The sequence below is a fragment of the Gorilla gorilla genome, chromosome 14 (genome assembly GCF_029281585.2).
Source record: "Gorilla gorilla gorilla isolate KB3781 chromosome 14, NHGRI_mGorGor1-v2.1_pri, whole genome shotgun sequence".
Classification (NCBI taxonomy): domain Eukaryota; kingdom Metazoa; phylum Chordata; class Mammalia; order Primates; family Hominidae; genus Gorilla; species Gorilla gorilla.
In genome coordinates, this window is record NC_073238.2 from 2,960,958 (window position 1) to 3,033,046 (window position 72,089).

The following is a 72,089-nucleotide window of genomic DNA, read 5'->3' on the forward strand; positions in this document are numbered from 1 at the left end:
ATTCCGTTCCATTCCGTTCCATTCCATTCCATTCCACTTGGGTTGATTCAATTCCATTCCATTCCACTTGGGTTGATTCCATTCCATTCCATTCCTTTCCATTCCATTCCACTCCAGTCCATTCCATTCCATTCTACTCGGGTTGACTCCATTCCATTCCATTCCATTCCACTCCAATCCATTCCATTCTACTCGGGTTGATTCTATTCCATTCCATTCCATTCCATTCCATTCCATTCCATTCCATTCCATTCCATTCCATTCCATTCCTTTCCATTCTACTCGGGTTGATTCCATTCTGTTTCGTTCTGTCCCGTCCCATCCAGTCCCGTCCCGTCCCCTCCCGATCCATTCTACTCAGGTTGATTCCATTCCATTCTGTTCCATTCCGTTCCTTTCCGTTCCGTTCCATTCTGTTCCATTCTGTGCCATTCCGTTCCGTTCTACTCGGGTGGATTCAATTCCATTCTATTCCATTCCATTCCATTCCGTTCCGTTCCACTATGTTCAGCGTCGATCTACTCGGGTTGATTCCATTCCATTAAATTCTATTCCATTCCATTGCATTCCATTCCATTCCATTCCATTCCTTTCCATTCTACTCGGGTTGATTCCATTCTGTTTCGTTCCGTCCCGTCCCATCCAGTCCCGTCTCGTCCCCTCCCGATCCGTTCTACTCGGGTTGATTCCATTCCATTCTGTTCCGTTCCGTTCCTTTCCGTTCCGTTCCATTCCGTTCCATTCTGTGCCATTCCGTTCCGTTCTACTCGGGTGGATTCAATTCCATTCTATTCCATTCCATTCCATTCCGTTCCGTTCCGCTATGTTCAGCGTCGATCTACTCGGGTTGATTCCATTCCATTAAATTCTATTCCATTCCATTCCATTCCATTCCATTCCATTCCGTTCCATTCCATTGTACTCGGGTTGATTCCATTCTACTCCATTCCATTCCATTCAATTCCGTTCCATTGCATTCCATTCCATTCCATTCTACTCGGATTGATTAAATTCCATTCTATTCCATTCCATTCCGTTCCGTTCCGTTCCATTCCGTTCCATTCCCTTCCGTTCCGTTCCGTTCTACTCGTGTTGATTCATTTCAATTCTATTCCATTCCATTCCATTCCTTTCCATTCCATTCCATTCCATTGTACTCGGGTTGATTGCATTCCATTCCATTCCATTCCATTCAATTGCAATCCATTCCATTCCATTCCATTCCATTCCATTCCAGTCCATTCCATTCCATTCTACTCGGGTTGATTCCATTCCATTCCGTTATTTTCCATTCCATTCCATTCTACTAGGGTTGATTCCATCCTGATCCGTTCCTTCCTGTCCAGTCCTGTCCCATTCCATCTCGTCCCGTCCCGTCCCGTTCCATTCTACTCGGGTTGATTCCATTCCATTCTGTTCCATTCAATTCCGTTCCGTTCCATTCCATTCCGTTCTGTTTCATTCCGTTCCGTTCTACTTGGTTTGATTCAATTCCATTCTATTCCATTCTATTCCATTCCATTCCATTCCATTCCATTCCATTCCATTCCATTCCATTCCATTCCGTTCTACTCGGGTTGATTCCATTCCATTCCATTCCATTCCATTCCATTCCATTCCATTCCATTCCATTCCATTCCATTCCATTCCATTCTATTCCATTCCATTCCATTCCATTCCATTCTATTCCATTCCATTCTACTCGGGTTGATTCAATTCCATTCTATTCCTTTCCGTTCCGTTCCGTTCCATTCCCTTCCGTTCTACTCGGGTTGATTCAATTCAGTTCAATTCTATTCCATTCCATTCCATTCCATTCCATTCCATTGTACTCGGGTTGATTCCATTCCATTCCATTCCATTCCATTCCATTCCATTCCATTCCATTCCATTCCAGTCCATTCCATTCCATTCTACTCGGGTTGATTCCATTCTGTTCCGTTCCGTTCCATCCCGTCCCGCCCCGTCCCGTCCCGTCCGGTTCCGTTCTACTCTGGTTGATTCCATTCCATTCCGTTCCGATCCGATCCTTTCCGTTCCGTTCTGTTCTGTTCCGATCTGTTCTGTTCCATTCCGTTCCGTTCTGCTCGGTTTGATTCAATGCCATTCTATTCCATTCCATTTCATTCCGTTCCATTCCGCTATGTTCCGTGTCGATCTACTCGGGTTGATTCAATTCCGTTCTCTTCCATTCCATTCCATTCCATTCCATTCCGTTCCATTCCGTTCTACTTGGGTTGATTCCGTTCCATCCCGTCCCGACCCGTCCCATCCCGTTCCGTCCCATCCTGTCACGTCCCGTCCCGTTCCATTCCACTCGGGTTGATTCCATTCGGTTCCGATCCATCCCGTCCCGTCCCGTCCCGTCCCGTTCCGTTCTATTCGGGTTGATTCCATTCGGTTCTGATCCATCCCGTCCCGTCCCGACCCGTCCCGTTCCGTTCTACTCGGGTTGATTCCATTCGGTTCTGTTCCATTCCGTTCTATTCCTTTCCGTGCCGTTCCTTTCCGTTCCGTTCCGTTCCGTTCCACTCGGGTTGATTCAATTCCATTCTGTTATATGCCATTACATTCCGTTCCGTTCTGCTACGTTCTGCATCGTTCTACTAGGGTTGATTCAATTCCGTTGTATTCCATTGAATTCCATTCCATTCCATTCCACTCCATTCCATTCCATTCCATTCCATTCCACTCCATTCCATTCCATTCCATTCCATTCCATTCCATTCCATTCTGTTCCGCTATGTTCCGCGTCGATCTACTTGGGTTGATTCAATTCCATTCTATTCCATTCCATTCTGTTCCGTTCCATTCTGTTCCGATCCGTTCCATTCCGTTCTACTCGGGTTGATTCAATTCAATTCTATTCCATTCCATTCCATTCCATTCCATTCCTTTCCATGCCATGCCATTCCATTCCATTCCATTCCATTCCTTTCCATTCCATTCCAATGTACTCGGGTTGATTCCATTCCATTCCACTCCATTCCATTCCATTCCATTCCATTCCATTCCATTCCATTCCATTCCATTCCATTCCATTCCACTCGGGTTGATTCAATTCCATTCTATTCCTTTCCTTTCCGTTCCATTCCATTCCCTTCCGTTCTACTCGGGTTGATTCAATTCAGTTCAATTCTATTCCATTCCATTCCATTCCATTCCATTCCATTGTACTCTGGTTGATTCCATTCCATTCCATTCCATTCCATTCCATTCCATTCCATTCCATTCCATTCCAGTCCATTCCATTCTACTCGGGTTGATTCCATTCTGTTCCGTTACGTTCCATCCCGTCCCGCCCCGTCCCGTCCCGTCCGGTTCCGTTCTACTCTGGTTGATTCCATTCCATTCCGTTCCGATCCGATCCTTTCCGTTCCGTTCTGTTCTGTTCCGATCTGTTCTGTTCCATTCCGTTCCATTCTGCTCGGTTTGATTCAATGCCATTCTATTCCATTCCATTTCATTCCGTTCCATTCCGCTATGTTCCGTGTCGATCTACTCGGGTTGATTCAATTCCGTTCTCTTCCATTCCATTCCATTCCATTCCATTCTGTTCCATTCCGTTCTACTTGGGTTGATTCCGTTCCATCCCGTCCCGACCCGTCCCATCCCGTTCCGTCCCATCCTGTCACGTCCCGTCCCGTTCCATTCCACTTGGGTTGATTCCATTCGGTTCCGATCCATCCCGTCCCGTCCCGTCCCGTCCCGTTCCGTTCTATTCGGGTTGATTCCATTCGGTTCCGATCCATCCCGTCCCGTCCCGACCCGTCCCGTTCCGTTCTACTCGGGTTGATTCCATTCGGTTCTGTTCCATTCCGTTCTGTTCCTTTCCGTGCCGTTCCTTTCCGTTCCGTTCTGTTCCATTCCACTCGGGTTGATTCAATTCCATTCTATTATATTCCATTACATTCCGTTCCGTTCTGCTACGTTCCGCATCGTTCTACTAGGGTTGATTCAATTCCATTGTATTCCATTGAATTCCATTCCATTCCATTCCACTCCATTCCATGCCATGCTGTTCCGCTATGTTCCGCGTCGATCTACTTGGGTTGATTCAATTCCATTCTATTCCATTCCATTCTGTTCCGTTCCATTCCGTTCCGATCCGTTCCATTCCGTTCTACTCGGGTTGATTCAATTCAATTCTATTCCATTCCATTCCATTCCATTCCATTCCTTTCCATGCCATTCCATTAAATTCCATTCCATTCCATTCCATTCCATTCCATTCCATTCCACTAGGGTTGATTCCTTTCTGTTCCGTTCCATTCCGTACCATCCCGTCCCGTCCCGTTCCGTTCTACTCGGTTTGATTCCATTCCATTCCGTTCCATTCCGTTCCATTCCGTTCCGCCCGTTTCCGTTCCGTTCTGTCCCATTCCGTTCGGTTCTACTCGGGTTGATTCAATTCCATTATATTCCATTCCATTCCATTCCGTTCCGCTCCGCTACGTTCCACGTCGATCTACTCGGGTTGATTTAATTCCATTCTATTCCATTCCATTCCATTCCATTCCACTGCATTCCATTCCATTCCATTCCATTCTACTCGGGTTGATTCAATTCCATTCTATTCCATTCCATTCCATTCCATTCCATTGCATTCCATTCCATTCCATTCCATATAATATATATTTGGTGAAATTTGATACTTTAGGTACAGTATACAATATATATTTGGTGAAATTTGATATTTTATATACAGTATATAATATATATTTGTTGAAATTGGATATTTTATGTATACTGTACAATATATATTTTCTGAAATTTGATATTTTTTGTACAGTATATAACATATATTTGGTGTACTTTCATATTATATGTACAGTGTGTAATATATGTTTAGTTTAATTTGATATTTAATGTAATGTATAAAATATAGATTTGGTGTACTTTGATATTTTATGTACCGTATGTGATATAAAATTTGTGTATTTTCATATTTTATGGGCAGTATATAATATATATTTAGCGTAATTTTATATTTTATATACAGTATGTAATATGTATTTAGTGTTGTTTGATATTTTATGTGCAGTATATAATATATATTTGGTGTGATTTTACATTTTATGTGCGGTGTATAATATATATTTGGTGTACCTTGATATTTTATGTAGAGTATATAATATATATGGTGTATTGTGATATTTTATGTACAGTATATAATATATATTTGGTGTACTGTGATAATTTATGTGCAGTATATAATGTATAATTGTTGTACTTTGATATTTTATGTACAGAATATAATATGTATTTGGTGTACTTTGATATATTATGTACAGTGTATAATATAAATTTGGTGTACTTTGATATTTTTATGTACAGAATATAATATATTTTGTATATTTTCATATTTTATGTACGGCATATAATACATATTTGCTGTACTTTTATATTTTATGTGTAGTATATAGTATGTATTTAGTGTAATTTGATATTTTATGTACAATGTATAATGTATATTTGGTGTGATTTTATATTTTATGTAGAGTATATAATATATATTTGGTGTACTTTGATATTTTATGTACAGTATATAATATATATTTAGTGTGATTTGATATTTTATATACAGCATATTATATATATTTGGGGTGTTTAGATATTTTCTGTACAGTATATAATATATATGATGTATTGTGATATTCTATGTACAGTATATAATATATATTTGGTATACTGTGATATTTTATGTGCAGTATAAAATGTATAATTGGTGTAATTTGATATTTTATGTACAGTATAAAATATATATTTGGTGTACTTGGATATTTTATGAACATTATGTAATACGTATTTTGTGTATTTTCACATTTTTTGTACAGTATAAAATATATATTTTGTGTACTTTTATATTTTATGTACAGTATATAATATATATTTAGTTTAATTTGATATTTTATGTACAGTATATAATATATATTTGGTGTACTTTGATATTTTATGTACAGTATGTGAATTGTATTTTGTGTATTTTCGATTTTTATGTACAGTATATAATATATATTTGGTGTACTTTTATATTATATGTACCGTATATAATATATCTTTATTTTAATTTGATGTTTTATATACGGTATATAATATATATTTGGTGAATTTTGACTTTTTATGCACAGTATATAATATACATTTGGAGTCCTTTGATATGTTATGTACAGTATAGAGTATATATTTGGTGAAGTTTGATATTTTATGTACAGTATATAATATATACTTGGTGAACTGTGATATTGTATATACAGTATATAATATATATTGTTATACTGTGATATTGTATGTACATTATATAATGTAAATTTGGTGTACTTTGATATTATATGTACAGTATCTAATATATATTTGGTTTGCTTTGATATTTTATGTACAGTATATAATATTTATTTGGTGTAATTTGATATTTTTTGTAAAGTATATAATATGTATTTTGTGTATTTTCACATTTTATGTATAGTTTAATATATATATTTGGTGTACTTTTATATTTTATGTACAGTAGATAATATATATTTAGTGTAATTTGATACTTTATGTACAGTATATAATATATATTTGGTGAACTTTGATATTTTATGTACATTATATAATATACAGTTGGTGTCGTTTGATATTTTACGTACAGTATATAATATATATTTTGGGTATTTTGATATTTAACGTACAGTATATAATATATATTTGGTGTACTGTGATATTTTATGTACAGTATATAATATATATTTGGTGTACTGTGATATTTTATGCACATTACATAATGTATATTTTGTGTATTTTGATATTTTATGTACAGTATATAATATATACTTAGTGTAATTTGATATTTTATGTACTGTATATTATATATGTTTTGTGTGCTTTGATATTTTATGTACAGTATATTATTTACATTTTGTGTATTTTCACATTTTACGTACAGTGTATAATATATATTTGGTGTATATTATATTTTATGTACAGTATATAATATGTATTTAGTGTAATTTGTTATTATATGTGCAGTATATAATATATATTTGGTGTGATTTATATTTTATGTACAGTATATAATATATGTTTGGTGTACTTTGATATTTTATATTCAATATATAATATCTATTGTATGTACTTTGATATTTTTTGTAAAATATAAAATATTTATTTTGTCTACTTTGATACTTTATGTACAATATATAATATATATATTGTGTACTTTGATATTTTATGTACAATATGTAAAACATATAGTGTGTACTTTGATATTTTGTGTACAATATATAATATATATTGTATGTACTTTGATATTTTATGAACAATATATTATATATATTTTGTGTACATTCGTATTTTATGTACAATATAAAATATACATATTGTGTAGTCTGATATTTTATGTACCATATATAATATATGTTTTGTGTACTTTGATATATTATGTACAATATATAATACATGTTTTGTGTACTTTGATATTTTATGTACAATATATAATATATCTTTTGTGTACTTTGATATTTTATCTACAATATAAAATATATGTTTTGTGTAGTTTGATATCTTACGTACAATACATAATATATGTTTTGTGTACTTTGATATTTTATGTACAAAATATAATAAATGTTTTCTATACTTTTATATTTTATGTACAATTTATAAAATGTGGTGTACCTTGATATTTTTTGTACGATATACAAATATCATATATTATATGTAATATGTATCATACATTACCTATACCACACATTTTATGTTATACATATTGTATATGACAGGTTATATATCATAAATATATGTTCTATGTTATATATCATATGTATCATATATATTGTGTAGTCTGATATTTTATGTACAATATATAAGATACATTTTGTGTAGTTTGATATTTTATGTACAATATATACGATATAATTTGTGTACTTTGGTATTTTAGGTAGAATATATAAGATATATATTGTGTACTTTGATATTTTGTGTAAAATATAGAAGATGTATTTTGTGTACTTTTCTATTTTATGCACAATATATAAGATATATTTTGTGTACTTTGCTATTTTATGTACAGTATATAAGATATACTTTGTGTACTTTGATATTTTATGTACAATACTGTAATTATAGTTTAGTACTTTGACATTTTATGTACAATATATCAGATATAGCTTGTGTGCTTTGATATTTTATGTACAACATATAAGATATGGTTTGTGTAGTGTCATATTTTATGTACACTATATAAGATATAGTTTGTTTACTTTGATATTTTATGCACAACATGTAAGATATCGTTTGCCTACTTTGATATTTTATGTACAATATATTAGATATAGTTTGTGTACTTTGATATTTCATTTACAATATATAAGATATGGTTTGTGTACTTTCATATTTTGTGTACAATATATAAGAAATATTGTGTGTACTTCGGTATTTATGTACTGTATATAAGATACAGTTTGTGTACTTTGAAATTTTATGTACAATATATAAGATATAGTTTGTGTACTTTGATATTTTATGTAAAATATATAACATATAGTTTGTGTACTTCCATATTTTATGTATAACATATAATATATATTTTTTCTTTGATATTTTATGTACAATATAATACCTATTTTGTGTACTTTGATATTTTATGTACACTATATCACATATATTTTGTGTAATTTGATATGTTATGTACAATATACAATATATGTTTTGTGTACATTGATATTTTTTGTAAGATATATAAATATCATGTAATATATAATGTGTATAATATATTACATATATCATACAATTTATGTAATATCTGTCATATGTATTATGTTATACATCATGTATTATCAATGGTGTATATCATATGTTCAAGGTAAAATATACCATACATTATATAATATAGAGCATATGGTAAAATATATATAATATATTATATGATATATAGCATATATTACATAATGTATATCATGTATCATACTATATACCATATATCATATAATAGACATCATACATTATATTATATATATCTTATGTTATATAATATATGTCACATATTATATTTTTTATACTCGGTATATATTACCTATTATAAATTATTTACTCATCATATAATCTATAATTTAAGTATTATGTAATATATTATATATTTTGTTATACATATTATATATATAATGTATATTTTATATATTTTATATATGATATATTTAATATATAATACATATAATCTATTACATACAATATAAGTATAATATATATAATATATATATGTCATATATATGAAATATATAATAATATATATAATATAATATATAAATAAAAATATACATGACATAAAATATAATATATTTTATAGATCATTATACAATACACATATTATATATTAGATGAAATATATAATATATATTATATGTTATATATTATATAAATAATATATAATATGTAATATAAAATGTCATACAATATATGTTATATATTATATGTAATATATAATATATATAATGTATAATATATGTAATATGACATCATATTTTTTTGTGTATTATGAGATATTATATATTATATATTACTGATATAATATATTATACTATACGTAATGTGTATATATAATATATATTATATATATAATTTTTTTAGACAGAGTCTTGTTCTGTTGCACAAACTGCGGTGCATTGGCACCATCTTCGCTCACTGCAATCTCTGACTCACGGGTTCAAGCGATTGTCCTGCCTCAGCTTCCCAGGTAGCTGGGACTACACCATACTGGGACTACTGCAGCTGCCACCATACGTGGCTGAATTTTTAGTTTTAGTAGAGACAGGATTTCACTGTATTGGCCAGGATGGTCTTGATCTCCTCACGTTGTGATCCTCTTGCCTTGGCCTCCCAAAGTGCTGGGATTAGAGGCCTGAGCCAAGATACATCTTTTTTAAATGAAGAAAAATTTCAAAGTTACTCTGCTTGGTACAACATTCAAACATATAAATTGAGGAATAAAACATAACCATGAAACATATTTATAACTGCATATGGAAAATACAGAGGATAGTGTTTTGAAAAACATATTTGGAAAGCACTAACTAATAATTTGAAGAGTTTGCATTTGACAGGCCAGTATGAACATACCTTGAATGCAGCAACACAGGTTCCACATGAGAAAAATCAAAATCAGGGAAAATGAAACCAAAAAAGATTCAATCCGCCCTGAGCTTTGAAAAACTCAGCACAGACAGTGGCACTTAGGACTAAGGGCGGGAGATCCCTAATCCCATCACCACGGCGATAGGGCATAAACATCCCAGGGTGAAGGCACAATCCACATTGTGAGGTCCAACTACTGCCAGGCAGTCAGGAGTGCTTTCACATGTACAGGAAGGTCATTGAGGGCTCAGTATTTTCTTTCAAAAACTGAATCCCAATCCCACACATTACTATGCTGTACTTCTTAAAATAAGTTATGAGATGGGAAAAAGGGCACCCCAAACATATATATATATGTCTGTATATATATATATAATTTATATAATGTAATATATATAACTTATATGGTATGTATGACATATATATAATTTTCTTTTACATCCTGTATCCTTATATTATATACAATATCTTATGTATAATATAAAATATAATCATAAGTTATTATTATATACAGTATAACACATGTAATAATATATAATTATTACATATAACATAATATATAATTATTACATATAGCATAATATATAATTATATACAAAATTATACTGTTATACACATAATTATATATAATATAATAATATATAGTATATATAATACCTAATATATAATATATAATATGTTATATAATATAGAATATCATATGTATAACACAGTATATAATATATAATATTTACTATATGATATAATGTATAATGTATTATATATTACATATAAAATGCAACATATCATACATATTATGTAATATATTAAATATTATATAACATATAATGTATTATATATTAGATGCTATATATTATTTACCATATTATATATTATATCGCCTTATAATATATATTATAATATTATATATGACATATATGAGATTAAATATTATATAATATATTACATTACATTTAATAATGTAATATAATATATAATATATTGTCATATATTACATATACTATATTATGATAGAATATATATTTTATATTAAGATATTTGATATATAATATGTAATATAATCATATATAATAGAATATTATATACAATATATAAAATATAACATATATAATATATATCATATATCATATATCATATATATCATGTGTTATATATCATATATTATGTAAAATATATATCATATGTTACCTTTGTCATACATTATATGTAATATATATCATATGTTATTTGTTATGTGTCATATACTATATGTTATATATCATATATTATCAATAATATATATCATATGTTCAATGTAATATATATCATACATTGCTTAATATATAGCATATGATATTAATATATATAATATATTACATAATATATAGCACATATATAATATATGTCATAGTATAATCCATACAACTCATATATAGCAGAATTTTATATATTATATATAATATATGACATATAGTATATATTTCATAAAACATATATAATATACATCATGTATTATATATCTTATATTATATATAACATGCATCATATATTACATTTATCATACATTATATGCAATACGTATAATATATTATGTTATATATCATATATTATATGTAATATATCACGTATTATCAATAATATATATCAAATGTTCAATGAAATATATATCATACATTATATAATATATAGCATATGTTATAAAATATATATAATATATTATATAATACATAGCATATATTATATAAAGTATATCATATATCATATTATATACCGTATATGATATAATATACAACATACATTATATTATATACATCATGTGCTATATAATATATGTCATATATTATATTTATCACAGAGTTTATATATTACCTATAATACATTATTAACATAGCATATAGTATATAATTTAAATATTATATAATATATTTTATATTTTGTTTAACATATAATATGTATAATGTATAAATTATACATTTTATATATGATATATTTAATATATCATATATATAATCCATTATATATAATATATAAGAGATTATATATATTACATACATGTCATAAAATATAATATATATTATTCATCATTATGTTATACACATATTATATATTAGATAAAATATATAATATATAGATTATATATATTACTTATAATATAAATAATACATATTATATGTAATATATAGTGACATATAATATATATTACCTATTATATATTATATGTAATATATAATAAATATAACACATATTATATATAATATGACATTATATTTTTATGAATGTTATGAGATATGATATATTATATACATTATAAATTACAGATATAATATATTATATAATATATAACGCATACACATAATACATATTATATATATAATTGTTTTTAGACAGAGTCTTGTTCTGTTGCACAGACTGTTGTGAAATGGCACTGTCTGCATTCACTGCAATCTCTCCCTCACGGGTTCAAGCGATTGTCCTGCCTCAGCCTCCCAGGTCGCTCGGAATACACCATACTGGGACTACTCCAGCTGCCACCATGCCTGGCTAATTTTTTTAGTGTTAGTAGAGACAGGATTTCACTGTATTGGCCAGGATGGTCTTGATCCCCTCACGTTGTGATCCTCTTGCCTTGGCCTCCCAAAGTGCTGGGATTAGAGGCCTGAGCCAAGATACATCTTTTTTAAATGAAGAAAAATTTCAAAGGTACTCTGCTTGGTACAATAATCAAATATATAAAGTGAGGAATAAAACATAACCATGAAACGTATTGATAACTGCATATGGAAAATACAGAGGATAATGTTTTAAAAAACATATTTGGAAAGCAATAACTAATAATTTGAAGAGTTTGCATTTCACAGGCCAGTATGAACATACCTTGAATGCAGCACCACAGGTTCCACATGAGAAAAATCAAAATAAGGGAAAATGAAACCACAAAGGTTCAATCTGCTCTGAGTTTTGAAAAACTCAGCACAGACAGTGGCACTTAGGACCAAGGGCAGGAGATCCCTAATCCCATCACCACGGCGATAGGGCATAAACATTCCAGGGTGAAGGCACAATCTTCATTGTGAGGTGCAACTGCTGCCAGGCAGTCAGGAGTGCTTTCACATGTACAGGAAGGTCATTGAAGGCTCAGTGTTTTGTTTCAAAAACTGAATCCCAAGCCCACACTTTACTATGCTGTACTTCTTAAAATAAGTTATGAGATGGGAAATAGGGCACCCCAAAAACATATATATATATATGTCTGTATATATAAATATATAATCTATATACTGTAATATGTATAAATTATATAATATGTATAACATATATATAATTTCCTTTTACATCCTGTATCCTTATATTATATACGATATCTTATGTATAATATAAAATATGATGTTATTATTATATACAATATAATACATGTAATAATATCTAATTTTTACATATAACAAAATATATAATTATATACATAATTATACAGTCGTATATAATTGTATAGAATATAATAATATACAGTATATATAATATATAATATATAATATATCATATGTTATATAATATAGCATATCATATGTAACACAGTATATAATATATAATATTTACTATATGATATAATATATAATGTATTATATATTACATATAATACGCAACATATTATATATAATATGTAATATATTAGATATTATATAACATATAATGTATTATGTATTAGATGTTATATATTATATAACATATTATATATTATATCATGGAAATAGGGAACAAAAAAATATATATGTACGTGTGTGAATATATATAAATATATATAATGTAATATATATAACTTATATAATATGTATAACATATATATAATTTCCTTTTTCATCCTGCATCCTTATATTATATACAATATATTACCTATAAAATAATATATAATGATACATTTTTATTATAAGCAATATAATTCATGTAAAATATATAATTATTATATATAACATAATATGAAATTATATATTGCATATAATTATATATATAATTATATATCATATATTTATATATATTATATATGATATATATTATATAATATATTATATAACACATTATATAATACACAATATCATATGTATAACATATGATATATTAGGTAATATGTAATATATAATATAATATATAATGTATAATATATTACATATAATATATAATGTACTATGTATTACATGTAAAGTACTATATATTACATGTAATATATGATATATTATTCATAATAGATACTATATTAGACATTATAAATTACACAGTATATTGTATATTATATATTATGTGTTATATAATATATCATACGCTATATAGGAATATATTATATATTATATTATATACATGACACATATTACATTAAATATTATACAATATATTACATTATGTACGGTAATATAATAAAATATATAATATATTATGATATGTTATATATAATATATTAAGATATATTATATATAATATATTATGGTGAAATATATAATATATAGTAAGATATATTATATATAATATACAGTATAATCATATATTATAGAATATTATATAATTATATATAATATATTACATATGTAACATATGGCATACATCATATATAATAGATATTTTATGTACAGTATAGAATATATATTTACTCTATATTGATATTTTATGTACAGTATAGAATATATATTTCGTGTACTTGGATATTTTATGTACATTATAGAACATATATTTGATGTACATTTGTATTTTATGTACAGTATAGAATATATATTTGGGGGACTTTGATATTTTTTGTACAGTATAGGATATACAATTGGTGTAATTTGATATTTTATTTACAGCATACAGAATATATTTCCTGTACTTTGATATTTTAGGTACAGTATAGAATATATATTTGTGGTATTTTGATATTTATTGTACAGTATAGAATACATATTTGGGGTACTGTGATATTTTATGTACAGGATAGAATATATACTTTGTGTGCTTTTATATTTTATGTATAGTATAGAATATATATTTGGTGTAATTTGATATTTTATGTAGAGTATAGAATAAATATTTGGAGTACACTGATATTTTATGTACAGTATAGAATATATATGTCGTGTACTTTGATATTTTATGTACAGCATAGAGTATATATTTGTTGTACTTTGACATTTTATGTACAGTATAGAATATATATTTGATGTACTTTCATATTTTAGGTACAGTATAAACTATATATTTGGTGTACTTTGACACTTTATGTACAGTATAGAATATATATTAGGTATAGTTTGATATTTTATGTACAGTATTGAATATATAGTTTGGGTACTTTGATGTTTTATGTACAGTTCATAACATATAGTTTGGGTACTTTGATATTTTATATACAGTACACAATATATACATTGTGTACTTCGAAATTTTATGTACAGTACATAATATATATTTTGGGTACTTTGATATTTAAGTACAGTACATAATATGTAGTTTGGGAACTTTGATTTTTTATGTACAGTACATAATATATAGGATGGGTACTTTGATGTTTTATGTGCAGTATAGTATATATATTTTGTGTACTTTGATATTTTATGTACAGTATAGTATGTATATTTTGGGTACTTTGATATTTTATGTACAGTATAGAGTATATACTTTGTGTAATTTGGTATTATATGTACAGTATAAAATATATATGTGGTGTACTTTGATATTTTATGTACAGTATAGACTATATATTTGATGTAGTTTGATATATTATGTACAGTATAGAATATATATTTGGTGTACTTTAATATTTTATGTGCAGTATTTGATACACATTTGGTGTACTTTGATATTTTATGTACAGTATATGATACATGCTTGCTGTAGTTCGATATTTTATGTAAAGTATATGATACATATTTGGTGTATTTTGATATTTTATCTACAGTATGTGATACATATTTGGTGTATTTTGATATTTTATGTACCGTATATAATATATATTTGGTGTAATTTGACTTTTTAATTACAGTATATAATTTATATTTGGTTTACTTTGATATTTTATATACAGTATATAATATATGCATTGTGTACTTTGATACTTAATGTTCTGTATATAGTATATATACAGTGTAGTTTGATATTTTATGTAAGGTATATGGTGCGTGTTTGGTGAAATTTGGTATTTTATGTATAGTATATAATATATGTTTGGTGTACTTTGATATTTTATATACGGTATACGATACATATTTCCTGTAATTTGACATTTAAGTACAATATATTGTACGTACTTTGTGTATTTTGTTATTTTATGTACGGTATATGATACATGTTTGGTGTACTTTGATATTTTATGTACAGTATATGGTACATATTTCGCATACTTTTATATTTTATGTACAGTATTTGATACATATTTTGGGTACTTTCATATTTTATGTACAGTATATGATACATATTTGGTGAACTTTGACATTTTATGCACACTATACGATAAATATTTGATGTACTTTGATATTTTATGTACAGAGTATAATATAAATACTGTGTAGCTTGATATTTTATGTACAGTATATATTAGGGGTACTTTGATATTTTCTGTACAGTATATGAAATATATTTGTTGTACTTTGATATTTTACGTACAGAATATAATATATATTTGATGTGCTTTGATAGTTTATGTACAGTATATAATACATATTTTGTGTACTTTGGTATTTTATGTACAGTATATGATACATATTTGGTGTACTTTGATATTTTATGTCCAGTATATGATACATATTTGGTGTAACTTTATATTTTATGTACACTACATGATACATATTTGGTGTACTTTGACATTTTTTGTACAGTATATGATACATATTTGCTGTACTTTGATATTTTATGTACAGTACATGATACATATTTGGTGAAATTTGATATTTTATATAAGGTATATGATACATATTTGGTGCACTTTGATATTTTATGTACAGTATGACACATATGTGATGTGGTCTCATATTTTAGGTAAAGTGTATAATACATATTTGGTGTGCTTTGATATTTTATGAACAAAATATGATACATATTTTTTGTACTTTGATATTTTATGTAAAATGTATGATTCATCTTTTGTGTAGTTTGATATTTTATGTATAATATATGATACAAATTTGGTGTACTTTGATATTTTATGTACAGTATATAAAATATCTTTGGGGCACTTTGATATTTTATGTTCTGTATAAAATATATGTTTGGTGTTATTTGATATTTTATGTACAGTATATAATATATGTTTGGTGTACTATGATATTTTATGTATAATATATAATACAAGTTTGGTGTACTTTGATATTTTATGTGCAGTCTATGTTACATATTCGGTGTACTGTGATATTTTATGTACAGTATATAAAATATATTTGGTGTATTTTGATATTTTATGTACAGTATATAATATATATTTCGTTTCCTTTGATATTTTATGTACAGTATATAACATATATTTGGTGTTCTTTGACATTTCATGTAAAGTATATAATACATATTGGTTGTGCTTTGATATTTTATGTATGGTATATTATATATATTTGGTGTGATTTGATATTTTATATACAGTATATAATCTATTTTTGGTGTGCTTTCATATTTTATATTCAGTATATATTATGTATTTGGTGTGCTTTGATATTTTTTGTACAGTTTATATGTTTGGTGTGCTTTTATATTTTATGTACAGTATATTATACATATTTGGTGTTCTTTGATATTTTAGGAACAGTATATGATAAACATTTAGTGTGCTTTGGTATTTTACATACAGTAAATGATTCATATTTGCTGTGCATTGATATTTTATTTACAGAGTATGATACACATTTGGTGTACTTTTATATTTTACATACAGTATATGATACATATTTGGTGTGCTTTGATATTTCATATACAGTTTATAATACATATTTTGTGTACTTTGATATTTTATGTACAGTACATGATACATATTTGGTGTAGGTTGATATTACATGTAAAATATATGATACATATTTGGTGTACTTGGTATTTTATGTACAGTGTATAATATATATTTTGTGTACTTTGATATTTTATGTACAGTATATGATACATATTTTGTGTACTTTGATATTTTATGTACAGTATATAATACATATTTGGTGTACTGTTATATTATGTGTACAGTATACAATTTATATTTGGTGTACTTTGATATTTTATGTACAGTATATAATATACATTTGCTGTACTTTGATATTTTATGTACAGTATATAGTATATATTTGGTGTACTTTGATATTTTATGTACAGTATATGGTACATATTTGGTGTAATTTGATATTTTATGTACAGTATGCAATACAAGTTTATTATACTTTGATATTTTATGTATAGTATACGATACATATTCGTAGTACTCTGATGTGTTTTGTACAGTTTATGATGCATATTTGGTGTACTTTGATATTTTATGTTCAGTATATGAAACATATTTTTTGTAATTTGATATTTTATATACAGTGTATGATACATATTTAAAGTACTTTGATATTCTGTGTGCAGTATATATCTTTGGTGTACTTTGATATTTTATGTACAGTATATAATATATATTTGGACTACTTTAAGATTTTATGTACACTGTAGAATATATGTTTGGTTTATTTTGTTATTTCATGTACAGAATATAATACATATTTGGTATACTTTGATATTTTATGTACCGTATATGATATATATGGGGTGATTTTTTATATTTTATGTACATTACAGAATACATATCTGGGGTACTTTGATATTTTATGTACAGTATATGATAAATATCTGGTGTACTTTGATATTTTAAGTACAGTATGTATTATATGTTTGGTGTAGTTTGATATTTTATGTGCAGTATATAATATATATTTGGTGAACTTTGATATTTTATGTGCATTTTATAGTATACATTAGGTGTACTGTGATATTTTAGGTACAGTATAAAATATATATAAGGTGAACTTTTATATTTTATCTACAGTATATAATATTCATTTGGTGTACCTTGATACTTTATGTACAGTATATAATATATATTTGGTGTAGTTTGATATTTTATGTACAGTATATAATATCTATTAGGTATACTTTGATATATTATCTAGAGTATATAATATATATTATGTGTACTTTGATATTTAATGTGCAGTAAATAATATATATTTGGTGTAGTTTCGTATTTTACGTATGGTATATATTATATATTTTGTGTACTTTGGTATTTTAAGCACGGTATATAATATGTATTTTGTGTACTTTGATATTTTATGTACAGTATTTAATACGTATTAGGTGTAATTTGATATTTTAAGTACGGTATCTAATATGTATTCGGTGTACTTTGATATTTTATGTACGGTATATAATACGTAATCAGTGTACTTTGATATTTTATGTACAGTATATAATATAATTTTGGTGCAATTTGATATTTTACTTTCATTATATACTATATATTTGTGTACTTTGATATTTTATCTACGGTATATTATATTTGGTGTACTTTGATATTTTATACACAGTATGAAATATAAACTTGGTGTATTTTGATATTTTATCTACAGTATAAAATATATACTTGGTGTACTTTGATATTTTATGTGCAGTATATAACATATATTTGGTGTACTTTGATATTTTATGTGCAGTATATATTATATATTTGTGGTACTGTGATATTTTATGTACAGTATAAATTATATATTAGGTGTACTTTGATATTTTAGGTACAGTATATAATATTCATTTGGTGTTCTTTGATATTTAATGTACAGTATATAATATATATTTGGTGTAATTTGATATTTTATCAACAGTATATAATATATATTTGGTGTACTTTGATATTTTATGTACAGTATGTAATATATTTTTGGTGCACTTTTATATTTAATGTACAGTATATAATATATAATTGGTGTATTTTGATATTTTAGGTATTGTATATAATACTCATTTGGTGTACTTTGATATTTTATGTAAAGTATATAATATATATTTGGTGTACTTTCATACTTTATGAACAGTATAAAATGTATATTTGGTGTACTTTGATATTTTATGTACAGTATATAATACATATTTGGTGTACTCTGATATCTTATGTATGGTATATAATATATAATTGGTGTAATTTGATATTTTATGTACAGTACATAATATATATTTGTTGAACTTTGATGTTTTATGTACAGTATGAAACATATATTTGGTGTAGTTTGATAATTTATTTGCAGTATATAATATATATTTTGTGTACTTTGATATTTTATGTGCTGTATATAATATATATTTGGTGTTCTGTGATATTTTATGTACAGTATAAAATATATATTAATTGTACTTTGATATTTTATGTACAGCATATAATATTCATTTGGTGTACTTTGAGATTTTATGTACAGTATATAATATATATTTGTTTTAGTTTGATATTTTATGTATGGTATATAATATCTATTATGTATACTTTGATATATTATGTATATTATAGAATGTATATTTGGTGTACTTTGATATTTTATGTACAATATATAATATATATTTGGTGTACTGGATGTTTCATATACAGTATATAATATGTATTTTGTGTACTTTGATATTTTATGTTCATTATATAATATATATTGGGTTACCTTGATATTAAATGTAGAGTATATAATATAAATTTGGTGTACTTTGATATTTTATGTACAGTAGATAATATATATTTGGTGTACTTTGACATTTTACTTACAGTGTTTAATATATATTTGGTGTACTTTGAAAGTTTATGTACAGTATATAATATATTTGCTATACTTTGATATTTTATGTATAGTATATATTATATATGGTGTACTTTGATATTTTATGTACAGTGCATAATATATATTTGGTGTACTTTGATACTTTATGTACACTATATAATATTTGTTTGTTGTACTTTGATATTTTATGTACAATATATAATATATATTAGGTATAATTTGATATTTTATGGACAGTATATAATATATGTTTGGTGTACTTTCATATCTTCTATGCAGTATAAAATATATATTATTTTGTAGTTTGATATTTTGTGTACACTACATAATATATATTTGTTGTACAGACACACACACACACACACACACACACTCCTTCATTCTGCTGGTTAGGAACTTAGTAGGGGTCTCTGGGAGCTGCAGGTTTCCTAATCATGTCTGCACCTAAGAACATTAGGGTCTTGTCTGGTTCTTCTTATGAACGGTCCCCCAGTCCGGACTCCGTAAGATCCACGCTAGCCTCACCCAGCTTCTCCCTCTTCCCTCTCAGAAACTCAGACTTAAGAGGAAGCTCCTCACCAGGGATCCGGAGCTACCATTCACCATCCTCTAGTGCTCCTCCACACTCACGTCTGTCATCGCCAGTATCCCACAAACTCCCATTTCCCTGTCCTCTCCGTGATGGGCAATCAATGAAGCCATTGGGCTCTCCCATGTGCTCCTCTGAGGATTCTTCAGAGTCACCACGTTCATCAGTAATATATCACATGTTCCTACTGCCATCACCCAGCAGCTCACCCCCAGCTCTCGGGGAGTCTCCTGGGTCTCCCAGCTACTCTCCAAACAACCCCAGATTTCAGCTGGAGTCAGCCCCCCACACCCAGGAGTCACCTACAAACTCACCAGCCTCACGGTGCTCCTCCCCTATGTCTTTCATCTCTTCACCCCCAGGCCCCAGGGACTCTCCTGTGGCTCCCAGTTACTCTCAAGCCATCCCCAGGTTCCTGCGGGAATCAGCCCCATGCACCCAGGAGTCCCCCAGAGACTCACAGGTTTCGGGAGAATATGAGCGGTTCCCCAGCCCTGACTCCTCAAGATTCATGCCTGCCTCACCCAGCATCTACCTCTCCCCTCCCAGGAACTCAGACCCAAGGGGCAGCTCCTCACAAGGGATGTGGAAGTACTCTACATCATCCCGCAGGGCTTCACCACTCTCACATCCGTCATCGACAGAATTCCACAACTTTACATTTCCCTTTCCTGACCAAGCAGGACAATCACTCATGTCATTGTGTTCTCCCGTGTCCTCCTCTGGAGATTCCTCACAGTCACCCCATTGATCAATAATATACCATATGTTCTTACTGCCATCATCCAGCAGCTCACCCACAGCCACCAATGACTCTCCTGTCTGCCCCAGCTACTCTCCAACTACTCCCAGATTTCAGCGGGCGTCGGTATCCTACACCCCAGAAACACCTACAAACTCACAGACCTCAGTGAGATCCTCGCCAGTCTCTCTCACGTCTTCACCCTCAGCCCTTACGGACCCTCCAGGCTCTCCCAGCTACTCTCCAACCACGCCCACATTTCAGCACGGGTCAGATCCAGGAACCCAGGGATCACCACCAAGCTCACCACTTTGACTGTGTTACTCCCCAGTCTCTAGCACGTCTTTATCTCCAACCCTCAGGGATTCTCCTGTCTGTCCCAGCTACTCTCCAACCACGCCCACATTTCAGCGGGAGTCCGTTGCAGGCACCCAGAAATCACCACCAAACTCACCAATTTCACTGCGTTACTCCCCAGTCTCTCTCATGTCTTCACCAGCCCTCAGGGACTCTCCCGTCTGTCCCAGCTACTCTCCAACCATGCCCAGATTTCAGCTGGAAGCGGTTCCTTGCACCCCGGAATCAACACCAAACTCACCAATTTCACTCAATTACTCTCCAGTCTCTCTCATGTCTTCACCAGCCCTCAGGGACTCTCCCATCAGTCCCAGCTACTCTCCAACCACGCCCACATTTCAGCTGGAGTCAGTTCCAGGCACCCCGGAGTCACCACCAAACTCACCAGTTTCACTCAATTACTCTCCAGTCTCTCTCATGTCTTCACCAGCCCTCAGGGACTCTACTGTCTGTCACAGCTACTCTCCAAGTACGCCCAGATTTCAGCTTGAAGCAGTTCCTTGCACCCCGGAGTCACCACCAAACTCACCAATTTCACTCAATTACTCTCCAGTCTCTAGCACGTCTTTATCTCCAACCCTCAGGGACTCTCCTGTGTGTCCCAGCTACTCTCCAACCTCGCCCACACTTCAGCGGGAGTCAGTTCCAGGCACCCAGGAATCACCACCAAACTCACCAATTTCACTCAATTACTCTCCAGTCTCTCTCATGTCTTCACCAGCCATCAGGGACTCTCCTGTCTGTCCCAGCTACTCTCCAACCACGCCCACATTTCAGCTGGAGTCAGTTCCTGGCACCCCGCAGTCACCACCAAACTCACCAGTTTCACTGAGTTACTCCCCGGTCTCTCTCATGTCTTCACCCCCAGCCCTCAGGGACTCTCCTGTGTGTCCCAGCTACTCTCCAACCATGCCCAGATTTCAGCGGGAGTCAGTTCCAGGCTCCCAGGTATCACCTACAAACTCAGCAGTTTCACTGAGTTACTCCCCAGTCTCTCTCATGTCTTCACCCCCAGCCCCCTGGGACTCTCCTGTCTGTCCCAGCTACTCTCCCACCATGCCCAGATTTCAGCGGGAGTCAGCCTCCCACACTCCGGAATCACCTACAGACTCACAGACTTCACTGAGGTCCTCCCTGGTCTCTCTCAGGTCTTTGCCCTCAGCCCACAGGGACTCTTGTGTCTCTTTCAGCTACTGTCAAAACTTCTCTAGATTCCAGCTGGAGTCAGTTCCAGGCGCCCACGATACACCACCGAACTCGCGAATTTCCCTGACTTACTCCCCAGTCTCCCTCATGTTCTCACCCCCAGCCCTCAGGGACTCTTCTGTCTCTCTCAGCTACTCTCCAGCCATCTCCAGATTTCACCTGGAGTCAGCTTCCCACACCCAGGAATCACCTACAAACTCACGGACCTTACTGCAACCCTCCCCCATTTCTTTCACCTCTTCACCCCCTGCCTTCAGGAACTCTCCTGTGTCTCCCAGCTTCTCTTCAGCCCTCCCCAGATTTCTGCCACAGTCAGCCCCAGGCACCAAGGACAACCCTAGACACTCACAGGCCTTACAAGCCCATCTCCCTATGACCTGGACCTATACAGGGATGGCTCTCACGCATCCCTCAGTGACCCCAAACCCATCTCCACTTACACTCAGACACTCCCAGGGCCTGACAGCTACTCCCCGTTATTGTCCTTCAGTTCGAAGCCCTGGCCAATCTACTAGCCCACGTGACGCAGTTACCTGGCCATTTCTCCACAGTTCTGGTGAGGGCCCCACACCCAGCCGCAGAAGAGCCCCTCCTGCATTCCGTCCTCACACGCAGGCCTGTCCATCTACTTGCTACTGTCACACTCTTGCCAGCAGAAGAGGCCCCTGTAATGGCCGATATCACCACCCAGTCTATCCTCACCCCACAGCTGTGCAGCGGGACGCTCCTGCTGGCCCACGTGGCTGCCAGAGCCCATGCTGGCATGACGCTCCAGCATGTCGGCGTCCCTGCGGGCCACACTACCGGTGACATGGCTCGCATGACCCTCCTTCCTGGCAGTGACACTGTTGATGTGAACCCCAGTTTCACATCTGTCATTTGTAAATAGGACCATTTGCCCTTTTCGCTCTCCCTTCCATTCACAGGGCTTTTCATTCTCTCTGTTTCTGCCTCCGTTTCAGATATTTACTCACCTTTTTCTCTCTCACTATGTCTGCCGTGGTCTCGATGAGAGTGCGCCACATAAGATTCCCCCATTAAAAGTCATGAATTGAGTGGCTTTTAGTATACCAGTGGTTGTGCACATTCCATTTTAATTCACAATCCATTGTAGAACGTCTTATCACCCCCGACCAGAGAAAAACCCTGTAGACATTAGTCACTCCTCATTCTGTCTCAAACCCTCTCCCTGACCCTCAGCACTAGGTAGCAACTACATAGTGCGATCAACCCCATATGAATAGATTTCCATATTGTGGACATTTCCTATAAACGGAATTGCACAATAGGTGAGCTTTTATGACTGACATAACACGTAGCACAATATTTTCAAGATTCATCCACATTGTAGGCCTACCCACAGGGGGAAACCAGTATTTTGGGGGTTTTAGTAACACCGGGTGTTTTCTCCTTCCTTCCGTCCTTCTTTCCTTCTTTCCTTCCTTCCTTCCTTCCTACCTTCCTTCTTTCCTTCCTTCCTTCCTTCCTCCTATTTCTGTCTTACTCCTTCTGCCCTCTCTCTTTCATATGCCTTAGGTGCATCCCACATTCTGCGTTTTTTTGGGGAAATCCTCGACAGGTGCAGGAAAATTGTGTTATTGTAACTATTTACCACTATCTCTCTTTCACGGCTCTCCATCAGTTGTGAACATCTATTGATTTATCCCAAGTCACTAGGCATATTTTAATTGGGTACACCTGTTTTTCTTTATACAGCTGTTTCTGGACTATAGGGTCGCATACTCATAAACACAGTGTAACTCAGAAACGCATCTAATATTCCAATAAACCCATCATAACGTTGAAAAATCATAAATCAAACCATCGTAAGTCACGGTTTGTCCGTGGATATGGGCGTCATCAATTCCATTGTAATCAATAAAGCTGTACGCCATTAACAATGGCAGACTGATTGGGAGTGGAGATTGATAGCAAAACAAACATGATACAAGAAAATGAAACTCAAAACACAAACACAAGGAAACAATCCGATCAAGCTCTAGCCCCTCATAGCTCATCTATGCCCCCACTGGCATGCTACTGAAAACAGCAGCTGCACCCATTAAACTCATTCATTACTGGAGAACAAGACAAAACTTATCGGATCCCTGCCCCCACAGTGACAATCCCACTCGAAAACACAGAAAGGAATCAATCCCCGCACAAAATATAAATCTACCCCAGATAGAATTCAGCATCAACCTAAGGATCCTGCTGTAACATTACTACACTGACCCAGGGCAGCTCAATTCCCTTCCCACCTATTTACAAGATAATCCTCTTTCAGGGAGCTCTGGAAGCATCGCCAGTATTGCACTAGGATCCTCTTCGTGAGGCAGCTGGAAGTCTGGAAACACAGCAAATTTACTTATTTCTCTACACGACACGGAGGCTAATTCTCAGAAAAGGCTTAACGCCCTAATCCCCATGCCCCGATTCTCAGGCTATAACGATTATCTTTCTGCAGAAGAAACACACACACACACACACACACACACACACACAGAGAGAGAGAGAGAGAGAGAGAGAGAGAGAGAGAGTCATGCGAGAATGTAAACATTAAGCGAAATCGCCGCCGACAGCAGAAACAATAGCCGACACCATAGACACTTCAAATGGTTCTGTTTTCCTCATTTGGACTGAAAGGTGAGAGTAGAACTCGGCTGCCCAAACCGTGGCACCAATATCAGCTGCAGGCCAGAGCAAGCCTTTCCGAGGAGATTTTAAGCAACCAGTGGGAGCAAGATCCTGAAGCATTTCTTCCAAGATTGGTCACAGGAGATGAAACCTGGCTCTACCAGCAGGATCCTGAAGACCAAGCACGAGGCCATGGCTACCAAGAGGTGGCAGTGCTCCAGTCGAAGCCGTGGAGGAGCAGTCAAGGGCAGAGGTCAAGGCCACCGTTGGGGGGGGTGATGCTAGAGGGATTCTGCTGGTTGACTTTCTGCAGGGCCAAACCCTGATCACATCTGCTCGCTAGCAGAGCGTTTTCAGAAAGTCAGCCAAAGCTGGAGCAAAGAAGGTCCCCACCAGAGAGCTCTTCTCCACCATGACAGTGTTCCTGATCATGGCTTTCTTCGAACAAGGGCAGATGGGCAAGACCTGCCATGGGAAACCATGAGGCGTCCACCTGACAGTCCTGATTTGGTGCCTGCTGACTTCTCTTTGTTTCCTCGTCTTGGAAAACCTGTAAAGGGCACCCAGTTTTCTTCAGTTAACAATGGAAAAAAGACTGCATGGAAATAGTTAAATTCCCAGGACCCTGGGGGCTTTAGGGATGGGCTAGACGGTGGGGAAAAGACACTGCTTCCAGAAGGGTCTTGAAGTTGATGGAGCCGAGGCTGAGAAGTAAAATACGCCTATTTCCTCTTTCTCCCTTAATCCCACTTTTCTACGAATGTTTCCAAGTCCCCTCACACAACGTCAATCCCAGGTAAAGAGTTGTCATCCTCTGTGGGTTCTTCTTCCTACGATTTTGTCTTGCGGTGTTGTTATTTTCGCTTTTACTCCCAAGAAGATTCTCTCTGTGTCTTTTGGAATCCACAGATGTGGAAGCTGGGAACATGGAGGGCCAACGGTAGACCTCAGTGGGGTGTGTCCAGGCTGCAATTAACCTTATGAACCTGTGGGGCACAGCAGTCCACCTGGCGTGGACCATCCCGATTGGCTGCATTGGGCTGAGGGAATGAATTCCTATCAGGGCGGGGCAGCCCAGGGGCCAAGGGGGTCAGGGCTTGAGCCCTGGGTGGGCCCGGGGCTGGCTATATAAGGCCGGGCTCTGGCAGCGGAGCTTCACTCCACCTGGGACGACGCACCACACAGGTCACTCCAGGCTGCGGCTGCACATCCCCAGGAACAGAAGCGGGCCTGCTCAGCTGTCTGCAAGGACCGGCGTTCCAGACCAAGTGGCCCGCTGCTCCGAGGACCCAGCTCGCTCCAGGCTGTGACTCCACATCCCGAGGTCGCTGCCTGGCAACCGGGCAGTGAGGACCGGCCACCCCAGACTGCCTGTGCTGCCGCCCCGAGGACAGAGCCGCGACCGCGAGGACAGCGACGCCTGCACAGCTCTGGCGAGATGGCGGCAGGGTCCACTACGCTGCGTGCAGTGGAGAAGCTGCAGGTGCGTCTGGCCACTAAGACGGACCCGAGAAAGCTAGAGAAATATTTGCAGAAAATCTCCGCCTTGCCCATGCCGGCAGACATCCTGGCGGAGACTGGAATCAGAAAGACGGTGAAGCGCCTGCGGAAGCACCAGCACGTGGGCGACTTTGCCAGAGACTTAGCGGCCCGGTGGAAGAAGCTGGTGCTCGTGGACCCAAACACCGGGCCTGACCCACAGGACCCTGAGGAGAGCGCTTCCCGACAGCGCTTCGGGGAGGCTCTTCAGGACCGGGAAAAGGCCTGGGGCTTCCCAGAAAACGCGACGGCCCCCAGGAGCCCATCTCACAGCCCTGAGCAGAGACGGACAGCACGCAGAACACCTCCGGGGCAACAGAGACCTCACCCGAGGTCTCCCAGTCGCGAGCCCAGAGCCGAAAGAAAGCACCCCAGAATGGCCCCAGCTGATTCCGGCGCCCATCGGGCCCCTCCAATGCACACCGCTCCCCTCCCAATGCCCGAGGGCCCTGAGCCTGCTGTGCCCGGGAAGCAACGTGGAAGAGGCCACGCTCAAGCCGCTCAGGGCGGGCCTCTGCTGGGTCAAGGCTGCCAGGGCCAACCCCAGGGGGAAGCGGTGGTGAGCCACAGCAAGGGGCACAAATCGTCCCGCGGGACTTCGGCTCAGAAATCGCCTCCTGTCCAGGAAAGCCAGTCAGAGAGGCTGCAGGCGGCCGGCGGTGATTCGGCCGGGCCGAAAACGCTGCCCAGCCATGTCTTCTCAGAGCTCTGGGACCCCTCAGAGGCCTGGATGCAGGCCATCTACGATCTGCTGTCCGCTTTTGAGGCCATTACCTCCCAGGCAAACCCAGAAGCACTCTCCGCGCCAATGCTCCAGGAGGAAGCTGCTTTCCCTGGACGCAGAGTGAACGCTAAGATGCCGGTGTACTCGGGCTCCAGGCCTGCCTGCCAGCTCCAGGTGCCGACGCCACGCCGGCAGTGCCTCTGGGTGCCTAGGAACAATCCGGACGCCCTCGGCGATGTGGAAGGGGTCCCCTACTCGGTTCTTGAACCCGTTCTGGAAGGGTGGACGCCCGATCAGCTGTACCGCACAGAGAAAGACAATCCCGCACTCTCTCGAGACACAGATGAATTATGGAGGATTCATTGTCTCCAGGACTTCAAGGAAGAAAAGCCACAGAAGCACGAGTCTTGGTGGGAGCTCTACCTGCAGCTTCGGGACGCCCGAGAGCAGCGGCTGCGAGTAGTGACCACGAAAATCCGATCCGCACGTGAAAACAAAGCCAGCAGCCGACAGACAAAGGTGATCTGTTTCAACTCTGTGGCCAAGACGCCTTATGATGCTTCCAGGAGGCAAGAGAAGTCTGCAGGAGGCACTGACCCCGGAGATGGAGAGATCGAGCCAGCCCCCAAGCCTGCAGGAAGCGGCCAGACTCCCTCCGGCCTCGGGGACGGCGGCGGCGGCGGCGGCAGCATTAGCGGCGGCAGCAGCAACGAGCACGCAGTGCCCGCGGACAAAACCCGAAAACAGGCTGTCAAGAAAGTGGCCCCGCTGATGGCCAAGGCAATTCGAGACTACAAGGGAAGATTCTCCCGACGATAATCTCAGGACTTGCCTTACAGATAAAATCTGGGGGAAGGAGGGCCAATGCAAAGTCAGTGCGGGTTGGGGAACGAAACTTCCGATGGACACCAGAACCTTTGGCTTGGAGCAAAGTTGAGCCTCCGAATCCTGCAGGCGTCAAGTGCTGGCCCTGTGATTTCTGCCTCCCACACCCAGCCACTGCCTCCCTGCTTGGAGGACACCTCAGAATTCACAAGATATTATGAACGCATTCAGATCAATTCTACTTTGGTGGTTCACTGATCGTCTTTTAAATAACGCCCTAGTTGCAATCATAAATCAGGTACAAGATGTGAGATTCCCTTTTGTCATTTTTCCTTTCTTTTGAAATCATCGAGTACATAAGGAAGGAATTCTTATACACAAACTCTCAATCCATCAGTTGACACTGATAACTCCGACTATGCAAAATGTTTTGTTGTCGTTGGTGTTTTCGTTTAAAGAAAAGGCCGGGCATGATCCTGTAATTGTCAGCCATCCTCCTCTGGGAGGCCGAGGAAAGCAGATCGCTTCAGCCCAGGAGGTGGAGAACAGGCTGGGACAAACGGAGAAACCCCGTCTCCACAAAAGATACTGAAATGGGCCCGGCGTGGTGGCACGGCCCCTGTGGTCCCAGCTTCTTAGAGGGCTGAGGTGGCAGGATAGCCTGAACGGGGCAAGCGGAGGCTGCAGTGACCCTTCCTCATTCCACTGCACTCCAGCCTGGGTGACACAAGCGGAGCACATCTCAAAGAAACCTGCTGTTTATTTGAAGGAACTCTTGGATTTCATACATAAATGCTAACAACTGCTACGTTCCTTAAGTCAAAATACTTTTACTAAGCACCGCAAATAATCAATCCCAATCTTTTCACCCAGAACCCCTGTGAAAGAATGGCGACACCTTAATCAGCTTATTTAGATTCTCGATCAGGAAGTCTAAACCTGCCAATCAGAGTTTCTAATTACCATGAGATGACCGGGTTAACTACCTTGAGTTCACCTCCTACGAGCTCCTGCAAGCTTTGGTGAAAGTTTGCATTCTAACTCAGGGCATTTGTTGGCTTCACACGGGCTGGTAATCACAGATCCGTGTGCCAGATACGACACACACACATACACACAAAGAAAGACACACACACACACACACACGCACACATAAGCACGCACAGGCACGCGCGCGCACACACACACACACACACACACACACACACCATTAAGTAAACTTGGTTCGCAGGCGTTACCGACAGTGAGGGATAGAGAGAGCAATAGAAAGACCTAAGCCGCAAGGCAAAACCCAGCAAGGGCAGCAGAAGAGATCAAAGTCCTGTGCCCTTGACTGTCAGCAGAGTGGGTGCTGGGAAGCTTCTGGAAGCAGGCACCTGAGTGGATTCCGGTGCACGTCAAAAGAGGCCTTCAAGCCTGAAGAACACGTAAGGAGCCAGAACAGGGTGCCACAGAGATACTACCCTTAAGGAAGACAGAAAAGCATTCATTCCGGGGAATGGGACATAATCCAATCAGCGACCCTGTGAAACTCAGACGTGTCCGGGCACGGTGACCCACGCCTCTATTCCCATCGCTTTGGGAGGTCGAGGCCGGTGGGCCCCCTGAGGTCCGGAGTTGCAGACCAGCCTGACCAACATGAGGAAATCCCGTCTCTTCCCTAAAGACGAAACTCGGTTGGGCTTGCTGGCGACTGCCTGTAATCCCAGCTACTCAGGGGGCTGAGACAGGAGAATCGCTTGAACCCGGGAGGCCGAGTTTGCAGTGAGCCCAGATCCCAGCATTGCACTCCAGCCTGGACAGCAAAAGCCAAACTCCGTCTCAAATTAAAAAGACAAAACCTCAGAAAAGCTTCCCCAGCAAGGGCCAGAGACAACGCCGGTCTCTATTTCTTGACAGCAATTCAAGAGAGAATCTCGGGTGGCTTGCAAAACTCACAAGAGAGCAGAATATCCTCCCCAAGGCAGAGAAGCCACATGCTCTTTCTGGAGGTGGAGTAGCCACTGATCACTGTGCAGCCCCTCCCCACTCCCAGCCAGAAACCTCAGCCCCTCGGAACCAAATCCACTGGCAACAACCTTTCTTCCTGGAAAACGTTTCCCCTGCCAAAATGGAAAACAAACATGATACAAGCAAATGCAACTCAAAACACAAACACAAGGAAACAATCCGAGCAAGCTCTAGCCCCTCATAGCTCATCGATGCCCCCACTGGCATGCTACTGAAAACAGCGGCTGCACCCATTAAACTCATTCGTTACTGGAGAACGAGACAAAACTTAGCGGATCCCTGCCCCCACAGCGACAATCCCACTCGAAAACACAGAAAGGAAACAATCCCCACACAAAATATAAATCTGCTCCAGATAGAATTCAGCATCAACCTAAGGATCCTGCTGTAACATTACTACACTGACCCAGGGCAGCTCAATTCCCTTCCCACCTATTTACAAGATAATCCTCATTCAGGGAGCTCCGGAAGTATCGCCAGTATTGCACTTTCATATTTTAGGTACAGAATATAATATATATTTGGTGAAATTTGATATTTTATGTACAGTACATAATAAATATTTGGTATACTTTGATATTTTATGGTCAGTATATAATAAATATTTGGTATATTTGATAATTTATGAACAGTATATAATATATATTAGGTATAATTTGATAATTTATGTACAGTATATAATACATGTTTGGTGTACTTCGATATTTTATGTATAATATGTAGTATATATTTGCTGTACTTTGATATTTTATGTCCAGTATATAATATATTTTTGGTGTACGTTGATATATCATGTACAGTATATAAATATAGTGGTTGTGCTTTGATATTTTAGGTACAGTATATAATATATATTTGCTGTAATTTTATATTTTATGTACAGTATATAATAGATATTTGGTGTACTTTGATACTTTATGCACACTACATAAAATATATTTGGTGTACTTTGATATTTTATGTACAATATATAATATATATTAGGTATACCTTGATATTTTATATACAGTATATAATATATTTTTGGTGTACTTTCATATTGTATTTACAGTATATAATAAATAGTTGGTGTGCTTTGATATTTAATGTACATTATATAATATATTTTTGGTGTACTTTGATACATTATGTACAGAATATAACATATATACGGTATACTTTGATATTTTGTGCACAGTACATAATACATTTTTGGAGTACTTTGTTTTTATGTGCTGTATATAATATATTTTTGGTGTACTTTGATATTTTATATACCGTATATAACATATATTTGGTGTGCTTTGATATTTTATGTGCAGTGTATTCTATATATTTGGTGTACTTTGATATTTTATGTACAGTATATAGTAAATATTTGGTATACTTTGATATTTTATGTACAGAATATAATATATATTAGGTATACTTTGATATTTTATGCACATTATATAATATATATTTGGTATACATTGATATATTATGTACAGTATACAATATATTTTTGGGGTACTTTGATATTTTATGTACAGTATATGACATATATTTGGTGTGCTTTGATATTTTATGTGCAGTGTATAATATGTACTTGGTGTACTTTCAAATTTTATGTACAGTATATAATATACTTGGTGTACTTTGATATTTTATATACAGTATATAATAAATGTTTGGTATAGTTTGATATTTTATGTACAGTATATAATATATAGTATGTAAACTTTGATACTTTATGTACAGTATATAATATATTTTTGGTGTGCTTTGATATTTTATGTGCAGTGTATACTATATATTTGGTGTACTTTGATATTTTATGTAAAGTATATTATATATTTGGTGTACTTTGGTATTTTATGTACGGTATATAATAAATATTTGGTGTACTTTGATATTACGTGTACAGTGTATAATATATATTTGGTGTAATTTCATATTTTATGTACACTGCATAATATATATTTTGGTGTACTTTGATACTTTATGTACATTATATAATATATATTTGGTGTACTTTGATATTTTATGTACAGTATGTAATAAATATTTGGTGTAATTTGATACCATATGTACAGTATATAATATATATTTGGTGTACTTTCATATTTTATGTATAGCACATAATATATATTTTGGTGTACTTTGATATTTTATGTACAGTATATAATATATATTTGTTGTATTTTGATATATTATGTACAGTAAGCAATCCATATTTTGTGTACTTTTATATATTATGTGGACTATATAAATATAGTGGGGTTACTTTGATATTTCAGGTACAGTATATAGTATATATTTGCTGCACTTTCATGTTTTATGTACAGTATGTAATATATATTTGGTGTACTTTGAAATTTAATGACAGTGTATAATACATTTGGCATACTTTGATATTTTATGTACAGTATACAATATGTACGGTGTACTATATTATTTTGTGTACAGTATATAATACATATTTGCTCTACTTTTATATTTTATGTGCAGTATATAATAGATATTGGGTGTACTTTGATACTTTAGGTACACTAAATAATCTATATTTGGTGTAATTAGATATTTTATGTGCAGTATATAATATATATTAGGTAAACTTTGATATTTTATGTACACTATATGATATATGTTTGGTGTACTCTGATATTTTATGCACAGTATATAATATATTTTTGGTGTACTTTTATATTTTATGTACAGTATATAATATATATTTAGTGTGCTTTGATATTTTATGTGCAGTGTATAATATATATTTAGTGAACTTTGATATTTTCTGCACAGCACATTGTACATTTGGTGTAATTTGATATTTCATGTACAGCATATTATATATTTGGTGTACTTTGAAATTTTATGTACAGTATATAATAAATACTTGGTATTCTTTGATATTTTATGTACAGTTTATAACATATATTTGGTATACTTTGATATTTTATATACAGTATATAACATATTCTTGGTGTACTTTAATATTTTATGTACAGTATATAAGATATATTTGGTGTACTTTCATATTTTGTGTACACTATGTAATCTACATTTGGTGTACTTTGATATATTATGTACAGTATATAAATATAGTGGGTGTATTTTTATATTTTAGGTACAGTATATAAGATATATTTGCTCTACTTTTATATTTTATGTAAAGTATATAATAGATATTTGGTGTACTTTGGTACTTTATGTACACTACACAATCTATATTTTGTGTACTTTGATATTTTATGTACAGTATATAATATATATTAGGTAAACTTTGATATTTTATGTACAGTGTATAATATATTTTTGGTGTACTTTGATATTTTATATACAGTATATAATATATATTAGGGATATTTTGATATTTTATGTAAAGTATATAATATATTTTTGGTGTACTTTGATATTTTATGTACAGCATATAATATATATTTGGTGTACTTTGATACTGTAGGTACATTATATAATGTATTTTTGGTGTATTTTGATATTTTATGTACAGTATATGACATATATTAGGTATAATTTGATATTATATGTACGGTGTATAATGCATTTTTGGTGTACTTTCATATTTTATGTACAGTTTATAATATAATTTTGGTGTACTTTGATATTTTATTTACAGTATATAATATATATTTGGTGTGCTCTGGTTTTTTATGTGCAGTGTAAAATATATATTTGGTGTACTTTGATATTTTATGTACAGTATATAATTAATATTTGGTATACTTTGATACTTTATGTAAAGTATATAACATATATTTGGTATAATTTGATATTTTATGTACAGTATATAATAAATATTTGGTGTGCCTTGATATTTTATATACAGTATATAACATATTTTTGTTGTGCGTTGATATTTTATGTACAGTATATAATATATATTTGGTGTACTTTGATATTATATGTACAGTATGTAATCTATATTTAGTGTACTTTGGTATATTATATACAGTATGTAAAGATAGTGGGAGTACTTTGACATTTTAGGTACAGTATATAATATATATTTGGTGTACTTTGATATTTAATGTACAGTATATAATATATATTTGGTGTACTTTCATATTTTATGTTCAATATATAGTGTGTTTTTGATATACTTTGATATTTTATGTAAAGTATATAACATATTTAGTGTGCTTTGATATTTTATGTGCAGTGCATAATATATATTTGGTGTACTTTGATATTTTATGTACGGTATATAATAAATAGTTGATATACTTTGATATTTCATGAACAGTATATAATATATATTAGGTATTCTTTGATATTTTATGTACACCATATAATATATTTTTAGTGTACTTTGATATTTTATGTACAGTATATAATATATATTTCGTGTACTTTGAAATTTTTTGTAGAGTATATAATATATTTTGGGCCTACTTTGATATTTTATGTACTGTATATGATATATGTATGGTGTACTTTGATATTTTATGTACAGTATATAATATATATTAGGTATACTTTTATATTATATATACAGTATATAATAAATAGTTGGTATACTATGATATTTTATGTACAGTATATTATTTATTTGGTGTACTTTGATATTTTATGTACAGTATGTAATAAATATTTGGTATACATTGATATTTTACATACAGTATATAATGTATATTAGGTATACTTTGATATTTTATGTTCAGTATATTATATGTTTTTGGTGTACGTTGATATTTTATGTACAGTATATTATATATTTGGTGTGCTTTCATATTTTATCTGCAGGGTATAATATTTATTTGTCGTACTTTGATGTTTTATGTACAGTATATTATATATTTGGTGTACTTTGATATTATATGGACAGCATATAGTAAGCATTTGGTGCACTTTGATATTATGTGTACAGTATATAATATATATTTGGTGTACTTTCATATTTTATGTACAGTACATAATATATATTTTGGTGTACTTTGATATTTTATTTACAGTGTATAATATATATTTGTTGTACATTGATATATTATGTACAGTATGTAATCTATATTTCGTCTACTTTGATATATTATGTACAGTTTATAAATATAGTGGGTGTACTTTCATATTTTAGGTACAGTATATAATACATATTTGCTGTACTTTTATATTTTATGTAAAGTTTATAATACGTATTTGGTGTACTTTGGAATTTTTTGAACAGTGTATAATATATGTGGTGTACTTTGAAATTTTATGTAAAGTCCATAATATATATGATGTAGTATATTATTTTAAGTACAGTATATAATATATATTTGCTCTTCTTTTATATTTTATGTACAGTATATAATATATTTTTGGTGCACTTTGATATTTTATGAACATTATATAATATATATGATGTACTTTGCTACTTTATGTACAGTATATCATCTACATTTGGTGTAATTTTATATTTTATGTACAGTATATAATACATAAGGTATACTTTGATATTTTATGTACAGTATATATTTTTGGTGTACTTTGATATTTTATGTACAGTATTTAATATATATTTGGTGTACTTTGATATTTTATGTACAATATATAATAAATGTTTGGTATATTTTGATATGTTGTGTACAATATATAATATATATTTGGTGAACTTTGATATTTTAAGTACATTATATAATATATATTTGGTATAGTTTGTTATTTTATGTACATTTTATAATATCTATTAGGTATATTTTGATATTTTATGTACAGTATATAATATAATTTTGGTGTACTTTGATATTTTATGTACAGTATACAGTATATATTTGGTGTGCTTTCATATTTTATGTGCAGGGTATTATATATATTTGGTGTACTTTGATAGTTTTTGTACAGTACATTAAATATTTGGTGTACTTTGATATTTTATGTACAGCATATAATAAACCTTTGCCCTTTGATATTATGTGTACTATATATAATTTGTATTTGTTGTACTTCCATATTTTATATACAGTCCATAATGTATATTTTGGTGTACTTTGATATTTTATGTACAGTGTATAATATGTATTTGTTTTACATTGATATATTATGTACACTATGTAATCTATATTTGGTGTACTTTGATATATTATGCACAGTGTATAAATATAGTGGGTGTACTTTCATATTTTAGGTACAGTATATAATATATATTTGCTGTATTTTTATATTGTATGTAAAGTTTATAATTCGTATTTGGTGTACTTTGAAATTTTTTGTACAGTGCATAATATATTTGGTGTACTTTGATATTTTATGTACCGTATATAATATATTGGCTGTACTATATTATTTTATGTACAGTATATAATATATATATGCTGTACTTTGATATTTTATGTACAGTATATAATATATTTTTGGAGTATTTTAATATTTTATGTAAAGTATACAATATATATTTGGTATGATTTGATATTTTATGTGCAGTGTATAATATATACTTGGCTTACTTTGAGATATTATGTACTGTATATAATAAATATTTGGTATAATTTGATATTTTATGTACGGTACATAATAAATATTTGGTACGCTTTGATATTTTATGTACATTATATACTATATATTAGGTATAATTTGATATTTTATTTACAATATATAGTATATTTTTGGTGTAGTTTGATATTTTATGTACAGTATATAATACATATTTGGCATACTTTCATATTATAAGTAGAGTATATTATATATGTCTGCTGTACTTTGATATGTTATGTAAAGTATATAATAAATATTTGTTATACATTGATATCATATGTACAGTATATAATGTATATTAGGTATAAATTGATATTTTATGTACAGTATATAACATACATTAGGTATACATTGATATTTTATGTACAGTATAAAATAAATATTTGGTATACTTTGATATATTATGTACAGTATGTAATCTATATTTGGTGTACTTTGATATAGTATGTACAGTATATAAATAAACTGGGTGTACTTTGATATTTTAGGTACAGTATATAGTATATATTTGCTGTACTTTTATATTTTATGTATAATATATAATACATATTTCGTGTAATTTGAAATTTTTTGTACAGTGTATAATATATTTGGTGTACTTTGATATATTATGTACAGCATATAATATATATGGTGTACTATATCATTTTATGTACAGTATATAATATATATTTGCTGTAGTTTTAGTTTAATGTACAGTATATAATAGAAACTTGGTGTACTTTGATACTTTACGGGTAATACATAATGTATATTTGCTGTACTTTTTTATTTTATGTACAGTATATAATATATATTATGTATACTTTGATATTTTATGTACATTGATTAATATATTGGTGTACTTTTATATTTTATGTACAGTATATAATATATTTTTGGTGTACTTTGATATTTTATGTACAGTATATAAAATATATTTATCGTACTTTGATATTTTATGTGCAGTGTATAATATATATTCGATAAAATTTGATATTTTTTGTACAATATATAACATATATTAAGTATGCTTTGATATTTTATGTACAGTATATATTTTTGGTGTACTTTGATATTTTATATATAGTATATAACATATATTTGGTGTACTTTGATATTTTTTGTGCAGTATAAAGTGTATATTTGGCGTGATTTGATATTTTATGTGCAGTGTATAATATTTATTTGGTGTACTTTGATGTTTTATGTAAAGTGCATTATATATTTGGTGTACTTTGATATTTTCCGTGAAGTATATTACACATTTGGAGTACTTTGTTATTTTATGAACAGTATATAATCTATATTTGGTGTACATTGATATATTATATTCAGTATATAAATATAGTGGTTGGAGTTTCATATTTTTGGTACAGTATATGATATATATTTGGTGTACTTTTATATTTTATGTAGAGTTTATAATAGATATTTAGTGTACTTTGATACTTTATCTATGCTACACGATCTATATTTGGTATACTTTGATATTTTATGTACAGTATATAGCATATATTAGGTATACTTTGATATATTATACACAGTATATTATATATTTTTGGTGTACTTTGATAATTTATGTACAGTACATAATATATGTTTGGTGTACTTTGATATTTTGTGTAAAGAGTATAATATATATTTGGTGTGCTTTGATATTTTATTTGCAGTGTAAAATATATATTTGGTGTACTTTGATATTTTATGTACAGTACATCATATTTTTTTGTATTTTGATATTTTATATACAGTATATAATATATATTTGGTGTACTTTGATATTTTATGTACAATATAAAATAAATATATGGTATACTTTGATATATTATGTACAGTATGCTATCTATATTTGGTGTACTTTGATATATTATGTACAGTATATATATAAACTGGGTGTACTTTGATAATTTAGGTACAGTATATAGTATATATTTGCTGTACTTTTATATTTCATGTATAGTATATAATACATATTTGGTGTACTTTGAAATTTTATCTGCAGTGTATAATATATTTCGTGTACTTTGATATTTTATGTACAGTATATAATATATATGGTGTACTATATTATTGTATTTACAGTATATAATATATATTTGCTGTAGTTTTAGATTTCATGTGCAGTATATGATAGAAACTTGGTGTACTTTGATACTTTATGGACAATACATAATCTATATTTGCTGTACTTTGGTATTTTATGTACAGTATATAGTATATATTAGGTAAACTTTGATATTTTATGTATAGAGTATAATATAATTTTGGTGTACTTTGATATTTTATGTACAGTATATAATATATTTTTGGTGTACGTTGATATTTTATGTACAGTATATAAAATATATTTGGTGTACTTTGATATTTTATGTGCAGTGTATAATATATATCTGGTGTACTTTGATGTTTTATGTACAGTATATAATATATTTTTGGTTAACTTTGATATTTCATGTAGAGTATAAAATATATATTTGGTGTACTTTGTATTTTATGAACAGTATATAATAAATATTTTGTATACTTTGATATATTATTTAGAGTATGTAATCTATATTTGGTGTACTTTGATATATTATGTAGAGTATATAAATATTGTGCGTGTACTTTGATATTTTAAGTACAGTATATAATACCTATGGTGTACTATATTATTTTATGTTTAGTATATAATATATATTTGCTGTACTTTTATCTTTTATGTAGAGTATATAATAGATACTTGGTGTATTTTGATACTTTATGGACACCACATAATCTATAGTTGGTGTACTTTGACATTTTATGTACAGTATATAATATATATTAGGTATACTTTGATATGTTATGTACAGTATATAATATAATTTTGGTGTTCTTTGCTATTTTATGTACAGTATATAATACATGTTTGGTGTACTTTGATATTTTGTGTATAGTATATAATATATATTTTAGTGTAGTTTGTATTTTATGTGCAGTATATAATAAATATTTGGTATACTTTGTTATTTTATGTACAGTATGTAATATATATTAGTTTTACTTTGATTTTTTATGTACAGTATATAATATATATTTTGTGTGCTTTGATATTTTATATGCAGTGTATAATATACTTTGGTGTACTTTGACATTTTACGTACAGTATATAATATATTTTTGGTGTACTTTGATATTTTATGTACAGTATATAGTATATATTTGGTGTGCTTTCATATTTTATGTGCAGTGTATAATATATATTCCGTGTACTTTTATATTTTATGTACAGTATATAATAAATATTTGGAATACTTTGATATTTTATGTACTGTATATAATAAATATTTGGTATACTTTGATATTATATGTACAGTGCATAAAATATATTAGGTATACTTTGATATTTTATATACAGTATATGATATATTTTAGGTATACTTTGATGTTTTATGTACAGTATATAATATACAATTGGTGTACTTTGGTATTTTATGTACAGTATATAATATATTTTTGGTGTACTTTGGTATTTTATGTATAGTATATAATATATATTTGGTGTGCTTTGATATTTTATGTGCAGTGTATAATAAACATTTGGTATACTTTGATATATTATGTAAAGTAGGTAATCTATATTTGGTGTACTTTGATATATTACGTAGAGTATAGAAATATTGTGGGTGTACTTTGATATTTTAAGTACAGTATATAATATATATGGTGTACTTTTTTATTTTAAGTGCAGTATATAATATATATTTGCTGTACTTTTATCTTCTATGTACAGTATATAATAGATATTTGGTGTACTTTGATACTTTGTGGACACTACATAATCTCTAGTTGGTGTACTTTGACATTTTATGTACAGTATATAATATGTATTAGGCATACTTTGATATTTTACGCACTGTATAGAATATATTTTTGGTGAATTTTGTTATTTTATGTAAAGTATATAATATATAAATGATGTGCTTTGATGTTTTACGTGCAGTGTATAATATATACTTGGTGTACTTTGATGTTTCATGTACAGTATATAATAAATATTTTGTATAATTTGATATTTTATGTACAGAATATAATAAATATTTGGTATAGTGTGTTATTTAATGTACAGTATATAACATATATTAGTATACTTTGATATTTTATGTACAGTATTTATTTTTGGTGTACCTTGATATTTTTTGTACAGTATATAATATATATTTGTTGTACTTTGATATTTTACGTGCAGTATATAATATATATTTGGTGTGCTTTGACATTTTATGTGCAGTGTATAATGTATATGTGGTGTAATTTGACATTTTATGTAAACTATATTATATACTTGGTGTACTTTGATATTTTATGTAAAGTATATTATATATTTGCTGTACGTTGTTATTTTATTTACAGTATGTAATCTATGTTTGTTGTACTTTGATATATTATGTACAGTATATAAATATAGTGGTGGTACTTTGATATTTTAGGTACAGTATATGATATATATTTGGTGTACTTTTATATTTTATGTACTGCATGTAATAGATATTTGGTGTATTTTGATATTTTATGTACACTACACAATCAGTATTTGGTGTACTTTGATATTTTATATACAGTACATAATATATATTTGGTGTACTTTGATATTTTATGTACAGTATATAATATATTTTTGGTGAACTTTGATATTTTATGTACAGTATATAATATATATTTGGTGTACTTTGATATTTTATGTACAGTATATAATAAATATTTGGTATACTTTGATATATTATGTAGAGTATGTAATCTGTATTTGGTGTACTTTGATATAAAATGTAGAGTATATAAATATTTTGGGTGTACTTTGATATTTTAAGTACAGTATATAATATATATGGTGTACTATATTATTTTATGTACAGTATATAATATATATTTGCGGTACTTTTAACTTTTATGTAGAGTATATAAGAGATATTTGGTGTACTTTGATACTTTATGGACACTACGTAATCTATAGTGTTTGTACTTTGACATTTTATGTACCTTATATAATATATATTAGGTATACTATGATATTTTATATACAGTATATAATATATTTTTGGTGTTCTTTGATATTTTATGTACACTATATAATATATGTTTGGCGTACTTTGATATTTTATGTACAGTATATAATACATGTTTGGTGTACTTGGATATCTTAGGTACAGTATATAATAAATATTTGGTATACTTTGATATTTTATGTACAGTATATAATAAATATTTGGTATATTTTGATATTTTATGTACAGTATATAATATATATTAGGTATACTTTCTTATTTTATGGGAAGTATATAATATATATTAGGTATATTTTGATATTCTGTGTAATGCATATTATACATATTTGGTATACTTTGATATTTTATGTACTGTATGTAATATATATTACGTATACTTTGATATATTTGGTACAGTATATAATATATTTTTGGTGTACTTTGATATTTTATGTACAGTTATAATATATATTTGGTGTACTTGTATATTTTGTGTACAGTATATAATATATTTTTGGTGTACTTTGATATTTTATGTAAAGTATACACTATATATTTGGTGTGCTAAGATATTTTATGTGCAGTGTATAATATATACTTGGTGTACTTCGATATTTCATGTACAGTATATAATTAATATTTGGTATAATTTGATATTTTATGTACAGTACACAGTAAATATTGGGTATACTTTGATATTTTATGTACATTATATAATATGTATTAGGTATACTTTGATATTTTATGTACAGTGTATAATACATTTTTGGTGTACTTTGATGTTTTATGTACAGTATATAGTATATATTTGGCATACGTTGATATTTTAGGTACAGTATATAATATATATCTGCTGTACTTTGATATTTTATTTACAGTATATAATAAATATTTGGTATACATTTATATTTTATGTACAGTATATAATATATATTAGGTATACTTTGATATTTTCTGTACAGTATATGGTATATTTTGGTGTACCTTGATATTTTATGTACAGTATTTAGTATATATTAGGTATACTTTGATATTTTAGGTACAGTATATAAGATATATCTGCTGTACTTTGATATTTTTGTACAGTATATAATAAATATTTGGTAATCATTGATATTTTATGCACAGTATATAATATATATGAGGTATACTTTGATATTTTATGTACAGTATATAACATATATTAGGTATATTTTGATATTTTATGTACAGTATATATTTATGGTGTACTATGATATTTTATGTACAGTATATTATATTTTTCGTGTATTTTGATATTTTATATACAGTATATAATAAACATTTTTATACTTTGATATTTTACGTACAGTATATAATATATATTAGGTATACTTTCGTATGTTATGTACTGTATATAATATATTTTTGGTGTACTTTGACATTTCATGTACAGTATATAATATATATTTGGTGTACTTTGGTATTTTATGCACAGTATATAATATATTTTTGGTGTACTTTGATATTTTATGTACAGTGTATAGTATATATTTGTTGTGCTTTGATATTTTATGTGCAGTGTATAATATATATTTGGTGTAGTTTGATATTTTATGTAAAGCATATTATATGTTTGTTGTACTTTGATATTTTATGTACAATATATAATAAATATTTGGTGTACGTTGATATTATGTGTACATTATATAATATTTATTTGGTGTACTTTCATATTTTATGTATAGTACATGAAACATATTTTGGTGTACTTTGATATTATATGTACAGTATATAATGTATATTTGTTGTGCTTTGATATATTATGTACAGTATGTCATCTATATTTGGTGTGCTTTGTTATATTATGTACGGTATATATATACTGGGTGTACTTTGATATTTTACATACTGTATATAGTATATATTCGCTGTACTTTTATATTTTATGTAGAGTATATAATATATATTTCGTGTACTTTGAAATTTTATTTACTGTGTATAATATATTTGGTGTACTTTGATATTTTATATACAGTATATAATATATATGGTGTACTATATTATTTTATGTACATTATATAATATATATTTGCTGGACTTTTATCCTTTATGTACAGTATATAATAGATATTTGGTGTACTTTGATACTTTATGGACACTATATAATCTATATTTGGTGTACTTTGAAATTTTATGTGCAGTATGTAATATATCTTAGGTACACATTCATATTTTATGTACAGTATATAATACATTTTTGGTGTTATTTGATATTTTCTGTACAGTATATAATATATTTTTGGTGTAGTTTGATATTTTATGTACAGTATATAATGTTTATTGGTTGTACTTTGATATTTTATGTGCAGTATATAATAAATATTTGGTATACTTTGATATTTTATGTGCGGTATATAATATATATTAGGTATACTTTGATATATTATGTACAGTATATAATATATTTATGGTGTAGTTTGATATTTTATGTACAGTATATAATGTATATCAGGTATACTTTGATATTTTCTGTACAGTATATAATATATATTAGGTATATTTTGATATTTTATGTGCAGTATATAATAAATAGTAGGTGTATTTTGACATTTTATCTACTTTATATAATATATATTTAGTGTACTTGGATATTTTGTGTACAGAATATATTTTTGGTGTAGTTTGATATTTTATGTAAAGTATATAATATATATTTGGTGTGCTTTGATATTTAATGTGCAGTGTATAATATATACTTGGTGTACTTCGATATTTCATGTACAGAATATAATAAATATTTGGTATAATTTGATATTTTATGTACAGTATACAATAAATATTTGGTATAGTTTGATATTTTATGTACATTACATAATATGTATTAGGTATACTTTGATATTTTATGTACAGTATATAGTACATTTTTGGTGTACTTTGATGTTTTATGTACAGTATATAATATATATTTGGTATACGTTCATATTTTAGGTACAGTATATAATATATATCTGCTGCACTTTGATATTTTATGTACAGTATATAATAAATATTTGGTATACATTGATATTTTATGTACAGTATATAATATATATTAGGTATACTTTGATATGTTATGTACACTATACAGTATATATTTGGTGTGCTTTGATATTTTATGTGCAGTGTATTAAATATATTTGGTGTACTTTGATATTTTATGTACAGTATATAATAAATATTTTGTATACTTTGATATTTTATGTACAGTATATAATATATATTAGGGATACTTTTATATTTTATGTACAGTATATAACAGGTGACAGGCCCTTGTCTGTGATGTGCCTAATGGGGCATTGTGTCATTATAACTCCGCACTGGGCACCCAGGTGTCATGCCCTTGTCTGTGATCTGACTAAGGAGTCATTGTGACATCATAACTCTGCACTGGGCACCCAGGTGTCAAGCCCTTGTCTGTGATGTGCATAAGGGGCATTGTGACATTATATCCATGCACTGTTCACCCAGGTGACATGCCCTTGTCTGTGATCTGCCTAAAGGGGCATTGTGACATCATAATTCTGGACTGGGTACCCCGGTGACAGGCCCCTGTCTGTGATCTGCCTAAGGGGGCATTGTGACATCTTAACTCTGCAGTGGTCACCCAGGTGACAGGCCCATGTCTGTGATCTGTCTAACGAGGCATTGTGACATCATAACTCTGCACTGATCACCCAGTTGACAGGCCCTTGTCTGTTATCTGCCTAAGGGGGCCTTGTGACATCATGACTCTCCACTGGTCACCCTGGTGACAGTCCCTTGTCTGTGATCTGCCTAAGGGGGCATTGTGTCATCATAACTCTGCACTGGTTACCCAGGTGACAGACCGTTGTCTTTCATCTGCCTAAGGGGTTCTTGTGACATCAGAAATCTTCACTGGTCACCGTGGTGACAGACCCTTGCCTGTGAACTGACTAAGGGGTCACTGTGACATCACAATTCTCCACTGCACACGCAGGTGATAGACCCCTGTCTGTGACCTGCCTAAGGAGGCATTGCGACATCATAACTCTACAATGCACACCCATGTGACAGATCCATGACTTTGATCTGCCTAAGGGGGCATTGTGACATCATAACTCTGCACTGATCAACCAGTTGACAGGCCCTTGTCTAGGATCTCCCTGAGGTGGCATTGTGACTTCATAACTCTGCACTGGTCACCCACGTGACAGTCCCTTGTTTGTAACCTGCCTAAGGGGGCATTGTGACATCATAACTCTGCACCGGGCACCCAGGTGACAGGCCCTTGTGTGTGATCTGCCTAAGGGGGCATTATGACATCATAACTCTGCACTTGGAACCCAGGTGACAGACCGTTGTCTTTGATCTGCCTAAGGGGGCCTTGTGACATCAGAAATCTTCACTGGTCACCGTGGTGATAGACAATTGCATGTGAACTGACTAAGGGGTCACTGTGACATCACAATTCTCCACTGCACATGCAGGTGACAGACCCCGTCTGTGACCTGCCTAAGGAGGCATTGCAACATCATAATTCTGCAATGCACACCCATGTGACAGATCCATGCCTTTGATCTGCCTAAGGGGGCATTGTGATATCATAACTCTGCACTGGACAGCCAGATGACAGAACCTTGTCTTTTATCTGTCTAAGGGGGCATTGTTACATCATAACTAAGCATGGGGCAACCAGGTGACAGACCCATGTCTGTGATCTGCCTAAGGGGGCATTGTGACACCATAACTCTGCTCGGGTCACCCATGTGGCATGCCCTTGAATGTGATCACCCTAAGGGGTCATTGTGACATCATAACTCTGCATTGGTCACCCAGGTGACAGACCCTCGTCCGTGATCTGCCAAAGGGAGCATTGTGACATCATAAGTCTGCACTGGTCCCCCAGGTGACAGACCCTTGTCTGTGATCTGCCTAAGGGTGCATTTTGACATCATAAATCTGCACGGGTCACCCAGGTGACAGACCCCTGTCTGTGATCTGCATAAGGGGGCATTGTGACATCATAACTCTGCACGGGTCACCCAGGTGACAGACACTTGACTTTGATCTGCTTAAGTGGGCATTGTGACATCATAACTCTGCACTGAGACCCCAGGTGACAGGCCCTTGTCTGTGATCTGCCTAAGGGGGCATTGTGACATCATAGCTCTGCACTGGGCACCCACGTGACAGACCCTTGACTGTGATGTGCACAAGGAGGCATTGTGACATTATAACTCTGCACTGGGCACCCTGGTGACATGCCCATACTGTGATATCCCTAAGGGGGCATTGTGACATCATAACCCTACCCTGGGCACCTAGGTGACAGACCCTTGTCTGTGATCTGCCTAAGGGGCATTGTGACATCATAACTCTGCACGGGTCACCCAGGTGACAGGCCCTTGTCTGTGATCTGCCTAAGGGGGCATTGTGACATCATAACTCTGCACGGATCACCCAGGTGACAGACCCTTGTCTGTGATCTGCCCAAGGGGGCATTGTGACATCATAACTCAGCACGGGTCACCCAGGTGACAGGCCCTTGTCTGTGATCTGCCTAAAGGGACATTGTGACATCATACCATGACACAGGTCTCCCAGGTGACAGACTCTTGTATGTGATCTGCCTAAGTAGGCAGGGTTACATCATAACTCTGCACTGGTCACCATGGTGACAGACACGTGTCTGTGATCTGCTTAAGGGGGCATTGTGTGTTCATAACTCTGCACGGGTCACCCTGGTTACAGACCATTGACTTTGATCTGCTTAAGTGGACATTGTGACATCATAACTGTGCACTGATAACCCAGGTGACAGACCCTGGTCTTTGATCTGCCTTAAGGGGCATTGTGACAAAATAACTCTACACTGGTCACCCAGCTGACAGACCGTTTGTCTGTGATCTGCCTAAGGGGTCACTGTGACATCATAACTCTGCACTGGTCACCCAGGTGACAAACCCTTGTCTGTGATCCGCCTAAGGGGTCATTGTGACATGATAACTATGCAATGGTCACCCAGGTGGCAGACACTTGTCTGTGATCTGCTTAATGGGGCATTGTGACCTCATAACTCTACACTGGGCACCCAGCAGACAGACCCTTGTCTGTGATTTGCCTAAGGGGGCATTGTGACATCATTACTCTGCACTGGTCACCAAGGTGACAGACCATTTTCTGTGATATTCCTAAGGAGGCATTGTGACATCATAATTCTGCACTGGTCACCCAGGTGACAGACCCTTGTCTGTGAACTGCTTAAGGGGGCATTGTGACATCATAACTCTGCACTGGTCACCCAGGTGACAGACCCATGTCTGTGATCTTCCTAAGGGGGCATTGTGACATCATAACTCTGCTCGGGTCACCCATGCGGCAGGCCCTTGAATGTGATCTCCCTAAGGGGTCATTGTGACATCATAACTCTGCATTGGTCACCCAGGTGACAGGACCTTGTCTGTGATCTGTCTAACGAGGCATTGTGACATCATAACTGTGCACTGATCACCCAGTTGACAGGCCCTTGTCTGTTATCTGCCTAAGGGGGCATTGTGACATCATGACTCTTCACTGGTCACTCTGGTGACAGGCCCTTGTCTTTGATCTGCCTAAGGGTGCATTGTGACATCATAAGTCTGCCCGGGTCACCCTGGTGACAGACCATTCTCTTTGATCTGCTTATGTGGGCATTGTGACAACACAACTCTGCACTGGTAACCCAGGTGACATACCCTTGTCTTTAATCTGCCTAAGGGGCATTGTGACATCTTAACTCTGCACTGGTCACCCAGGTGACAGACCATTTGTCTGTGATCTGCCTAAGGGGTCATTGTGACTTCATAACTCTGCACTGGTCACCCAGGTGACAGACCCTAGTCTGTGATCTGCCTAAGGGGTCATTGTGACATCATAAGTGTGCAATGGTCACCAAGGTGGCAGACACTTGTCTGTGATCCTCTTAATGGGGCAATGTGACATCTTGACTCTACACTGGGCACCCAGGTGACAGACCCTTGTCTGTGATCTGCCTAAGGGGGCATTGTGACATCAAAGCTGTGCCCTGGTCACCATGGTGACAGGCCATTGTCTGTGATATGCTTAAGTAGGCATTGTGATATCATAACTCTGCAATGGTCACCCAGGTGACAGACCCTTGTCTGTTATCTGCCTAAGTGGTCATTGTGACATCATAACTCCGCACTGGTCACTCAGGTGACAGACCCCTGTGTGTGATCTGCCTTCGGGGGCAATGTGACATCATAACTCTAGACTGGTCTCCCTGGTGACAGACCCTTGTCTTTGATCTGCCTAAGCGGGCATTGTGACATCATAACTCTGCACTGGTAACCCAGGTGACACTCTTTTCTGTGATCTGCCTGATGGGGCATTGTGACATAATAACTCTTCACTGGTCACCCTGTTGTCAGACCCTAGTCCGTCATCTGCCTAAGACGGAATTGTGACATCATAACTCTCCACTGGTTAGCCAGGTGACAGACCCTTGTCAGTGATCTGCCTAAGGGGTCATTGTGACATCTAAACGCTGCACTGGTAACTCAGGTGTCAGACCCTTGTCTGTGATCTGCCTAAGGGGGCGTTGTGACATCGTAACTCTGCACTGGTCACCCAAGTGACAGACCCTCGTCTGTGATCTGCCTAAGGGGGCATTGTGACATCATAACTGTGCACTGGTCAGCAACGAGTCAGACCATTGTCTGTGATCTGCCTAAGGGGCATTGTGACTTCATAACTGTGCACTGGTCACCCATGTGACACACCCTTGACTGTGATCTGCCTAAGGGGGCATTGTGACATCATAACTCTGCACGGGTCACTCCGGTGACAGACCCCTGCCTGTGATCTGCCTAAGGGTGCATTGTGACATCGTAACTCTGCCCGGGTCACCCTGGTGACAGACCATGGTCTTTGATCTGCTTAAGTAGGCATTGTGACATCATAACTCTGCACTGGTCACCTAGGTGACAGACCCTGGTCTGTCATCTGCCTAAGGGGTATTGTGACATCATAACTCTGCACGGGTCCCCAAGGCGACAGACCCTTTCCTGCGATCTGCCTAAGGGGTCATTTTGACATCATAATTCTGCATGGGTCACCCAGGTGACAGACCCTTGTCTGTGAACTGCCTAAGGGGGCATTGTGACATCATAACTCTGCACTGGTCACCCACGTGACAGACCCTTGAGTTTAATCTGACTAAGGGGGCATTGTGACATCATAACTCTGCACGGGGCACCAGGGGATTGACGCTTGTCTGTGATCTGCCTAAGGGGGCATTGTGACATCATAACTCTGCTCGGGTCTCCCATGTGACAGGCCCTTGAAAGTGATCTGCCGAACGGGTCGTTGTGACATCATAACTCTGCACTGGTAACCCAGGTGACAGACACTTGTCTGTGACCTGCCTAAGGGGGCATTGTGACATCATAAGTCTGCACTGGGCCCCCAGGTGACAGGCCCCTGTCTGTGATCTGCCTAAGGGGCATTGTGACTTCGTAAGTCTATGCTCATCACCCAGGTGACAGGCCCTTGCCTGTGACCTGCCTAAGGGGGCATTGTGACATCATAACTCTGCACTGGTCACCCTGGTGAGAGAACCTGGCCTGTGATCCGCCCAAGGGGGCATTGTGACATCATAACTCTGCACTGGTCACCCAGGTTTAACACCCTTGTGTGTGATCTGTCTAAGTGGGCATTGTGACATCACAACTCTGCATGGGTCACCCAGGTGACAGACCCTTGTCTGTGAATTGCCTAAGGGGACATGGTGACATCATATCTCTGCAGTGGTCACCCTCGTGGCAGACCGTTGTCTTTGGTCTGCCTAAGGGGGCATTGTGACATCATAACTCTGCACTGGTCATCGCGGTTACAGACCATTATGTATGATCTGCCTAAGGGGGCATTGTGACATCATAAATCTGCACTGGTCACCCAAGTGACAGACCCAGGTCTGTGATCTGCCTAAGGGGGCATTGTGACATCATAACTCTGCACGGGTCACCCATGTGACAGGCCCTTGAATGTGATCTGCATAAGGGGGCATTGTGACATCATAACTGTGCATTGGTCACCCAGGTGACAGACCCTTCTCTGTGATCTGCCTAAGGGGGCATTGTGACATCATAAGTCTGCACTGGGCACCGAGGTGACAGGCCTTTGTCTGTGATCTGCCTAAGGGGGAATTGTGACTTCATAACTCTGCACTCGGCACCAAGGTGTGAGACCCTTGTCTGTGATCTGCCTAGGGTGGCATTGTGACATCATAACTCTGAACTGGTCACGCAGGTGAGAGACCCTTATCTGTGATCTGCCTAAGGGGGCATTGTGACATCATAACTCTGCACTGGTCACCAAGTTGACAGACCATTGTCTTTGATCTGCCTAAGGGGGTGTGGTGACATCATAATTCTGCACTGCTCACCCAGGTGTCAGACCCTTCTCTGAGAACTGCCTAAGTGGGCATTGTGACATTATAACACTGCACGGGTCCCCCAGGGTACAGACCCTATTCTGTGATCGGTTAAGGGGGCATTGTCACATCATAACTCTGCACGGGTCACCCAGGTGACAGACCCTTGCCTTTGATCTGCCTAAGGGGGCATTGTGCCATCATAACTCTGCACTGGTCACACTGGTGACAGACTCTTCTCTGTTATCTGCCTAAGGGGTTATTGTGACATCATAACTCTGCCCGGGTCACCCAGGTGACAGAACCTTGTCTGTGATCTGCCTAACGGGGCATTGTGACATCATATCTCTACACTGGTCACCCAGGGGACAGACCCTTGTCTGTGATCTGCCCAAGGGTGTATTGTGTCATCCTAAATCTGAACTGGTGACGCAGGTGACAGACCATTGTCTGTGATCTGCCTAAGGGGGAATTTTGACATCATACCTCTGCACTGCTCAACCAGGTGACAGGCTATTGTCTCTGATCTGCCTGAGGGTGCATTGTGCTATCATAACTCTGCACTGGTTACCCAGGTGACTGACCCTTGTCTGTGATCTGCCTAAGGGGGCATTGTGACCTCCTAAGTCGCCACTCGTCACCCAGGTGGCAGACCCTTTTCTGTGATCTGCCTAAGGGGGCATTGTTGCATCATAACTATTCACTAGTCACCGAGGTGACAGACCTTTGTCTGTGATCTGCCAAAGAGGGCATTGTGACATCATAACTGTGCAGTAGTAACCCAGGTGACGTACCCTTGACTGTGATGTGCCTAAGGGGGCATTGTGACATCATAACTCTGCACTGGTAACCCAGGTGACGTACCCTTGACTGTGATCTGCCTAAGGTGGTATTATGACATCACAACTCTGCACTGGTCACCCAGGTGACAGACCCTTCTTTGTGATCTGCCTAATGGGGCATTGTGACATCATATCTCTGCACTGGTCACGCAGGAGAGAGACCCTTGTCTGTGATCTGCCTAAGGGGGCATTGTGACATCATAACATTGTATTGGTCACCAAGGTGACAGACCATTGTCTGTGATTTGCCTAAGGGGGCGTTGTGACATCATAACTGTGCAGTAGTAACCCAGGTGACGTACCCTTGACTGTGATGTGCCTAAGGGGGCATTGTGACATCATTACTCTGCACTGGTAACCCAGGTGACGTACCCTTGACTGTGATCTGCCTAAGGTGGTATTATGACATCACAACTCTGCACTGGTCACCCAGGTGACAGACCCTTCTCTGTGATCTGCCTAATGGGGCATTGTGACATCATAACTCTGCATTAGTCACCAAGGTGACAGATCCTGGTCTGTGATCTACCCAAGGGGGCATTGTGACATCATAAGTCTGCACTGGGCACCCAGGTGACAGGCCTTTGTCTCTGATCTGCCTGGGGGGGGAATTGTGACATCATAACTCTGCACTCGTCACCCAGGTGAGAGACCCATGTCTGTGATCTGCCTAGGGTGGCATTGTGACATCATAACTCTTCACTGCTCACCCTCGTGACGGACCCTTTTCTGTTATCTGCCTAAGGAGGAATTGTGACATCATAACTCTGCACGGGTCACCCAGGTGACAATCCCTTGTCTATGATCTGCCTAAGGGGGCATTGTGACTTCATAACTCTGCACTGGTCACCCTAGTGGAAGACCATTGTCTTTGATCTGCCTAAGGGGGCATTGTGACATCATAACTCTGCAATGGTCACACAGGTGACAGACACTTTTCTGTTATCGGCCTAATGGGGTATTGTGACATCATAGCTCTGCACTGGTCAGCCTGGTTACAGACCCTTGTGCACTATCTGCCTAAGGGGGCATTGTGATATCATAACTCTGCACTGGTTACCCAGGTGACTGACCCTTGTCTGTGATCTGCTTAAGGGAGCATTGTGACCTCATAACTCTCCACTGGTAACCCAGGTGACAGACGCTTGTGTGTGAACTGCGTAACGGGGCATTGTGACATCACAACTTTGCACTTGTCATGCTGCTGACAGACCCTTGTCCGTGATCAGCCTAAGGGGGCATTGTGACATCAAAACTCCGCAAGGGGCACACAGCTGACAGACCCTTATCTTTGATCTGCCTAGGGGTGCATTGTGACATCATAAGTCTGCACTGGGCACCCAGGTGACAGGCCCTTGTCTGTGATATGCCTAAGGGGGCATTGTGACTTCATAACTCTGCACTGGTCACCCAGGTGAAAGAGCCTTGTCTGTGATCTGCCTAAGGGGTCATTGTGACATCATAACTCTGCAATGGTCAGCCAGGTGACAGACCCCTTTCTGTGATCGGCCTAATGGGGTATTGTGACATCATAACTCTGCACTTGTCAGCCTGGTTACAGACACTTGTCCACTATCTGCCTAAGTGGGCATTGGGACATCATAACTCTGCACTGGTTACCCAGGTTACCGACCCTTGTCTGTGATCTGCCTAAGGGGGCATTATGACCTCATAGCTCGCCACTCGTCACCCAGGTCGTAGACCCTTGTCTGTGATCTGCCTAAGGGGGCATTGTGACTTCAAAACTCAGCACGGGTCACCCAAGTGACAGGCCCTTGAATGTGATCTGCCTAAGGGGGCATTGAGACATCATAACTCCGCACTGGTGTGCAGGTGACAGACCCTTGTCTCTTTTCTGCCTAAGGGGGCCTTGTGACATCATAACTCTGCATTGGTCACCGAGGTGACAGACCCTTGTCTTTGATCTGCCTAAGTGGGCATTGTGACATCATGACCCTGCACTGGTCACCCAGGAGACAGACCCTTGTTTGTGATCTACCAAAGGGGGCATTGTGACATCATAACACTGCAATGGACACCCAGGTGACAGAACCTTGTCTTTGATCTGCCTAAGGGGGCATTGTGACATCATAATCCTCCACTGCTCACCCATGTGACAGACCCTTGTCTGTGAGCTGTCTAAGGGGTTATTGTGACATCATAACTCTGCAATGGTCACGCAGGTTACAGATTCTTGCCTTTGATCTGCCTAAGGGGGCATTGTGACATCATAACTCTGCACTGGTCAGCCAGTTGACAGACCCTTGTCTTTGATCTGTCTAAGGGGGCATTGTTACATCATAATTCTGCACGGGGCACCCAGGTGACAAACCCTTGTCAGTGATCTGCCAAAGGGGGCATTGTGACATCATAACTCTGCACGGGTAACCCAGGTGACAGACCCTTGTCTGTGATCTGCCTAAGTGGGCATTGTGACATCATAATTCTGAACTGGTCACCCAGGTGACAGACAAATCTCTTTGATCTGCCTAAGTGGGCATTGTGACATCATAACCCTTCACTGGTCACCCAGGTGACAGACCCTTGTCTGTGATCTGCCTAAGGGGGCATTGTGACATCATGACTCTGCACTTGTCACCCAGTTGACAGACCCTTGACTGTGATCTGCCTAAGGGGGCATTGTGACACCATAATTCTGCACTGGTCACCGTGGTTACTGACCCTTATCTGTGATCGGCCTAAGGGGGCATTGTGACATCATAACACTGCACTGGTCACCCTGGTGACAGACCCTTGTCCGTTTTCAGCCTAAGGGGGCATTGTGACATGTAAACTCTGCAAGGGGCACCCAGGTGACAGGCCCTTGTCAGTGATCTGCCTAAAGGGGCATTGTGACATCAAAAACCTGCACTCGTCACCCAGGTGACAGACCCTTGTCTGTAATCTGCCAAAGGGTGCATTGTGACATCATAACTCTGCACTGGTCACTCAGGTGACAGGCCGTTGTCTGTAATCTGCCTAAGGGGGCATTGTGACACCTTAAGTCTGCACAGGTCTCCGTGGTTACTGACCCTTATCTGTGATCGCCCTAAGGGGGCATTGTGACATAATAACTCTGCTCTGGTCACAAAGGTGACAGACCATTGTCTGTGATATGCCTAAGGAGGGATTGTGACATCATAACTCTACACTGGGCTCCCTGGTGACAGACCCTTGTCTTTGATCTGCCTAAGGGGACATTGTGATATCATAACTCTGCACTGGTCACCCAGGTGACAGAACCTTGACTGTGATCTGCCTAAGGGGTCATTGAGACATCATAACCCTGCAATGGTCACCCAGGTGGCAGACCCTTGTCTGTGATCTGCTTAATGGGGCATTGTGACATCATAACTCTACACTGGGCACCCAGGTGACAGACCATTGTCTGTGATCTGCCTAAGGGGGCATTGTGACATCATAACTGTGCCCTGGTCACCAAAGTGACAGACCATTGTCTGTGATATGCCTAAGGAGGGATTGTGACATCATAACTCTACACTGGGCTCCCTGGTGACAGACCCTTGTCTTTGATCTGCCTAAGTGGGCATTGAGACATCATAACCCTGCACTGGTCACCCAGGTGACAGACCCTTGTCTGTGATCTGCCTAAGGGGCCATTGTGACATCATGACTCTGCACTTGTCACCCAGTTGACAGACCCCTGTCTGTGATCTGCCTAAGTGTGCATTGTGACACCACAATTCTGCACTGGTCACCGTGGTTACTGACCCTTATCTGTGATTGGCCTATGGGGGCATTGTGACATCATAACGCTGCACTGGTCACATAGGAGATGGACCCTTGTCTGTGATCTGCCTAAGGCGGCATTGTGACATCATTACACTGCACTGGTCACCCTGGTGACAGACCCTTTTCTTTGATCTGCCTAAGGAAGCATTGTGAGATCATAATTCTGCACGGGACACCCAGGTGACAGACCCTTCTCTGTGATTTGCCTATGGGGCCATTGTGACATCATAACACTGCACGAGTCACCCAGGTGACAGACCATTGTCTGTGATCTGATTTACGGGGCATTGTGACATCATAACTCTGCACTGGTCACTGTGGTGACGGACCCTTGTGTGTGATCTGCTTAAGGGGCCATTGTGACATCATAACTCTGCACTGGACACCCAGGTGACAGACCTTTGTCTGTGATCTGCCTAAGGGGCCATTGTGACATCATAATTTTGCACTGGTCACCCAGGTGACAGACGCTTGTTTTTGATCTGCCTTAGTAGGCAAAGTGACCTCATAAATCTGCACTGGGCACCCTGGTAACCGACCCTAGTCTGTGATCTGCCTAAGTTGGCAATGTGACATCATAACTCAGCACGAGTCACCCAGGTGACAGGCCCTTGTCTGTGATCTGCCTAATGGGGCATTGTGACATCATAACACTGCACGGGTCACCCAGGTGACAGACCCTTGTATGTGATCTGCCTAAGGGGGAATGGTGACATCATAACTCTGCACTGGTCACCAAAGTGATGGACTCTTGTCTGTGTTCTGCCTAAGGGTCCGTTGTGACATCATAAATCTGCACGGGTTACCCAGGTGACAGACCCTTGTCTGTGATCTGCCTAAGGGGGCATCGTGACATCATAATTATGCAATGGTCGGCCAGGTGGCAGACCCTTGTCTTTGATCTACCTAAGTGGGCAATGTGACGTCATAACTCGGCACTGGTCACTCAGGTGGCAGACCCTCGTCTGTGATCTGCTTAAGGGGGCATTGTAACACCATAACTCTGCACTGGTCACCCAGGTGACAGATGCTTGTCTGTGATCTGCCTAAGGTGGCATTGTGACATCATAACACTGCACTGGTCATTGTGGTGACAGACCCTTGTCTGTGATCTGCCTAAGGGGATATTGTGACTTCGTAACTCTGCACGGGTCACCCTGGTTACCGACTATTGTCTCTGATCTGCTTAAGTGGGCATTGTGTCATCATAACTCTGCACTTTTAACCCAGTTGACAGGCCCTGGTCTTTGATCTGCCTAAAGGGGCATTCTGACATCATAACTCTCCACTGGCCACCCAGGTGACAGACCATTTGTCTGTGATCTACCTAAGGGGTCATTGTGACATTATAACTCTGCACTGGTCACCCAGTTGACAGACCCTTGTCTGTGATCTGCTTAATGGGGCATTGTGACATCATAACTCTTCACTGGGCACCCAGGTGACAGACCCTTGTCTGTGATTTGCCTAAGGGTTCATTGTGACATCGTTACCCGGCACTGGTCACCAAGGTGACAGACCATTTTCTGTGATATGCCTAAGGAGACATTGTGACATCATAATTCTGCACTGGTCACCCAGGTGACAGACCCTTGTCTGTGATCTGCCTTAGGGGGCATTGTGACATCGTAAGTTTGCGTTGCTCACCCAGGTGACAGACCATTGTCTGTGATCTGTCTATGGGGGCGTTGTTGCATCTTAAATCTGCACTGGTCACCGTGGTGACAGACCCTTGTCTGTGATCTGCCTAAGGTGGCATTGTGACATCATAACTCTGCACTGGTCAACCACGTGACATACCCTTGTCTTTGATCTGCTAAGGGGCATTGTGACATCATAACTCTGCACGGTGCACCAAGGTGACAGACCCTTTCCTGCGAAATGACTAACAGGGCATTGTGACATCGTAACTGTGCACTGGTCACCCTGGTGTCAGACCCTTGTCCGTTATCTGCCTAAGGGGGCATTGTGACATCATTACACTGCACTGGTCACCCAGATGACATACCCTTGTCTGTGATCTGCCTAAGGGGGCATAGTGACATCATAACTCTGCACTGGTCTCCCAGGTGACAGACCCCTGTCTGTGATCTGTCTAAGGGGGTATTGTGATATCATAACTCTGCACTTGTCCCCCAGGTGAGAGAACCTTGTCTGTGATCTGCTTAAGGGGGCATTGTGACATCTTAACTCTCCACTTGTCACCCAGGTGACTGAACCTTGACTGTGAACTGCCTAACGGGGCATTGTGACATCATAACTCTTCACTAATCACCATGGTGACAGACCCTTGTCCGTCATCCGCCTAAGGGGGCAATGAGACATCATAACTCTGCACTGGTCACCCAGGTGACAGACCCTTGTCTGTGATCTGCCTATTGGGCATTGTGACATCATAACTCTGCACTGGTCACTCAGGTGACAGACCCTTGTCAGTGATCTGCATAATGGGGCATTGTGACTTCACAAGTGTGTGCTGGTCACCCAGGTGAAGGACCCTTGTCTGTGATCTGCCTAAGGGGGCATTGTGACATCATAACTCTGCACGGGTCACCCAGGTGACAGAACCTTGTCTGTGTTCTGCTTAAGGGGGCATTGTGATATCATAACCCTGCACTGGACACCCAGATGAGAGACCCTTGTCAGTAAACTGCCTAAAGGGGCATAGTGACATCATAACTCTGCACTATTCACCCAGGTGACAGACCCTTGTCTGTGATCTGCATAATGGGGCATTGTGACTTCACAAGTGTGCGCTGGTCACCCAGGTGAAGGACCCTCGTCTGTGATCTGCCTAAGTGGGCATTGTGACATCATAACTCTTCACGGGTCACCCAGGTGACAGAACCTTGTCTGTGTTCTGCCTAAGGGGGCATTGTGATATCATAACCCTGCACTGGACACCCAGATGAGAGACCCTTGTCAGTAAACTGTCTAAAGGGGCATAGTGACATAATAACTCTGCACTGTTCACCCAGGTGACAGACCCTTGTTTTGATCTGCCAAAGGGTGCATTGTGACATCTTAATACAGCCCGGGTCACCCTGGTGACATACCCTTGACTTTGATCTATTTAAGTGGTCATTGTGACATCATAACTCTGCACTGGTCACCCAGGTGACAGACTCTTTTCTGTGTTCTGCCTAAGGGGGCATTGTGACGTCATAACACTGCACTGGTCACCCAGGTGACAGACCATTGAATGTGATTTGCCTAAGGGGGCATTGTGATATCATAACCCCGCACTGGACACCCAGGTGAGAGACCCTTGCCTGTAAACTGCCTAAGGGGGCATTGTGACATTACAACTCTGCACTAGACACGCAGGTGACAGACCCTTGTCTGTGATGTGACTAAGGGGGCATTGTGACATCATAACTCTGCACTTAGCACCCAGGTGAAAGACCCTTGTCTGTGATCTGCCTAAAGGGGCATTGTGACATCATACCTCTGCTCTGGTCACCCAGGTGACAGAACCTTGTCTGTGATCTGCCTAAGGGGGCATTGTGACATCATAACTCTGCATTGGTCACCCAGGTGACACACCCTCATCTGTGATCTGCCTAAGTCGGTATTGTGACATCATAACTCTGCACCGGTCACCCAGATGACAGACCCTTGTCTTTGATCTGCCTAATGGGGACTTGTGACATCATAACTCTGCACGGGTCACCCATGTCACATACCCTTGTCTGTGATCTGCCTAAGGGTGCATTGTGACATCAAAGCCCTGCACTGGTCACCGTGGTGACAGACCCTTGTCTGTGATCTGCCTAAGGGCGCATTGTGACATCAGAAATCCGCGCTGGTCACCCAGGTGACAGACCCTTTTCACTGATGTGATTAACGGGGCATTGTGACATCATAACTCTGCACTGGTCACCCAGGTGACAGACCCTTGTCTATGATCTGCCTAAGGGGGCAGTGTGAGTCCATAACTCTGCACTGCTCACCCAGGTGACAGACCGTTGTCTCTTATCTACCTAAGGGGCCTTGTGATGTCATAATTCTGCACGGGTCACCCAGGTGACAGACCCTTGTCTGTGATCTGCCTAAGGGGGCATTGTGACATCATGACTCTGCACTGGTCACCCAGGAGACAAAACCTTGTCTGTGATCTGCCTAAGGGGAATTGTGACACCGTAACTCTGCACTGGTCACCGCGGTTACAGACCCTTATGTATGATCTGCCTAACGGGGCATTGTGACATCATAACTCTGCACTGGTCACCGTGTTGACAGACCCTTGTCTGTGATCTGCCTAAGGGGGCATTGTGACATCATAATTCTCCACTGGTCACCCAGGTGACAGACCCTTGTCTATGATCTGCCTAAGGGGGCATTGTGACATTATAACCCTGCAATGGACACCCAGGTGACAGATCCTTGTCTTTAATTTGCCTAAGGGGACATTGTGACATCATAACTCTGCACTGGTCAGTCAGGTGACAGACCCTTGTCTTTGATCTCTCTAAGGGGGCATTGTTACATAATAACTCTGCGCGGGGCACCCAGGTGACAAACTCTTGTCTGTGATCTGCCTAAGAGGTCATTGTGACATCATAACTCTGCATTGGTCAAGCAGGTGACAGACCCCTATCTGTGATCTGCCTAAGGGGGCATTGTGACATCATAAGTCTACACTGGGCACCCAGGCGACAGGCCTTTGTCTGTGATCTCCCTAAGGGGAATTGTGACTTCCTAACTCTGCACTAGTCAGCAAGGTGAGAGACCCTTGTCTGTGATCTGCCTAGGGGGGCATTGTGCCTTCATAACTGTGCACTGGTCTCCAAGGTGACACACCCTTGTCTGTGATCTGTCTAAGGGGGTATTGTGACATCATAACTCTGACCTGGTCACCCAGGTGTCCGACCCTTGTCTGTGATCTTCCTAAGGGGGCTTGTGACCTCATAACTCTGCACTGGTCACCCAGGTGACAGACCCTTTTCTGTGATCTGCCTAAGGGGGCATTGTTACATCAAAGCTCTTCACTAGTCACCGTGGAGACAGACCCTTGTCTGTGATCTGCCTAAGAGGGCACTGTGACATCCTAACTCTGCACTGGTAACCCAGGTGACGTACAATTGACTGTGATCTGCCTAAGGGGGCATTGTGACGTCATAATTGTGCACTGGTAACACAGGTGACGTACTCTTGTCTGTGATCTGCCTAAGGTGGCATTGTGACATCACAACTCTGCACTGGTCACCCAGGTGACAGACCCTTTTCTGTGATCTCCATAATGGGGCATTGTGACATCATAACTCTGCACCGGTCACCCAGGTGACAGACACTTCTCTGTGATCTGCCAAAGGGTGCATTGTGACATCATAATTCTGCACGGGTCACCCTGGTGACAGACCCTTGTATTTGATCTTCTTAAGTGGTCATTGTGACATCATAACTCTGCACGGGTCACCCAGGTGGGAGACCATTCTCTGTGATCTGCCTAAGGGGGCATTTTGATATCATAACCCTGCACTGGACACCCAGGTGAGAGACCCGTGTCTGTAAACTGCCTAAGGGGGCATTGTGACATCATAACTCTGCTCGAGTCACCCATGTGACAGGCCCTTGTCTGTAATCTGCCTGAGGGTGCATTGTGACATCATAACTCTGCACTGGTCACTCAGGTGACAGGCCGTTGTCTGTAATCTGCCTAAGGGGGCATTGTGACACCTTAAGTCTGCACAGGTCTCTGTGGTTACGGACCCTTATCTGTGATCGCCCTAAGGGGGCATTGTGACATCATAAGGCTGCACTGGTCACATAGGAGATGGACCCTTGTCTGTGATCTGCCTAAGGGGGCATTGTGACATCATAACTCTGCCCTGGTCACCAAGGTGACAGACCATTGTCTGTGATATGCCTAAGGTGGGATTGTGACATCATAACTCTACACTGGGCTCCCTGGTGACAGACCCTTGTCTTTGATCTGCCTAAGGGGACATTGTGATATCATAACTCTGCACTGGTCACCCAGGTGACAGAACCTTGACTGTGATCTGCCTAAGGGGTCATTGAGACATCATAACTCTGCAATGGTCACCCAGGTGGCAGACCCTTGTCTGTGATCTGCTTAATGGGGCATTGTGACATCATAACTCTACACTGGGCACCCAGGTGACAGACCCTTGTCTGTGATCTGCCTAACGGGGCATTGTGACATCATAACTGTGCCCTGGTCACCAAAGTGACCGACCATTGTCTGTGATATGCCTAAGGAGGGATTGTGACATCATAACTCTACACTGGGCTCCCTGGTGACAGACCCTTGTCTTTGATCTGCCTAAGTGGGCATTGTGACATCATAACACTGCACTGGTCACCCAGGTGACAGACCCTTGTCTATGATCTGCCTAAGGGGGCATTGTGACATCATGACTCTGCACTTGTCACCCAGTTGACAGACCCTTGTCTGCGATCTGCCTAAGGGGGCATTGTGACACCATAATTCTGCACTGGTCACCGTGGTTACTGACCCTTATCTGTGATCGGCCTAAGGGGGCATTGTGACATCATAATGCTGCACTGGTCACATAGGAGGTGGACCCTTGTCTGTGATCTGCCTAAGGCGGCATTGTGACATCATAACACTGCACTGGTCACCCTGGTGACAGACCCTTTTCTTTGATCTGCCTAAGGAGGCATTGTGAGATCATAATTCTGCACGGGACACCCAGGTGACAGGCCCTTGTCTGTGATTTGCCTATGGGGGCATTGTGACATCATAACACTGCACGAGTAACCCAGCTGACAGACCGTTGTCTGTGATCTGATTTACGGGGCATTGTGACATCATAACTCTGCACTGGTCACTGTGGTGACGGACCCTTGTGTGTGATCTGCTTAAGGGGCCATTGTGACATCATAACTCTGCACTGGTCATCCAGGTGGCAGACCTTTGTCTGTGATCTGCCTAAGGGGCCATTGTGACATCATAATTTTGCACTGGTCACCCAGGTGACAGACCCTTGTTTTTGATCTGCCTTAGTAGGCAAAGTGACCTCATAAATCTGCACTGGGCACCCTGGTAACTGACCCTAGTCTGTGATCTGCCTAAGCTGGCAATGTGACATCATAGCTCAGCACGAGTCACCCAGGTGACAGGCCCTTGTCTGTGATCTGCCTAATGGGGCATTGTGACATCATAACACTGCAAGGGTCACCCAGGTGACAGACCCTTGTATGTGATCTGCCTAAGGGGGAATGGTGACATCATAACTCTGCACTGGTCACCAAAGTGATGGACTCTTGTCTGCGTTCTGCCTAAGGGGCCGTTGTGACATCATAAATCTGCACGGGTTACCCAGGTGACAGACCCTTGTCTGTGATCTGCCTAAGGGAGCATCGCGACATCATAATTATGCAATGGTCAGCCAGGTGACAGACCCTTGTCTTTGATCTACTTAAGTGGGCAATGTGACGACATAACTCTGCACTGGTCACCCAGGTGGCAGACCCTCGTCTGTGATCTGCTTAAAGGGGCATTGTAACACCATAACTCTGCACTGGTCACCCAGGTGACAGACGCTTGTCTGTGATCTGCCTAAGGTGGCATGGTGACATCATAACACTGCACTGGTCATTGTGGTGACAGACCCTTGTCTGTGATCTGCCTAAGGGGATATTGTGACTTCATAACTCTGCACGGGTCACCCTGGTTACCGACTATTGTCTCTGCTCTGCTTAAGTGGGCATTGTGTCATCATAACTCTGCACTTTTAACCCAGTTGACAGGCCCTGTTCTTTGATCTGCCTAAAGGGGCATTCTGACATCATAACTCTCCACTGGCCACCCAGGTGACAGACCATTTGTCTGTGATCTACCTAAGGGGTCATTGTGACATCATAACTCTGCACTGGTCACCCAGTTGACAGACCCTTGTCTGTGATCTGCTTAATGGGGCATTGTGACATCATAACTCTACACTGGGCACCCAGGAGACAGACCATTGTCTGTGATTTGCCTAAGGGTTCATTGTGACATCGTTACCCGGCACTGGTCACCAAGGTGACAGACCATTTTCTGTGATATGCCTAAGGAGACATTGTGACATCATAATTCTGCACTGGTCACCCAGGTGACAGACCCTTGTCTGTGAACTGCTTAAGGGGGCATTGTGACATCATAACTCTGCACTGGTCACCTAGGTGACAGACCCTTGTCTGTGATCTGCATAATGGGGCATTGTGACATCATAACTCTACACTGGGCACCCAGGTGACAGACCCTTGTCTGTGATTTGCCTAAGGGTTCATTGTGACATCGTTACCCGGCACTGGTCACCAAGGTGACAGACCATTTTCTGTGATATGCCTAAGGAGACATTGTGACATCATAATTCTGCACTGGTCACCCAGGTGACAGACCCTTTTCTGTGATCTGTCTATCGGGACGTTGTTGTATCTTAAATCTGCACAGGTCACCGTGGTGACAGACCCTTGTCTGTGATCTGCCTAAGGTGGCATTGTGACATCATAACTCTGCACTGGTCAACCACGTGACATACCCTTGTCTTTGATCTGCTCAGGGGGCATTGTGACATCATAAATCTGCACGGTGCACCCAGGTGACAGACCCTTTTCTGTGAAATGACTAACAGGGCATTGTGACATCGTAACTCTGCACTGGTCACCCTGGTGTCAGACCCTTGTCCGTTATCTGCCTAAGGGGGCATTGTGACATCATTACACTGCACTGGTCACCCAGATGACACACCCTTGTCTGTGATCTGCCTAAGGGGGCATAGTGACATCACAACTCTGCACTGGTCTCCCAGGTTACAGACCCCTGTCTGTAATCTGTCTAAGGGGGTATTGTGATATCATAACTCTGCACTTGTCCCCCAGGTGAGAGAACCTTGTCTGTGATCTGCTTAAGGGGGCATTGTGACATCTTAACTCTCCACTTGTCACCCAGGTGACTGAACCTTGACTGTGAACTGCCTAACGGGGCATTGTGACATCATAACTCTTCACTAATCACCATGGTGACAGACCCTTGTCCGTCATCCGCCTAAGGGGGCAATGAGACATCATAACTCTGCACTGGTCACCCAGGTGACAGACCCTTGTCTGTGATCTGCATAATGGGGCATTGTGACTTCACAAGTGTGCGCTGGTCACCCAGGTGGAGGACTCTTGTCTGTGATCTGCCTAAGGGGGCATTGTGACATCATAACTCTGCACAGGTCACCCAGGTGACAGAACCTTGTCTGTGTTCTGCCTAAGGGGGCATTGTGATATCAAAACCCTGCACTGGACACCCAGATGAGAGACCCTTGTCAGTAAACTGTCTAAAGGGGCATAGTGACATCATAACTCTGCACTGTTCACCCAGGTGACAGACCCTTGTTTTGATCTGCCAAAAGGTGCATTGTGACATCTTAATACAGCCCGGGTCACCCTGGTGACATACCCTTGACTTTGATCTATTTAAGTGGTCATTGTGACATCATAACTCTGCACTGGTCACCCAGGTGACAGACTCTTTTCTGTGTTCTGCCTAAGGGGGCATTGTGACATCATAACACTGCACTGGTCACCCAGGTGACAGACCATTGAATGTGATTTGCCTAAGGGGGCATTGTGATATCATAACCCCGCACTGGACACCCAGGTGAGAGACCCTTGCCTGTAAACTGCCAAAGGGGGCATTGTGACATTACAACTCTGCACTAGACACGCAGGTGACAGACCCTTGTCTGTGATGTGACTAAGGGGGCATTGTGACATCATAACACTGCACTGGTCACATAGGTGACAGACCCCTGTCTGTGAACTGCCTAAGGGGTCACTGTGACATCATAACTCTGCACTGGTCCCCCAGGTGACAGACCCTTGTCTGTGATCTGCCTAAGAGGGCATTGTGACATCATAACTCTGCACTGGTCCCCAGGTGACAGACCCTTGTTGTTGATCAGCCTAAGGGGGCATGGTGACATCATAACTCTGCATTGGCCACCGAGGTAACAGACCCTTGTCTTTGATGTGCCTAAGGGAACATTGTGACATCATAACTCGGCATTGGTCACCAAGTTGACAGACCATTGTCTTTGATCTGCCTAAGGTGGCGTTGTGACACCATAAGTCTGCACTGGTCCACCAGGTGACAGACCCTTGTCTGAGAACTGCCTAAGGGGTCATTGTAACATTATAACACTGCACGGGTCCCCCAGGTGACAGACCCTTGTCTGTGATCTGCTAAGGAGGCATTGTGACATCATAATTCTGCACGGGTCACCCAGGTGACAGACCCTTCTCTGTGAACTGCCTAAGCGGGCATTGTGACATTATAATTCTGCACTGGTCTCCCAGGTGACAGACCCTTGTCTGTGGTCTGCCTAAGGGGGCATTGTGACATCATAACTCTGCACGGGTCACCCAGGTGGCAGACCCTTGTCTGTGATCTGCCTAAGGGTGCATTGTGACATCATAACTCTGCACGGGTCACCCTGGTGACAGACCATGGACTTTGATCTGCTTAAGTGGGCATTGTGACATCATAACACGGCACTGGTCACTCAGGTGACAGACCCTTGTCTTTGATCTGCCTAAGGAGGCATTGTGAGATCATAATTCTGCACGGGACACCCAGGTGACAGGCCCTTGTCTGTGATTTGCCTATGGGGGCATTGTGACATCATAACACTGCACGAGTCACCCAGGTGACAGACCGTTGTCTGTGATCTGATTTACGGTTCATTGTGACATCATAACTCTGCACTGGTCACTGTGGTGACGGACCCTTGTGTGTGATCTGCTTAAGGGGCCATTGTGACATCATAACTCTGCACTGGTCACCCAGGTGACAGACCTTTGTCTGTGATCTGCCTAAGGGGGCATTGTGACATCATAATATTGCACTGGTCAACCAGGTGACAGACCCTTGTTTTTGATCTGCCTTAGTAGGCAAAGTGACCTCATAAATCTGTACTGGGCACCCTGGTAACCTACCCTATTCTGTGATTTGCCTAAGGGTGCATTGTGACATCATAACTCTGCACTGGTCACCCAGGTGACAGACCTTTGTCTGTGATCTGCCTAAGGGGGCATTGTGATATCATAACTCTGCGCTGGACACCCAGGTGGCCGACCCTTGTCTGTGATCTGCCTAAGGGGAATTGTGACATCATAATTCTGCACTGGTCATCCAGGTGAAAGACCCTTGTCTGTGATCTGCCTAAGGGGACATTGTGACGTCAAAACTTGGCACTGGACACCCAGGTAACAGACCCCTGTCTTTGATCTGCCTAAGGGGGCATTGTGACATCATAACTCTGCACTGGTCACCCAGGTGACTGGCCCTTGTCTGTGATCTGCCTAAGAGGGCAATGTGACATCATAACTCTGAACTGGGCACCCAGGAGACTGACCCATGTCTGTGATCTGCCTAAGGGGGCATTGTGACATCATAACTCTGCACTAGTCAAACAGGTAACAGACCCTTGTCTGTCATCTGCCTAAGGGGGTATTGTGACATCATAACGCTGCACTGGACACCCAGGTGACAGACCCTAGCCTTTGATCTGCCTAAGGGGGCATTTTTACATCATAACTCTGCACTGGTCACCCAAGTGACAGGCCCTTGTCTGTGATGTGCCTAAGGGGGCATTGCGACATGATAACTCTGCACTGGGCAGCCGGGTGACATGCCCTTGTCTGTGATCTGCCTAAGGGGGCATTGTGATATCATAAATCTGCACTGAGCCCCCTGGTGACAGGACATTTTCTGTGATCTGCCAAAGTGGGCATTGTGACATCATAAAACTGCATGGGTAACCCAGGTGACAGACCCTTGTCTGTGATCTTCCTAAAGGGGCATTGTGTCATCATAACCCTGCATGGGTCACCCAAGTGACACACCCTTGTCTGTGATCTGCCTAACTGGGCATTGTGACATCATAACTCTGCACTGGTCACCCAGGTGACAGACCCTTGTCTTTGATCTGCCTAAGTGGACATTGTGACAACATAACACTGCACTGGTCACCCAGGTGACAGACCCTTGTCTGTGTTCTGCCTAAGGGGGCATTGTGACATCATAACTCTGCACTTGTTAGCCAGGGGACAGACCCTTGTCTGTGATCGGCCTAAGGGGATATTGTGACATCATAACTCTGTACTGGTCACCATGGTGACAGACCCTTCTCTGTGATCTGCCTAAGGACATATTGTGACATCATAACTCTGCACTGGTAACCAAGGTGACAGACCCTTGTCTGTGATCTGCCTAAGGGGGCATTGTGACATCATAACTCTGCACTGGTCACGCAGGTGACAGACACTTGTCTGTGATCTGACTAAGGGGGCATTTTGGCATCATAACCCTGTACTGGTTACCGTGGTGACAGACCATTCTCTGTGATCTGCCTAAGGGGGATTGTGACATCATAACTCCGCACTTAGCACCCAGGTTAAAGACCGTTGTCTGTGATCTGCCCAAGGGGGCATTGTGACATCATAACTCTGCACTTAGCACCCAGGTGAAAGACCCTTGTCTGTGATCTGCTTAAAGGGGCATTGTGACATCATACCTCTGCTCTGGTCACCCAGGTGACAGAACCTTGTCTGTGATCTGCCTAAGGGGGCATTGTGACATCATAACTCTGCATTGGTCACCCAGGTGACACACCCTCATCTGTGATCTGCCTAAGTCGGTATTGTGACATCATAACTCTGCACCGGTCACCCAGATGACAGACCCTTGTCTTTGATCTGCCTAATGGGGACTTGTGACATCATAACTCTGCACAGGTCACCCAGGTCACATACCCTTGTCTGTGATCTGCCTAAGGGTGCATTGTGACATCAAAGCCCTGCACTGGTCACCGTGGTGACAGACCCTTGTCTGTGATCTGCCTTAGGGCACATTGTGACATCAGAAATCCGCGCTGGTCACCCAGGGGACAGACCCTTTTCTCTGATGTGATTAACGGGGCATTGTGACATCATAACTCTGCACCGGTCACCCAGGTGACAGACCCTTGTCTATGATCTGCCTAAGGGGGCAGTGTGAGTCCATAACTCTGCACTGCTCACCCAGGTGACAGACCGTTGTCTCTTATCTACCTAAGGGGCCTTGTGATGTCATAATTCTGCACGGGTCACCCAGGTGACAGACCCTTGTCTGTGATCTGCCTAAGGGGGCATTGTGACATCATGACTCTGCACTGGTCACCCAGGAGACAAAACCTTGTCTGTGATCTGCCTAAGGGGAATTGTGACACCGTAACTCTGCACTGGTCACCGCGGTTACAGACCCTTATGTATGATCTGCCTAACGGGGCATTGTGACATCATAACTCTGCACTGGTCACCGTGTTGACAGACCCTTGTCTGTGATCTGCCTAAGGGGGCATTGTGACATCATAATTCTCCACTGGTCACCCAGGTGACAGACCCTTGTCTATGATCTGTCTAAGGGGGCATTGTGACATTATAACCCTGCAATGGACACCCAGGTGACAGATCCTTGTCTTTAATTTGCCTAAGGGGACATTGTGACATCATAACTCTGCACTGGTCAGTCAGGTGACAGACCCTTGTCTTTGATCTCTCTAAGGGGGCATTGTTACATCATAACTCTGCGCGGGGCACCCAGGTGACAAACTCTTGTCTGTGATCTGCCTAAGAGGTCATTGTGACATCATAACTCTGCATTGGTCAAGCAGGTGACAGACCCCTATCTGTGATCTGCCTAAGGGGGCATTGTGACATCATAAGTCTACACTGGGCACCCAGGCGACAGGCCTTTGTCTGTGATCTCCCTAAGGGGGAATTGTGACTTCCTAACTCTGCACTAGTCAGCAAGGTGAGAGACCCTTGTCTGTGATCTGCCTAGGGGGGCATTGTGCCTTCATAACTGTGCACTGGTCTCCAAGGTGACACACCCTTGTCTGTGATCTGTCTAAGGGGGTATTGTGACATCATAACTCTGACCTGGTCACCCAGGTGTCCGACCCTTGTCTGTGATCTTCCTAAGGGGGCTTGTGACCTCATAACTCTGCACTGGTCACCCAGGTGACAGACCCTTCTCTGTGATCTGCCTAAGGGGGCATTGTTACATCAAAGCTCTTCACTAGTCACCGTGGAGACAGACCCTTGTCTGTGATCTGCCTAAGAGGGCACTGTGACATCCTAACTCTGCACTGGTAACCCAGGTGACGTACAATTGACTGTGATCTGCCTAAGGGGGCATTGTGACGTCATAATTGTGCACTGGTAACACAGGTGACGTACTCTTGTCTGTGATCTGCCTAAGGTGGCATTGTGACATCACAACTCTGCACTGGTCACCCAGGTGACAGACCCTTTTCTGTGATCTCCATAACGGGGCATTGTGACATCATAACTCTGCACCGGTCACCCAGGTGACAGACACTTCTCTGTGATCTGCCAAAGGGTGCATTGTGACATCATAATTCTGCACGGGTCACCCTGGTGACAGACCCTTGTATTTGATCTTCTTAAGTGGTCATTGTGACATCATAACTCTGCACGGGTCACCCAGGTGGGAGACCATTCTCTGTGATCTGCCTAAGGGGGTATTTTGATATCATAACCCTGCACTGGACACCCAGGTGAGAGACCCGTGTCTGTAAACTGCCTAAGGGGGCATTGTGACATCATAACTCTGCTCGAGTCACCCATGTGACAGGCCCTTGTCTGTAATCTGCCTCAGGGTGCATTGTGACATCATAACTCTGCACTGGTCACTCAGGTGACAGGCCGTTGTCTGTAATCTGCCTAAGGGGGCATTGTGACACCTTAAGTCTGCACAGGTCTCTGTGGTTACTGACCCTTATCTGTGATCGCCCTAAGGGGGCATTGTGACATCATAAGGCTGCACTGGTCACATAGGAGATGGACCCTTGTCTGTGATCTGCCTAAGGGGGCATTGTGACATCATAACTCTGCCCTGGTCACCAAGGTGACAGACCATTGTCTGTGATATGCCTAAGGTGGGATTGTGACATCATAACTCTACACTGGGCTCCCTGGTGACAGACCCTTGTCTTTGATCTGCCTAAGGGGACATTGTGATATCATAACTCTGCACTGGTCACCCAGGTGACAGAACCTTGACTGTGATCTGCCTAAGGGGTCATTGAGACATCATAACTCTGCAATGGTCACCCAGGTGGCAGACCCTTGTCTGTGATCTGCTTAATGGGGCATTGTGACATCA

At 38.2% G+C, this 72,089-nt stretch overlaps 1 protein-coding gene across 1 annotated transcript; it reads left to right on the forward strand.

Annotated features, from left to right (window-relative positions):
* The first annotated feature begins 27,830 nt into the window (after positions 1-27,830).
* LOC134757035 (elongin-A3-like) lies at positions 27,831-29,474 on the forward strand. Its single transcript, XM_063697634.1, has one exon. It carries the CDS (start codon positions 27,831-27,833, stop codon positions 29,472-29,474), a length of 1,644 nt encoding a protein of 547 aa, XP_063553704.1.
* The last annotated feature ends 42,615 nt before the right edge of the window (positions 29,475-72,089 follow it).

Coding starts and splice junctions, on each gene's coding strand:
- LOC134757035 (XM_063697634.1), top strand. CDS start 27,831: ATGGCGGCAGGGTCCACTACGCTGCGTGCAGTGGAGAAGCTGCAGGTG.